Source organism: Salmo trutta, chromosome 38 (assembly GCF_901001165.1).
Source record: "Salmo trutta chromosome 38, fSalTru1.1, whole genome shotgun sequence".
Lineage (NCBI taxonomy): Eukaryota > Metazoa > Chordata > Actinopteri > Salmoniformes > Salmonidae > Salmo > Salmo trutta.
In genome coordinates this window covers 13,592,834-13,664,421 of record NC_042994.1, presented here as the reverse complement: position 1 = coordinate 13,664,421, position 71,588 = coordinate 13,592,834, and the positions used below count along the sequence as shown (strand labels likewise).

At 42.9% G+C, this 71,588-nt stretch overlaps 4 protein-coding genes and 1 long non-coding RNA gene across 6 annotated transcripts in view; 4 read left to right on the top strand and 1 right to left on the bottom strand.

Moving 5' to 3' along the window:
• Positions 1 to 757, top strand: part of LOC115178335 (SWI/SNF-related matrix-associated actin-dependent regulator of chromatin subfamily E member 1-like) — an 8,509-nt gene extending 7,752 nt beyond the window's left edge. Inside the window, exon 11 of the mRNA XM_029739472.1 lies at positions 1 to 757. This exon is cut by the window's left edge and continues 662 nt beyond it. The gene's annotated coding sequence lies outside the window, so the exon portion shown is untranslated.
• Positions 758 to 4,902: 4,145 nt separating this feature from the next.
• On the top strand, positions 4,903 to 8,455 carry LOC115178375 (C-C chemokine receptor type 7). Its single transcript, XM_029739539.1, has 4 exons — positions 4,903 to 5,100; positions 6,301 to 6,347; positions 6,776 to 7,200; positions 7,465 to 8,455. Exons 1-4 carry the CDS (start codon positions 5,085 to 5,087, stop codon positions 8,120 to 8,122), a joined length of 1,146 nt encoding a protein of 381 aa, XP_029595399.1. The 5' UTR covers positions 4,903 to 5,084; the 3' UTR covers positions 8,123 to 8,455.
• Positions 8,456 to 11,498: 3,043 nt separating this feature from the next.
• On the top strand, positions 11,499 to 25,401 carry LOC115177935 (tensin-4). Its single transcript, XM_029738929.1, has 13 exons — positions 11,499 to 11,647; positions 15,955 to 16,224; positions 18,200 to 18,563; positions 18,782 to 19,116; positions 19,250 to 19,345; positions 19,782 to 19,913; positions 20,433 to 20,525; positions 21,098 to 21,175; positions 21,346 to 21,408; positions 22,799 to 22,970; positions 23,097 to 23,165; positions 23,345 to 23,371; positions 23,501 to 25,401. Exons 2-13 carry the CDS (start codon positions 15,966 to 15,968, stop codon positions 23,631 to 23,633), a joined length of 1,821 nt encoding a protein of 606 aa, XP_029594789.1. The 5' UTR covers positions 11,499 to 11,647; positions 15,955 to 15,965; the 3' UTR covers positions 23,634 to 25,401.
• A 1,841-nt stretch (positions 25,402 to 27,242) lies between these two features.
• LOC115177936 (keratin, type I cytoskeletal 18-A) lies at positions 27,243 to 60,979 on the bottom strand. Of its 2 annotated transcripts, none has more exons than XM_029738930.1 (11): positions 60,796 to 60,979; positions 58,934 to 59,204; positions 58,451 to 58,655; positions 52,854 to 52,936; positions 50,927 to 51,080; positions 48,732 to 49,013; positions 43,810 to 43,944; positions 42,903 to 43,123; positions 32,974 to 33,209; positions 31,529 to 31,631; positions 27,243 to 27,766 (listed from the first exon to the last, which is right to left on the bottom strand). In XM_029738930.1, the coding sequence occupies exons 2-11, from the start codon at positions 58,939 to 58,941 to the stop codon at positions 27,535 to 27,537; spliced, it is 1,659 nt and encodes a 552-aa protein (XP_029594790.1). In that variant the 5' UTR covers positions 58,942 to 59,204; positions 60,796 to 60,979; the 3' UTR covers positions 27,243 to 27,534. The 2 variants fall into 2 exon arrangements, with proteins under 2 accessions (XP_029594790.1, XP_029594791.1); XM_029738931.1 differs by having other exon boundaries at positions 58,948 to 59,204.
• Positions 60,980 to 70,712: 9,733 nt separating this feature from the next.
• LOC115177938 (uncharacterized) lies at positions 70,713 to 71,289 on the top strand. Its single transcript, XR_003872526.1, has 2 exons — positions 70,713 to 70,981; positions 71,216 to 71,289. It is a non-coding gene; the product is annotated as an uncharacterized LOC115177938 (long non-coding RNA).
• Positions 71,290 to 71,588: the final 299 nt, after the last annotated feature.

Below are 71,588 nucleotides of genomic sequence, written 5' to 3'. Positions count from 1 at the left end.
TATATCTGGCAGACACTATGGTACTATATCTGGCAGACACTATGGTACTATATCTGGCAGACACTATGGTACTATATCTGGCAGACACCATTAATCTTACCGATTGAGGCTGGTTGTAAAAACTGTCGCAAAAAAATAAGTTGTTCAATGTTTAATTACTTGTTCTTTGGAGTGTAATGTTATTGTTGCTTTCAATGTTATTTTTGCATGGTGTCGCAACTCCTCAAATGGAAGAGTTTGCTTAGAAACGGAAGGGGTGGGGCGACTCTCCTCTGCCCCATATTTTTTAATGTTTACTCTAAGTATCAGTATTAAGGGACAGTATTGTCACAGGAGTTAATAGAAATAAGTAGTTGTTTTCATTTTTGATTATTATTCTTGTGTATTGTGAGTCCTGGGCCCAGTCCATCCGTCCACCAACCTGTTGTATGCTATGAGTTCATCCATGCTGTACAGTGCTCTACCAGTCAGTGTTCTAAAGTCTGCTAGCTCTCAATCAAATCAAAAGCTGTATGCTTAGAACAACCTTTCAGTGTTATGTTATTATGACCAGTAGTACAATGTTCAACCCAGAACAAACTCTTAAATGTTAATATGCAATGTAAGAAGCAGTGTTACAAGGTTTGCGTGAACGTGAGTGGTTTTTCATCTCATCCTAAAGCTACTTGAAGAGCAGAGTGAGTCATCAACATACTGTCTTAAAAATCCATTTTGTTTGCCATATTTATACCAATAAACTTTTCTACCCTGACATGAAGTTGTTGATGACAGGGTTTGTTTTCAAGGTCTCACGCATTGCGTATAGAATGGTAATCATTTAAGGTGGCGTGTTTGTTCATATTAACAGTTACTCAGGCTGAGGTGACCGAGGATAATTCCATGTTGGAATTCAAATCAAATCAAATGCATTTGTCACACACGTGTTTAGCAGATGTTATTGCGGGTGTAGCGAAATGCTTGTGTTTCTAGCTCCGACAGTGCAGTAATATCTAACAGTAATATCTAACAATGTCACAACAATACACACAAATCTAAAGTAAAGGAATGGAATTAAGAATATATAAATATTTGGAGGAGCAATGTCAGAGCAGCATAGACTAAGATACAGTAGAATAGAATAGAATATAGTATATACATATGAGATGAGTCATGCAAGATATGTAAACATTATTAAAGTGACAAGTGTTCAATTATTAAAGTCTATGTATGTAGGCCAGCAGCCTCTAATGTGCTAGTGATGGCTATTTAACAGTATTTAACAGTCTGATGGCTTTGAGACAGAAGCTGTTTTTCAGTCTCTCGGTCCCAGCTTTGATGCACCTGTACTGACCTCGCCTTCTGGATGATAGCGGGGTGAACAGGCAGTGGTTCGGGTGGTTGTTGTCCTTGATGATCTTTTTGGCCCTCCTGTGACATCGGGTGCTGTAGGTGTCCTGGAGGGCAGGTAGTTTGCCCCCGTGATGCGTTGGGAAGTCCGCACCACCCTCTTTAGAGGTTGCACCTTCTTCACCACACTGTCTGTGTGGTGGACCATTCAGTTTGTCAGTGATGTGTACGCAGAGGAACTTGAAGCTTTCCACCTTCTCCACTACTGTCCCATCGATGTGGATGGGTGACATTGGGTGAGAGGTTATTTTCCTGGCACCACACGGCCAGGGCCCTCACCTCCTGTGTTGTCATTGTTGGTAATTAGACCTACTACTGTTGTGTCATCTGCAAACTTGATGATTGTGGCCTCCCAAGTGGCTGGGTGGTCTAAGGCACTGCATCACAGTGCTAGCTGTGCCACTAGAGATTCTGGGTTCGAGTCCAGGCTCTGTCGCAGCCGGCTGCGACTGGGAGACCCATGGGGCGGTGCACAACTGGCCCAGCGTTGTCTGGGTTAGGGGAGGGTTTGGCAGGCAGGGATGTCCTTGTCCTATCACGCACTAGTGACTCCTGTGGCGGGCTGGGCGCAGTGCACGCTGACATGGTCGCCTGGTGTACGTCGTTTCCTCCGACACATTGGTGTGACTGGCTTCCGGATTAAGTGGGCATTGTGTCAAAAGCAGTGCGGCTTGGTCGGGTTGTGTTTCGGAGGACGCAACCTTTGCCTCTCCTGAGTCTGTATGGGAGTTGCAGCGATGAGACAAGACTGTAACTACCAATTGGATACCATGAAATTGGGGAGAAATAGGTGGTAAAAAAACTAATTAAAATATGTGATGATTGATTTGGAGGTGTGCATGGCCACGCAGTCATGGGTGAACAGGGAGTAGAGGAGGGGGCTGAGCAGGCATCCTTGTGGGGCCCCAGTGTTGAGTATCAGCAAGGTGGAGGTGTTTTTTCCTACCTTCACCACCTGGGGGCGACGTGTCAGGAAGTCCAGGACCCAGTTGCACAGGGCAGGGTTCAGACCCAGGGCCTCAAGCTTAATGATGAGCTTGAAGGGTACTATGCTGTTGAATGCTGAGCTATAGTCAATGAACAGCATTCTTACATAGGTATTCCTCTTGTCCAGATGGGATAGGGCAGTGTGCAGTGCGATGTCGATTGCATCGTCTGTGGATCTATTGGGGTGGTATGCAAATTGAAGTGGGTCTAGGGTGTCAGGTAAGGTAGAGGTGATATGATCCTTGACTAGTCTCTCAAAGCACTTCATGATGACAGAAGTGAGTGCTACGGGGCGATAGTCATTTAGTTCAATTACCTTTACTTTCTTGAGTACAGGAACAATGGTGGACATCTTGAAGCATGTGGGGACAGTAGACGTCGGTGGCACTGTGTTATCCTCGGTGGCACTGTGTTATCCTAGCCCTGTGCAATTGTGACCTATTTGAACTGGCCAGCTTTCATAAGACATGAACTCTAGGCAGAATGTGTTACACTTCCAACGACTTATCATACACAATCTATGGCACACAATACTGATGACAGATTTGAAACTATTTGTTAAAGATTTGGTCCACTGGTCTGTGTCCTCTGATCTGCAAGGTACAAGGAAGTGGGTTTCCTGTTTTCAATATAGCACCACTCTTTCCAGCTGTCTGAAGTAGTGTTGTCTTTTGTAGTTAACATTTTTAACCAACAGTATTTATATTGTATTGACCTGATGTGAGCAAAGGAGACAGGTAGAAGATAAACAGAGAAAAGAGACAGGTAGAAGATAAACTGATAAAAGGGACAGGTAGAAGATATACTGATAATGGTACAGCTACAGTCGTCTTCCTGTTAGCACACTTTGAAAAAAAGTCTGTCACTTTTGCAGCTAGATTCCATGTGCAGGAAGCATACCAGCAGCCCCATGTAATTTCAATTAGTAGAAAAGACATTCCTCTTCAAATCAACATCCGTGATTGGTGAACCGGTGACCTATTGAGTTTACCCATGAGGGTACCAGTCAAATGTTTGCAGCTTATAATTCCGTTCTAATAATTATATTTGTATGATCTGCTTTCTGCAATAGCGATGAGATTTGTCACAGCTTTAATGTAGGTGCAGAGGTGCACAGTTGTCCCTCTGCAGCAGTCACCTGTTGCACAGAATTGTGGTTAGTGTTTCTTTGCTGGTTTCTTTTCCTGAGCGCCTTTAAAACTCAAAGCCGCAACCGCACAGCCAGACAGGTGTACAGCTTGTGCAGAGTTGGCAGAGAGTAGGGGAGAATAAGACTGAACGTGCCCTTTACCGACAAAGATAAACTAAGACAGCAGTGGTACTGCCACAACTGCCCAAACAAAAGTGTTGTGGTGGTAAACACAATTACAAACGTACACCGTATGAGTATTGGTGAAAGGGACTTTTGGAGAAATGACTGAGACTTCTGTGTAAATCACTTAATTGTCGAAGTTGTCAAAGGGGACATGAAGAAACATTAGTATATGTCTAATATTTTGAGTCTGTCTCACCTTTGACGTTCTCTACATATCAGCCACTTGCTCTGGGAGGCCTGTTTTGTAGCTGTTGGTTTGGCAAACACACAGAATTGGTAAGACACTTAAAAATAGTCCCTTCAATGAATGCTGTTCACAGAATGAGCATCCATCTTGTTTGTTACTTACTTGTGCAGTAAATACTTTTCAGTATTTGTTTTTTAGTTATATTTGTACTTTTATTCTAGCTAAATGTATCTCAAAGTGGGTTATTTGCTATGCTGAAGATTTCATTTTATACAGACTTTGTAATACAGCCTTTTCAACCCAACCCTTTTCAACTCAAAATAGTTCTACCTGGAGCCAAAAAGGGTTCTACCTGGAACCAAAAAGGGTTCTCCTATGGGGTCGGTTGAAGAACCCTTTTGGAACCCTTTTTGGTAAGAGTACATACAGTACATGTATTGTAATGATAATCAGTATGCCCTGTTTGACCCAGAGAGCTGGGGCCAGTTGTACTGTTAGAGGGGCCACTTACATTAATAACGGATGTAAAAAAAAAGAACGATAGCAAAAATTAGTTATGTAAAAATTATTTCATACTCCACATTTAGGGGGGCCACAAGGGGGTCCAAAATTGTTGTCACAGGGGCACTGGCCCCCTCTGCCCCCCCCCCCCCCCCCAGAACCGCTAGTGGTGTAGACTACAAAGAAAAATAAGCATCAACAGCTCAAGCGTAATGGTGTTATCTTTCTAGTGACTGTGGGTTGAAAATAGAACAGACAATACATTTTCCCTCGACCACTGCGGTCAATGAGATCTTTGGTGTGTCTGAGTGTCTGTGCTGAACAACATGAACACCAATTTCCTCTCATAGTGTGCAATAGCTGTATGCAGCAGTTCAACAGCAATGTTCAATAGGTAATGAATCACCAACTACAAGTGGGATGCAGTTCTATCTCTCTATACTGTCATACAAATTTTGAAACCTCAAATTGTTCTGCACAATGCGTAAAACCAACACCATTTGCATTCACTCTCATTCCTAGTCATTGTTCTTCACAAGACACCCTCGGGGGAGTAAAGGTGTTAACTCTGAACCAGGGGCCCTTTTTTTAAGTATAGTTCAAAGGGGAATCTAGCACCTGACACAGCCTCATCTAGACTAGCCGGCTGTCTCTCTACTTTCACAACTTGTGTACAGAGAGAAAGTGCAGTTGTAACTCTCAATCAACATGACCGCTGTCAAAGGTGAGCACATCATTCAATGTTTCATAGATTTTTATGAATGTGGAAAAGTGATTTAAACATGAAATAGTTGATTATTCATAGGATATTAGCTCCCTGTAATTTTTAAACTAATAACAATTTTTATCAAAAGGAATATAAATACATTTTCTTCTAAGATTTATTTGTCCAATAAATAAATAGATAAATAAATATGTTTTGTATAAGTAGGGGTTATATTGAATTAAATTACTAAAAAGGCACTACTACGGGGCAGGATTAGCAAACAGTGTCTCCTGTCAATTGCTGCATGCATGTAGACAATGCTATACGAAAATAGTAAATGTGCTTCCGTTACGGGAACATAGTGTATGTGATGTAGGGTGCTAAGATGGAAAGGCTGATAACAAGCCATACAGCTGTATAGCTACAGTAGGCTATAATCATTCAATTGAGCTTTTACTTCTTATTAACACAATATCTGTGAATCGCTGACATCTGCTGCCCCTGTTTAATTAATGTTTTTTAACTGTTAATTAACTTTTTGAAGTGTTTCAAATCAATTGAGTATAGAAATACTGAAACTTGAACCAGGGTTGTAAGACTGAGATGATCACAGGTACAGCCCCAGTCTCACTTCTGTTTTGAAGGTTTGATAATTTCCAGTTTTCTGATCACCTGGTGAGTCAAAGGGGGATTTTTGAAGTAGTTTTTTGTTTCTTTTTGACTCTTAAAAAAAATACAGATTTAATGCTTTTCATATTTGGGTATGCTATGATATCTTTAAACAACCAATCAATTGGTGCATCCCCTTCTGCTACCACCATCCCCTTCTGCTACCAACAGGGGTCCTCAATTACATTCATCCGTGTGAATATTTTTCCTTGAGTGGATGGTCAGGGGGCCGGAACATAGTTATATATGAGTTGTACACTGCAAATTAACTGCAAAAATCCCAAACAGACATAGTATTTGACAAAAGTAGAACAATTTCAAACCTTGAATACATTGAGATACGATCACATATGCCTCTTTATTTATGCATATGAATATTTGGAAACAGATTTTTCTAAATTAAAATCACTGAGCTGATTTCCTGGTGAGGCAGAAAATGCTAATAACAAGGGACATCAACTCCTATGTAGCATCATAAAGTGACGTGTCTTGAACTCTTTCCAAAGGTTGGTACTCTAGAGCTTTAACCACACCTTATCTGATTTTCAGATATACAAATCTTAGTACCAGCTTTGCTGATCTGGACCTACTTTGAGGTAAGAACAATGGATGAACACAATCTTCAGTATACCATGTCATACAATATCATTTGTATGAAGTATTAATAGTCTTTTGATATCATTTTTTTTCGACAACCATTCAATTGATATGTTGATAACTCACTTAATAACTTGACACGTACTCTACCCACAGAAACGCACAAACACTATATGGGTACTAACCACAGGCTTTCATTCAATAGCATACTGTATAGCGCAACTTCCTCTCAGGAAGTGGTATACTCATCTGAAAGCATGCCAGTTTATCAAGGGGCCAGATGCAGGGCTTCATTTTGGACCCAGTTCCCTGAACCTGAACACTAATCTATTTGAATGACATTTTATTACAATTCAAGGCATTTGATTACACCAGTCAATCATCAATTATCCTGATTTATAGTATGTCCCATTGTCTTTTTTTCCAGACTTGCTTCTCTCAGAATGAAAACATGACTACAGAGTTCACCACTGATTACACTGATTACCCCACAGACAAGACTGACTTGGATTATGACGATTGGACCCAGCAATGCCAGAAGGAATCCAACCGCCACTTCCGCTCCTGGTTCATGCCCACCTTCTACTCCCTCATCTGCTTCCTCGGTCTGGTCGGTAACATCCTGGTGATCGGTACCTACGTCTACTTCAACCGGCTGAAGACCGGGACTGATGTGTTCCTGCTCAGCCTGTCCATCGCCGACCTGCTGTTCGCCGTGTCGCTGCCCCTCTGGGCGACCAACTCCATGACGGAGTGGGTGCTGGGGCTGTTCATCTGCAAGGTCATGCACACCATCTATAAGGTCAGCTTCTACAGCGGCATGTTCCTCCTCACCTCCATCAGCGTGGACAGGTATGTTATTGCAAATGCGAACGCATTCTCAAAGACTAACCTGGTTAAATAAAAGCCTGATCGAAACGTGTTGCAGTGTGCGTCCTGCTGTGACGTAATAGGCTGATCTGCTCCTATCTCTGCTGTGACCTAATAGGCTGATCTGCTCTTATCTCTGCTGTGACCTAATAGGCTGATCTGCTCCTATCTCTGTAAATATTTGTATATATGAGCAGATATATGAGCCTACTATATAAAGCCTACTTTTTGTCATTTTTCCGACAGGTACTTCGCCATCTCCAAGGCCGTCTCTGCCCACCGCCACCGCTCCAAGGCCGTGTTCATTAGCAAGGTGACCTCTGTGGTCATCTGGGTGATGGCGCTGGTTTTCTCTGTGCCTGAGATGTCCTACACTAACATCAGCAACAAGACCTGCACTCCCTACACCGCCGGCTCAGACCAGGTGCGCGTGGGCATCCAGGTGAGCCAGATGGTCCTGGGGTTTGTTCTGCCGCTCCTAATCATGGCCTTTTGTTACGGCGCCATTGTGAAGACCCTGTGCCAGGCCCGGAGCTTTGAGAAGAACAAGGCCATCAAGGTGATCTTCGCTGTGGTGGCAGTCTTCCTGCTCTGCCAGGTGCCCTATAATCTGGTACTGCTGCTGACCACTCTCGACACGGCTAAAGGGGGCAGCAAGGACTGCACCTACGACAACAGCCTCCTCTACGCCTCTGACATCACCCAGTGCCTGGCTTTCATGAGGTGCTGCCTCAACCCCTTTGTGTACGCGTTCATCGGGGTGAAGTTCCGCCGCGACCTCCTGAAGCTGCTGAAGGATCTGGGCTGTATGAGCCAGGAGAGATTCTTCCAGTACACCTGCGGAAAGAGGAGGAGTTCAGCGGTCGCCATGGAAACCGAGACCACAACCACTTTCTCCCCCTAAAGCTGCCAATGCTGCCTAATCTGATTGCCTTTTCAACATGGACAAGACCTTGTGCACAGCCTATGTTCATTTCTGATTATATTTCAAATGTTTGCTTATAAGTGTTCTGCAGGTCACTTAAAAGGTCTAAAGGACATATATGTTTAATGTATCAGGCACCTTACTTGTCGTCACCAGGAATTTATTTGGATCAAGTCTATACCATTCAATTTTTTCCTGTTATTTAGCTGCCAGTGGAGGACTAGCACTGTAAATACACAATATATTTGTATTATTTCTGTTGTTTTGAGTCTTTTTTCCGAAGTCTTGTAAATAAAAAATTAATAAAAAGGGTGTACTCTGGTCTCTAAACTATAATTTGACACCTTGTTCAAGTGACCACTTGTTCAACAACCCACATTAAAAAATACTAAAGTATTCTAGGGTATAAATACTGTAGTATTCACTGTAGTGTTTTAGCAGACTTACTGTAGTATTTACTGTAGTGTTTACTGTAGTATACTGTAGTATAAATGCTGTAGTAAAATAAAACTGTAGTATATACTATAGTAATTAATGTAGTGTTTTTACAGGTAAATACTGTAGTATTTACTGTAGTGCTTTTGTAGACTTTAGTATACTGTAGTATTTACTGTAGTGTTATTGCAGGTTGTAGTATACTGTAGCATTTACAGTAGGGTTTTTGCTGACTGTAATATACTATAGTATTTACTGTAGTGTTTTTGTAGACTGTAGTATACTGTAGTATTTACTGTAGTGGTTTTGCAGACTGTAGTATACTGTAGTATTTACAGTTTTTGCATACAAGGTGTTTTTGTTTTACTATCTTTTAAATAGAAGTGGAGGCTTTCCCCTTCAGGAAACCTACTGGAGAAATACTAAAACAGCACATTTTTCATAACCTGTATGTAGGTAGGACTAGGGTCTGAACAGCTAGTTCAGTGCTTCTGCTCTTTTCTATAACCTGTAGGGAAATGAATATGTGGTCTATACTTGCCGTGTATGTTTCTCAGTTATGGTGGCACAAATTGCGATACAGGGGAGGGGAATGGGCAGGGTATATGCAAATTAAATAATGTAGTGTTTACTATAGTAAAAAAAGTGTAGTGTTTTTGTGGACTGTAGTGCTTTTGACATTACTGCGGTTAATACTGTAGTATTTACCAGAGGTGGGACATAGTCATTGTTTTACAAGTCGCAAGTAAGTCTCAAGTCTTAACACGCAAGTCCCAAGTCAAGACAGGCAAGTCCGAGTCAAGTCTCAAGTCAAGACTGTCAAGTATCAAGTCAAGTCTCAAGTCCTAAACTTTGAGTTTCGAGTCCTGAACAAGTCATAATATGCTCTTCACCAAATGTAATACCATTTCATATTTTTAAAGTCAAAGTCGAGTTGCAAGCCATCATATTTGTGACTCGAGTCCACATCTCTGGTATTTACTATAGTATTCTACAGTATATTACGACATTCTAGAGCAGGGCTGCCCAACCCTCTTCCTGGAGATCGTCTGTCCTGTAGGTTTTCAGTCCAACCCTCTTCCTGGAGATCTACTGTCCTGTAGGTTTTCAGTCCAACCCTAATTTAGCGTATCTGATTCAGCTAGTTAAGGTCTTGTTGAGCAGCTAATAAGTAGAATCAGGTGTGTTAAATTAGGATTGTACTGAAAACCCACAGGACGGTAGATCTCTAGTAAGAGAGTTGGGCAGCCCTGTTCTATAGTAAGTACTACACATGATCGAGGGATTCTACAGTGTAGTATAGTATTCTACAGCAGGGGTAGGTAACCCTGGTCCTGGAGTGCCACAGGCACTTCATGTTTTTGGTTTAACTGACCTGGAAGACCAGGTGTGTTGAATTTAGGCACTGAACTGATTAACAGTATACTGCAGTTTACTATAGAATTCTATAGTAAGTACTGTAGTATTCTATAGTAAACTGTAGTATTTTTTCATGTGGGAACCCTACTTCTAGGCTATTTGACGTTAGATTTCCACCAATTTACAGTACCTTGCTTCAATATGGGTATTTGAAGCCTGTAAGTCTTTATTTGTATAGTCCATCTGTAGATGCTCTACAGACTATCAGGAACATTTCAGCTAACTATCTACTAACCCTAACCCTAGCCCTAAACCTAAGCTTAACCCTTACCCTAACCCAGGGTTTCCCAAACTCGGTCCTGGGGACCCCAAGGGGTGCACATTTTGGGTTTTGCCCTTGAACTACACAGCTGATTCAAATAATCAACTAATCATCAAGCATTGATCATTTGAATCAGCTGTGTAGTGTTAGGGCAAAAACCAAAACGTGCACCACTTGGGGTCCCGGGGACTGAGTTGGGGAATCGTTGCCCTAACCCTTATTTTAAACCTAACCCTAACCTTAACCATAACCTTAGTGTCACGTCCTGACCGGTAAAGGGGTCTTTTGTCATTGTAGTATGGTCAGGGCGTGGCAGGGGGTGTTTGTTTTGTGTGTTTTGGGGTTTTTGGTCTAGGGGATTTTGGTTCTAGTTTTCATTTTCTATGTTCCGTTTTCCAGGTTTGGCCGAGTGTGGTTTCCAATCAGAGGCAGGTGTCTTTCGTTGGCTCTGATTGGAAGCCATACTTAGGCAGCCTGTTTTCCTTTGGGTTTTGTGGGTGGTTATTTTCCATTATAGTCTGTGAACCTTACGGGACTGTTGGTTGTCGTTTTTGTTATTTTGTTAAAAGTGTTATCTCATTAAAATTAAAGAAGATGAGCACTATACCCGCTGCGCCTTGGTCTGTCCTTTACAACGCCCCTGACACTTAGCAAGCAGTTGCTTATCAACAGATAGTTTGTTGATAGTATGATCATCTGTAGAGCATCTACAGATGGATTATCCGGACTATTCAAATAAAGTGTCACCTTGAAGGCTTCCACAGGACAAATGAACATCACATGACATGGTTAATAAATGGTTTGCATTCAAACTATGGGGTTACAGAGGAGATTAGCAATAGTCAGACATTGCCAGACATCGTCTCATTCACCTACTCGTTTCAAAACTGACCTTGGAGAGGTCACTTCCCCAGAAAAGCAAATGACAATAGGCTATTGTTTGTTAGAAAGGGTTTATCCCTTTACATCCTTTCTGAAAGGAAAAGATAAGACACGGGTTAGACTCATGCCCTCTTCATGACTGTGTTCTCTAGAACACTACCCCTCCTTTAAATTTCACTCATTCTAGTTACAGATGTTTGTAAAATAAAATAAATTCTAAATCTCCATGAATTATATTATATATAATTCATATTTCCTGTTGCTGGCTCAAATAAATATCCTACAACTGTATGTGCTTACCACGTTGATGACATCATCCGACCTAACCCAGAATGTTAGAGCTGCAAGCAAGGGCTTGTGAAACAGTGGGCTGACTGGATGACAGTAGGAGGGGTCGGGAGCTACCAATAAAAGCATTCTACTCTTGGATTCATTTACTTTGAAACCTCAGGGATATAAACAACCCCTTTCTTTACACACTGAGAACAAGAGAACAACAAAAACAGGTAAGATACCTCAACTATATTTCAGTATACAGGATCTCATAAATGGGACGGAGGGAGATTAAGAACGCATTTAATTAGAATATGTATACTGTGTTTACTTATACTTCTGCTGTTACACTTTGGGAAAAAAAAGATTTATGCAAGCAAGTATCAAAAAACATTAGTACTGTATCCATCAAGGATAGATAATTGTGTCTTTACAAATGCTAATGTAGGGATTTTTCAGTAATAGACTTACACTATCGTTCAAAGGTTTGGGGTCACTTAGAAATGTACTTGTTTTTGAAAGAAAAGCAATTTTTTTGTCCATTAAAATGACATTAAAATAACATCAAATTGCTAAGAAATACAGTTAATGTTGTAAATGACTATTGTAGCAGGAAATGGCAGATTCTTTATGGAATATCTACGCAGGCGTACAGAGGCCCATTATCAGCAACCATCACTCCTGTGTTCCAATGGCACGTAATGTTAGCTAATCCAAGTTTATCATTTTAAAAGACTAATTGATCATTAGAAAACCCTTTTGCAATTATGTTAGCACAGCTGAAAACGGTTGTTCTGATTGAAGAAGCACTAAAACTGGCCTTCTTTAGACTAGTTGAGTATCTGGAGCATCAGCATTTGTGGGTTCGATTACAGGCTCAAAATGGCCAGAAACAAAGAACTTTCTTCTGAAACTCGTCAGTCTATTCTTGTTCTGAGAAATGAAGGCTATTCCATGCGAGAAATTGCCAAGAAACTGAAGATCTCGTTCAATGCTGTGTACTACTCCCTTCACAGAGCAGCGCAAACTGGCTCTAACCAGAATAGAAAGAGGAGTGGGAGGCTGCGGTGCACAACTGAGCAAGAGGACAAGTACATTAGAGTGTCTAGTTTGAAAAACAGATTCACCACAAGACCTCAACTGGTAGCTTTATTAAATAGTACCCGCAAAACACCAGTCTCAACGTCAACAGTGAAGAGGTGACTCCGGGATTCTGGCCTTCTAGGCAGAATTCCTCTGTCCAGTGTCTGTGTTTTTTTGTCCATCTTAATCTTTTATTTTTATTGGCCAGTCTGAGATATGGCTTTTTCTTTGCAACACTGGCCTAGAAGGCCAGCATCCCGAAGTCGCCTCTTCACTGTTGACGTTGAGACTGGTGTTTTGGGGGGACTATTTAATGAAGCTGCCAGTTGAGGACTTGTGAGGCTGATTATGGGGCTCTCTAATGGGGCTCTGTACACCCATGTAGATATTCCATAAAACATCTGCCGTTTCCAGCTACAATAGTCATTTACAACATTAACAATGTCTACACTGTATTTCTGATCAATTTGATGTTATTTTAAAGTACAATTTTATTTTTGTATTTTTTTTTAAACAAGGACATTTCTTTGTGACCCCAAACTTTTGAACGGTAGTGTATATCTATTATTCTTATAAGTATTAATTAAGTGTATCGTGGTGAAGGTGGGTTGGGACCTCATGCACACGCTACCTGCACATACACATAGAGATTGGACGTCCTTCGCAGGGTCGCAATCTAATGCAACAACCTCATGCTACTGCAACTACAATATGTGTTGCCCCTAAGGCTGATAGAATGTTTTTGAAGTGTGTCAGATAACGGAGAGCCTCAAGCATCAACGTTCCTCACTCTGTCTGGAATGTAGAAATGGTAGGCTACAGTACACTACAGCAACACTAAAGGGGGTCTTTATAAGGCCTCCCGAGTGGCGCAGGGGTCTAAGGCACTGCATCTCAGTGCTAGAGGCCTCACTACAGACCCTGGTTTGATCCCGGGCTGTATCCCAACCGGCCGTAATCAGGAGTCCCATAGGGCGGCGCACAATTGGCCCTGCGTCGTCCGGGTTAGGGGAGGGTTTCGCCGGGGTAGGCCGTCATTGTAAATAAGAATTTGTTCTTAACTGATTTGCCTAGTTAATGTAACATCTGCACATATTTTAATTGCTGTAAATACCACTGGTAAATCAGGATAGAAAACGTATGGTCTCTGATTGCTGTATCAGCAATGGAAATGTTGGGGGGACAACAAGGGTTGTGTTGTCATGGCGACTCCCTCTGGCTCTGTGACTCACTGGGTGCCTTGCCCTGTCTGAGACGAGGGGGAGGAGGGGGTAGAGTCTATGATCTCCCTCTTACACACTACGCACCCTTCCTCTGACTGCTTTATCTCCTCAACTATCACTGCAAGCAAACCTTTCACTTTCACAAGAGATTGCATCATACTTCTAAGGTCAAACATGTACGCTTCAGAATGACTATGGCCCTCACCTATACTCTTGCATATGTGATGCTAATTAACCACAGTATTGATAAACAACTGGTAGGCAGAAATCCTTATCTTCAGGATATGAGTATTTGTTAATTGTCAGTAGCTGTTAAGGCAACAGTAAACAGGTCTCATATAATTAAGTATTACTCATATTTAGATGCAGCTCCTTTCACTGGGTTCACAAAGAGTTGACCTTTGTTGACAATACTATCAACAATACAATGAAAGTTTGTGGAGGGTTCTTATAGTTCACGGGACAGCTGCAAGTCTATTGAGACTGGGAACCGCTGGGTGGAGTTCACACAATGTGGAAGAGTGATATTTTAACTTATTTGACTCAAGATAACATTGTGTCAAGATAACAATGTTTGTGAGTCCAATGAAAAAGCAATATGATGTGGATCATAAACCAAACGTGTAAATCATCTACTGTACCACATCTGAACTTTTAGTAATGAGCCTACTACTTGGGTTCTGTTGAATTGCAATATCCTTTAACTGACAGCTTTTTCTTAGTCGGCAACTCTGGTTGAAATTACGTTCCTTACAACAAGACAGTTTTATTAACTTTTCCCCTCTGGGTTACTTAACATTTTATCTGTAATGTAGATTTGTATACATACATGTACATTTTATCAAAGTGTAAATATAACTTGTACAGTAGCAGGGTCAAGTGTAGGTAGGCACAGCTGTCCTATTTAGGTCGGTTCGGACACAGTGCAATAACCACCATTCATCCCATTGACACACCAATGTTAGCAATCTCGCCCGTGCTAATCAAATCAAAGTTTAATAATGGGATGTGGGAACAAATCCAATCAACAACCCAAAAAGCACTGTAACAGTAATCCAAATTCCATCTATATGTACAGTACCAGTCAAAAGTTTGGACACACTTACTCATTTTTTTTGGACTATTTTCTACATTGTAAAACAATAGTGAAGACATCAAAACTATGAAATAACACATATGAAACCAAAAAAATGTTAAACAAATCAGAATATATTTTCTATTTGAGATTCTTCAAATAGCAACCCTTTGCCTTGATGACAGCTGTGCACACTCTTGGCATTCTGTCAACCAGCTTCATGAGGTAGTCACCTGGAATGCATTTCAATTAACAGGTGTGCCTTAATTTGAGCCAATGAGTTGTGTTGTGACAAGGTAGGGGTGGTATACAGAAGATAGCCATATTTGGCAAAATACCAAGTCCATATTATGGCAAGAACAGCTCAAATAAGCAAAGAGAAATGACAGTCTATCATTACTTTAAAGACATGAAGGTCAGTCAAGTGCAGTCGCAAAAACCATCAAGTGCTATGATGAAACTGGCTCTCATGAGTACCGCCATAGGAAAGGAAGACCCATATTTAGCTCTGCTGCAGAGGATAGGTTCATTAGAGTTAACTGCACCTCAGATTGCAGCCCAAATAAATGCTTTATAGTAACAGTTCAAGTAACAGACACATCTCAACATCAACTGTTCAGAGGAGACTGCGTGAATCAGACCTTCATGGTTGAATTGCTGCAAAGAAACCACTACTAAAGAACCCCAATAAGAAGAAGAGACTTGCTTGGGCCAAATGAGATGGTTTGGGATGAGTTGGACCACAGAGTGAAGGAAAAGCAGCCAAGAAGTGCTCAGTATATGTGGGAACTCCTTCAAGACTGTTGGAAAAGCATTCCAGGTGAAGCTGGTTGAGAGAATGCCAAGTGTGCAAAGCTGTCAAGACAAAGGGTGGCTACTTTGAAGTATCTCAAATGTAAATGATTTTTATTTGTTTAACACTTTTTTGGTTACTACATGATTCCATATGTGTTTTTTCATAGTTTTGATGTCTTCACTACTATTCTACAACGTAGATAATAGTAAAAATAAAGAAAAACCCTTGAATGAGTAGGTGTGTCCAAATTTCTGACTGGTACTGTATATGCACCGGATGAATTTACACAAGATATACTAAGAATGATATTTACAGCAATAGATATATTAGAGTGAGTAAATCCTGCTGGTGTGTCTGTTTCAGAGATTTACGTGATGCCTATAGCTGGAGCCATGTCCCACATAATACCCAATCACATTTTGAGGGTGGGTCAGAGTACCTGCCTGGACTCTGCTCATAAGGTGGCTCTGGGGTGCAGTCCGAGCACCATGATGGACCCCAACGGGAGTTGCAGTGAACAGGACGACCTGGACGTCTCCCTAGATAACCTGAACCAGCTCATTCTGGAACTGGACCCCACGTTTGAGCCCATCCACTTCAACAAGAGGTCCCAGTCCAGCAGCCTCCACACAGGTAGGACAATGAGTGAGGGCATATAAAGCCCAATATTTATTCATATGCTGTAATATAGGCCTATTTACTTTCTACAGTACAAACTCACATGCTTTATTTAAAATGTAGTTTATCTACATAGATTTTTTGAATTGATATTTCTACGTAGACCTGTCAGGAGGCCTACGCCTATGGAATTACTTTCGGTCATTCAATTCAACAGTTTTGAAAATTGAAAAATGTCCAAATTAGTCAACGAAAGGGTTCAGACCTAGGGTACTTTTCCATCGTTAAACATGGCTAGAAACATCTGCAGGTACGTTGGCTGGAGACCAAGCCTGAGAACCTTGAATAACAACTTCCATTGTGCCCCATTCATGTACCCATGGCCTGGGGCTATGTAAAAATCCACCCATAATTTCACATCAGTTTAATGTTACCAAATAGAGTACATTTGTCTGGGGTTACTGCCCAGACAAAAAAAACATACCACGCCCAGAACATCTGAGGCAGACACACAGTGGTGCTTTAAATACAGTCAAACTTTAACAGTCACTGTCTGACATGGTCTGAACAACTGAAAAACAGAAGTAAGCACAATTCCATATATAGAAGTATTCATTCTTAGAAAACCAAATAAGAAATAGCTTGGGTTGTACTGAATGAGGTCACAGTAATTGTGATGGATATAGTTACTGTTACTACCTACTCATCAACGGATCTCCCCCTTGGTACTAGTCACCGTTCCACATGAACTCTAGTCACTACATAACAGTGACCCGCCCGTCTCACTCACCCTCACCACAGGACACCTCACCTCAGTGGCATGGGGCAACAGACTCATCTATTTCAATATAGGTTCCCGTCGTTACTGACAAGCGGGTGGATCATACAGTCAACCAGAATTTTTGGGGGACAAGTTGAAACTTCTCTAGGAAATTCTCCATGGCAAAGTACTGCATTCTCATCCTCACAGCAGGAACACAGTGTTCGCTTGGTGTATTTGAATAGGCAGGGTTGGGACTCACTTGAACAAGTAAAAGCCTGCATGACGTGGAGGAATTTCAACCTTCTGTCTTTAGCCTCCCAGGAAAACTTGTGTGGTATACACTGAGTAAACAAAACATTAAGAACACCTGCTCTTTCCATGACATAGACTGACCAGGTGAATCCAGATGAAAGCTATGATCCCTTATTGATGGCACTGGTTAAGAATGGTCCACCACCCAAAGGACATCCAGCCAACTTGACACAACTGTGGGAAGCATTGGAGTCAACATGGGCCAGCATCCCTGTGGAAAGCTTTCGATGCCTTGTAGTTCATGCCCCAACGAATTGAGGCTGTTCTGAGGGCAAAAGGGGGGTGCAACTCAATACTAGGAAGATGTTTTTAATGTCTGGTATACTAAGTGTAGTATTGACATAATAAAGCCATGCCCATCTAATACAGACACAAAGCCATAGAAGGGAAAGGAATGGGATGTATGAGTGTGTACATGTATGAGATTAAACGAGTCTCCACAATCTGCTCTGACTGTAGAGTACGAGTATGCGGCTCTTGAAAAGGCAATACATTTTACCTGTAACGGCACGCAATGGATATGATTTTTGATCATAGGAAAACAACTATTTCAACACTTCTCATTTATATTATGAGGAAGGAAACGTTTAAGACCATCCAACTTTAAAATGTGTGTGATCACTTCTCGTGACTGTACGTTAGAAACACCAGGAGAAAATAATCAGACGAATTGTGTGACTTATTTCTCGCCGAATAGAGAAGTTCAATTCATTCACTGGTTAAGCCACTGAACATACCTTTCTCACGCTTCTCTCGGTTTGTTCTTCCTCTCTCCTCTGAGATAACACAACATTAACAATATTAACAATATAAGAAATTGCATAGACCTAGTAGGTTTTCCATTCCCTTTATCCATTTGATATTTAGCACCATTTGCTCCAACTTCCTCTGGCGTTCTCCCTCTCTCCTCTCCAGATGACTTCTCTCCAGATGAAGACGTCTCCAACTGTGTGCTGGTCCCCAGAGACTGTTCTCCAAGGAACATCTCCACCTCCTCCTTCTCCTCCGTCTCCCCCTCCTGCAGCATTCCCATCCCACTGTCCTCTGCTTCTGGCTCCAGGTGCAGCCCCCAAAGCTCCCTGGTGTTCTCTGATGCCTCCTCTCGCCCCCCACTGCCGTGTGGAAGTATTGTTCGCCGGCGGCTGCCCTCAATGCAGGGAGGCGAGGTGGGCATGTGTTCATCCCCGGTCACCCTGCGCATGTCACACTCTCACAGGAACAGTGCCGTCTCGATGATCTCCACGTCGCCCGGCTCAGAAACCAGTTACATGATGGGCAGGTCAGACTCCTTCACACTCTGTTAATACATGCTTTTGGAAATGACTTTAATATCTGAGTGTGATGCAAAGATAATGGCAAGTTAGACCAGTCATGACTCCATAGAGCAACACTAACTGGTGTTGTCACAGATTGACACTTGAAAGCTCAATCAAACCTCTGTCTGGACTCCACAGTGCCGTAAACATATTCTCTCTTCAACTCATCTCTCTTCCACAGCTATCAGTCCTTGCTCAGTGACAGTGAAGGCGACAGCCCCGAGTCTCTCCTCCTCTACCGCACATCCAGCTCCTACAGCGACGTGTCCAGGTCCTCGACCAGGCCGTTCACCAACAGGCCCTCGCCGACCGGCCCATCACCACTCGGCCACTTCCAGGGGATCCACAGCAGCCCTGCCTCCCTGGCCGGTTCACTGACAGACATCCCTGTTGTGTTGGTCAACGGAGCTCCAGAGCGGGAGCTCAGCCCCCAGTCACCTCCAGAGGCAATGGTCCCAGACATACAGATCAAGCAGAGGCCCAGCTCCAGGCCATCCTTGCCATCTCCCTCTCACTGTGAGTCCTGATGATGATGATCCTCGTCAATCTGTTTAAAATCTAAAATCTCAGTCCAGTGCCCTCTGCTGGGAAAAGGTTTGTGCGTATTTAATAATAAAAGCATGTGCATTTTATTTTCATGGTCCCTCAGCTTTACAAGGCCATTTCCAAGGCAACCAGCACTCCATGAAGTTTGTCATGGACACCTCTCAGTTCTGGTTCCGCCCACACATCAACAGAGTTCAGGGTAAGCATTTTGAGAAAAAATGGGGAGCCAATATATTTGGCAATAACTGTATGTACGCTGTTGCATTTTATGTTCTATATTAAGTTTTAAAGACGCAAATTTATGTTTAAACAGAAAACAAAAGCTTATCTTAGACTAAAATGAATGATTTTATTAATACTTGGTCTACAACAGAGTGACAAACAATGGTGATTCTATGGGGATACCCCTGCAGTCTGAGCTGTATTTGTGATACCTGGCCACCCCTCATAGCCTGGTTCCTCTCTAGGTTTCTTCCTCGGTTTTGGCCTTTCTAGGGAGTTTTACCTAGCCACCGTGCTTCTACACCTGCATTGCTTGCTGTTTGGGGTTTTAGGCTGGGTTTCTGTACAGCACTTTGAGATATCAGCTGATGTAAGAAGGGCTATATAAATAAATTTGATTTGTGTGATTGTAGCTGAGGCCATAGTGATAGATAAGGAGCCGGGGACCTTCGTGGTGAGAGACAGCACGTCCTTCAGAGGCTCCTTTGGGCTGGCTATGAAGGTGGACCAGGTGCCCGTCAATATATCCCCTACTGGCCAACCAGGTAAACAATCCTTAAGTCCTTCTGAGTACAACACTGCTGCTCAGAACCACCACATCACACAGTCCTATAAACAGAGTATACACAACTAAAGCACTCTAAATGCCAGGATCAACACCAGTGTGTCTTGAAAAGACCTGATAGGTCTTACCTAACTCTCCCTGCTGCTAACTTGAGTGGGAATGTCTGTCTGTGTTGATCCTGAAATATGTGGTGCAACCAGAGGCCACTCATTACTCATAATGTCTACCTCTTTGGTAGTGCAAACACTCAATAGCATTTGATTACTGGAATGTTATTATAGTGTTTAAATCCTGGCTTCTTATATCAGTAGTAACTATTATCAATATTACACTATTATCACAACACCACATCATCAACAATACCACAGTCACAGTAGAATCAAAGCCATCTGTCTGTATGTTATCTAACTGTCATATCTCACTTCAGATTTGTTTTCAGGAAATACTACACTGCCTATCTGCCTTGTCTCTTTCCTGACTCTTGACTTGTTTATTGTAGCGGAGGGCAGCTCAGATCTCGTGAGGCACTTTCTCATTGAATCGTCGGCCAAGGGCGTCCGTATCAAGGGCTCCTCACATGAACCATACTTTGGTAAGAAATAGGCTACATCAACTTTGTTCATTCATAGTGTGACAATCTATCAATCCCACACTTCTTTGACAGATTGCTCATTCATGGTAAACAATCTTGACTAAAGGCCCACACCCTGGTTTAGGAGAAGCATGAATCACAAGTCTTGAGTCAGCCATGTCTGGTCTGTGTCCTGAAAACTGGGAGGCAGAGGGATGGAGCCGTTTGCTTTTCAGGGCTTTGAGAGACGTGGGCTTCTATCCTATGTCCTGTAAGAATGAATGAAAGTAGAGGAGATTTTTATTGGCTGTACCGCAACTCAAACAATCACACTATATAAAAACCACAGTTGAGTCTGTTTGTGATAATCTATGTAGATCTCAAACACATTTGTGATGTTGAGGTTGCTTTGTTGTTGCCTTGGATCATCAAGGCTACTCCGGTGCATTGAAGTAATGCCATGACTCAGAAAGATCACCCATGCCCTCTTGTGGACATTCCTTGAAACAACATTAATACTTTATCATTTGATAAGTACATTCAACCAATTTTAGTTAAAACAACTGGACTGTGTTTTTTTTATCCCCTTGCAGGTAGTCTGTCTGCCCTAGTCTTCCAACACACCGTCACTGCATATGCCCTACCCTGCAAACTTTTGCTCCAGTCACATGGTATGCTATAACACTTTAACGAATAGCCTAAATCTATTAGGTAACAAGCCACAGATGATGTTTACATCAATTTTATGACGATGTGAATAATAGCATATTCCACATATAAAAGAGGACTTTTTAAAACATTTCTAAACCAGGCAATTAAATAGTATCTGTTTGGTCTACAGATCTGAACAAAGGACAGGAGGGAACAAATGACAGGTCAGCACCAGAAGACAAGACTAAGACAGGTGAGAATTGTGCACCCACCGTTCATCATTAGGTTATCGAGTTATGGTATCAATTCGCCAATCAGTTAGTTTTATATTATTCTGTCTCTAAGGAATAACATGCATCAACATCATATTTCATGAACAAGTTTGATAGGCCTTAATGGTGACTGGCTAAAGAAGTTCAAGCTAGCTAGCTATAGTAGCCAGCGTTTCATTGTAATATTAGCTAATTATCTGTTAATGACTTACCTGAGTAAACTTGCCCTTACAAAAAAATATTGCAGTTTTGATACAGCAGTAAAAGTACAGTAAATGCAATTGACTGTGGTATTTTACAAGAAAGAATTGCAGCATACTGCAGTTATACTGCACATTTTTACCGTAAAGGGTGAAAATTGCTGCATTGGTTATCTTGAACTTGTTACAGTTCAACTATAAGTTACTTTCCCCGTAATATATTTTTGGAACATATTTAAATATTTACAAAGTTAGTGAACGGCATCTTCAGGTAAGCCGTGCAGATTCCCTAAACACGCCACTTTGATTCAGCTCCTACTTTTGTGTAGTTGAGTAGTGCATGCCAAGGAAGCTCACAGATGAGGTGATCACCTGACCCCTCGTGACTCCCGCCAAGTATCTGGATCATCGCAGTATTCTTGATACAGCCAGAGATTTGGATATTGACGAAATAGCTATGTATTCGTCTCGACAATTGGATTCGTTGTACACAAGCTTCCACATAATTCCTCTATTTGGATTGGTGCATTCATTTAGTTATTTCAATATTATTTTGAATATTCGATGAGGAGTGTTGACGTCAACCGCCTGTGTTCAATGGAGAGTACGATTCTATGCTAGTCTCATCATAGACCGTCTCGAATTTCAACAGGGACAACTCTGATATAACGTTTTCTCAAAGTTGCCAGGATGTCACGTGAATAACACTTATATCAGTACACTCGTAACAATCTAAACACGATGAAACTTATATTAGATCAAATAAGCCTCACGTATCAAAACAGCAATTCATGTTTATCTTGACTGAATTAAACACTCACTCATTGCCGCCCATACAAAAACTCCTCACCTGCTTATTAATTAGGAATCTGCTTAATGTGGACAGATTTTATACAGCGCGGTATGAGTGCAACACAAGCTGCAACAATGTTGCAACTTCTTACATTAAATAATTTATGCTACATTATAAACAGTCGCAATAGGTTACATTGCACACAGCATTTGGACTCCTATAATATTTAGGAAATGACTGGTAAGTGTAGAAATCTGCAGTACAATGTAGTGGTTGTCCTCCTGTCCTGCATGCTGCAGTAGACAGCTGTGATAAAAAGCACCACACTGGTTTCTTGTCTCTCAAATTAATTCATGATCTTCCTTGTCTTCTCCTTAGCTTGCAATTTCCTCTACCTGAGTGCTATCCCCACTGAGATGTTGACAGGGCCGTGTGCTGTACAAAAGGCTGTGTCCTCCACCTTCAAGATGGACCTGAGCACCATCACACCCACCATAGTCAACCTGAAGGTGTCACCCAAAGGTGTTACTTTGACAGACATCCAGAGAAAGTAAGAAAAAAGGTTTTCTAAATTACATTTTCTTTTGAGCTTCAATGACTACAGCTGATGATGGTAATGACTTCTAAGACCTTTCTTGATTAAATGAAATCTGTTGAATGTGTGTGTTCCCATTAGACTTTTCTTCAGACGTCATTACCCTGCACACCTGCTCAGCTACAGTGGTGAAGATCCAGACAAGAGACTGTGAGTTGATTCTTTCAAAGCTTGTGTTTCAGGGCCCGGAGTTTTCCCTGGTAAGGTCATGTGGTCAGGAAAAACATGGGGCCTATAAATCAGAAATAAAGTCCATTCTGAATGGACTGTTTCCCTATCCATTTTTAAACAGTATTAATATCTAAATTCTACAACTTTTATCTTCACAGGTGGCACAAGAGTTCCAAACCAGCAAGGTAATGTTCTTCATTATTAGATGGCTTCAGCATGCATTTGCCCATATTATAATATGTATAATTTGTGAATGAAAGCTAACAACAATGTAGGCTAATATCCCAACTTTCATAATTTTTCCCCCCCTCCAGGATATTTGGTATAGTGGCAAAGGGCACTGAAGCAGGTATGGAGAATGTGTGCCACGTCTTCGCAGAATACGACCCTCTTCAGCCCTGTAATCAGACCATTGAGTTGACACAGGGCATCATTTTCAAACCATAACCTCACTCTGTCCAGAAGGTGAGATAAGACAATATCTCCAGACTGAATGTTGGAAGCTCTTTAAATCACTTCCGTCAACAAGGGCGCCCAGAGCCAGACCTGATACAGATACTCTGATGTGTCAATTCTCTGTCCGTGTATGCAGGTACGAGATCCGAGTTAAAAGTACGCAGAAATGAATAGGGCCTGATTTTTTGGGGATTTAAAAAAAAAACATTTTAATACTAAATAAATCCACTGAGTAAATCTAACATCCCGATTCTCGAGCTGCAACACGCAGACATGTACGGAGTTTGTGTCAACAGACATGGAGATGAATACATAATTATTCGATGTAGCTACCCCGTGTCTGCCCCTCCTGTTTGTTGTGATGCTGTGTTTGCTGACTGTCAGCTGTACGTAAACACATGGACAAATCCCTTTTCGACTCCGTGTGTTGTAGAAAAGTAAACACTAATTGTTTCAAGCTAACGTTAGCGAACATAAGAAGGACATTCAGTGGGCTCTAAAGTGCCAGCAGTTCACTCGCATTAGCTAGTGAAAGAAATTAAATGCAAATATGAAAAATAACTGGTCGCATTTGTGCGAGTGTGATATACATTTAATTCTGCGTCCCATTAGTTGTATTTTCCACGTAACATTACGAGGATCACGCAACCTGATAGTCTGTAACTGTAATTATGATGATTATTTTTTTTATCGTGGATAAGACGTTTGTACATTTTGTACCTAAACAAATAACTTGTTATTATTTGTTTAATAAAATATTTAAAAAATCCAAGAATAAAGGCCCTTTGTGTGTTCTTTCTAATTAGATATTGTTAGTGACTTTTACCATAGGTGTAAATGGAATGCTGTCAAGAAAGAAAGTATTCCAACCTTGTATAGACTTGATTTGGTACAATTCTATAATTGCGATCAGACTCACAAACAGCGCGCGCATGAACATGCGGGAAAGGAAAACCCCAATTCGGCGCGTGCTACGCGCGAGAGTTGAATCTCCAATTTGCCGCGCGCGTCTGGTACTCTAAAACGTTGGACAGGGTTGACAGGTCTGCAACAGTGATTCCTGTAGCATGTTGCAGGTCTGATGACCCACTGAGTCCAAAAAGCTTTCTTTACACCAAAGCTAAGACTGTGGTGTCCGTTCATGAAAATGTGGTACCCCCAATTAATTTCATACAAGGTAGGAAGATACTGTAGATTTCAAAATCGATATGTCATATAGATGTTACAAGCTATAACATGGTATAGTTTGGATGGGAAGGGTTACACAAAGTACACTTCTGATGTACTGTAGATCAGTACCTTATTTAATAGTCAACCCCTGATTATGTGGAGGGCACAGTAACTGGAGCTCTCTTCATTTCTACAGGAAACTGATAACTACTACAGATGTATCAAACGAGGTTGAAAAGCACTAGAGGTTCATTAGATAAGTAGAGATATCCTCTCAGGGACAAATTCTAACTTGAGATCCATGTGTCACTTGCATTTTGGCACAACTCTCCCATTTACACTAATGCATGAGAAAATGCGAGTTATGGGCATGCAAGTTAGAATTGGGCCCTAATATGGGTAATTTGATTATGTATAGCCTATTGCTATGCTTCATGACAATAATTATATTTTTTCCTGCACTAACTTTATCGTATCTATTTTGTCAGATGTTGTATATTATTGTGTATTGAATACAAAACGTATCTATTTCATATTTTGTCATATTTATTTTATATTTAGGATAATAATAAACTTAAAGTGACAAGAATGTTTGTGTCTTGTCCGTAATGAATCTTTAATATCCCTGCAGGGTGCACCCATACCCCAAACACATACCTGCCAAATACATGAAATAATCTGACTCTGTGGAAATACATTATCTCTGCAAAATTTGCAGCATTTGTACAAAAACCCATGACTAGAGAAATATACTATTCTATATTTATTTTTTAAAAACACAGAAGACAGAGTTTTTGGTGTTTTATTTAAATTAATACATTGTTAGATAAAAGCATAATTCTTCATCCTAAAGTTAAAGAGCTCCAAAAATGAAAAGAAGATTTCGTCCCAAGTACTCCACGAAGCAGAGCAAATCAAGCGCATGAAGAACTGCATAGAAGATAATTGTTTTAACATTTGTACACAGGAGGGACCCAACTGCAATGCACAATGGTATTATCTCCGCGTCATATATTTGGTGCCAACTCAAAAACATAGCAAAAAAAATAAATAAAGATATTGTCTTATAGAGTGTAATCAGTCATATAGATATTATGTATATGACACAATACCAAAATAAAGCATTCAGGATACTGTAGATCAACTATTTACAAATACCGGCCCCTGCTGGCTAAACCAGGGTATATCTCTGCGATACAAGAGGCGGTGTTAGATTACAGGACGGAAGCTCTCCAACCCTTGGAGAGCTTCCGTCCTGTAGGTTTTCACTCATATCCTAATCTAGCGCACCTGATTCTAATAATTAGCTGGTTGATAAACTGAACCAGGTTAGTTACAACTGGGATTGAAACGAAAACCTACAGGAGGGTTGCTCTCCAGGAAGAAGCCTCACTGCAATTTCGGGTCACAGTGAGCAGTGTGGGGGAAATAAATAGCTATTTTGTTTACTGTACCTTTCTAACTTCGTTGCTTTGTTTTGACTTTGTCCATATATAGATAATATATAGACTACAGTTGACTTACAGCATTATAAGGAAAAAGGCTGAAGTACAGGTTTCAGCCATAGGCAAACTGTCAGTGCTGGGTTGATCCATGACTGCATAGCAAAACCATTCGCATTGTACACACAGCGAATTGAGAAGAAAATAACCACCCTTAAATAGTCCACAGTAGAATGCCACATACAACTCTGTGATGGCTCAGCTTTTTTCCATGTTTATATTTTTCACCACCTGTATAAAGTGTTAGTTGTTACTGAGGGATGGTTGGATTATACATTTGTTAAATGTGGTGACCACAGTGAGCACAATATACTGGTATCATGTATTATTGACCACAGGGGAATTCTCTTGAACATGGCATTTTGTCACATTTGCCTTGGATGGCAAAATCGTAAGTAGGCAATATGACTTTCTACTTTTACACATGATTGAGAAATGCTGATATACCAAATGAATCACACATTAACCCCTCATGTACGTGGTCTTCTGTGGATGGTTTGGTCATGGGGGTTGCAAAATGGCTGCTGGTAATGCTGATGTCACAATGATGATTGTGGGTGATAGTGGAGTTGCAGGAACTTTGATGGCATGACAATACCACTCTGGTCAATGGCTAGGTTAAAAATATACAGGTTAGTACAAGAGGATTCTAATTTAACAATAAGGCCCGAGGAGGTGTGGTATATGGCCAATATACAGCGGCTAAGGGCTGTTCTTATGAGCAACACAGAGTGCCTGGACACAGCCCTTAGCTGTGGTATATTTGCATATACCACAAACCCTGAGGTGCCTTATTGCAATTATAAACTGGTTACCAATGTAATTAGAGCAGTAAAAACAAATGTTTTCATACCCGTGGTATATGGTCTGATATAACACAGCTGTCAGCCAATCAGCATTCAGGGCTCGAACCACCAGTTTATAATATTTCATAACTCTTTGCAATTCATGGGACCAGTGTTGCTAGTTAGCAATGGCGCTAATAGTTATTAATGGACTTGGTCGGTCCCATGAATGTGTTTATTTTCGAACGCTTCCGCATGGAATGACTTAATTGTCTTAACCTTCCCATCTTCAGCCTAGGTCAATGGGAAGCAATGCTGATATCATGGTGATATCACTGTCAAGGGTAGGGATGCTGTTGCCAGATCACAACATTTATGAGGGAGGCAATTCAATGATGATATCACCCATCAATGATGGGTATACTGTTGCCTCGACTATACTGTTGCCTCGACATTTGCCGCGATGGTGGGGATACTGCGGGACCTCTTCATCACCAGGCGGACCTCCACGTCGGGCAGGCTGTCCTGCTTGGTCTGGGCGCAGCCCTCGTCTGCCGCCGCCATGTGCAGGTCGAATCGTAGCGACACCGACTTCTTCCGCAGCTTGGGGTTCCCCTTGAAGAAGGAGCCTTCCCACTGCTTAATCACCTTGTCAATCCTGTCCGTCCTGGGGGGGGGGTGGGAGAACAATGGGTTCGATTTTAAAAGGTAATAGATGCTAGACGGCAACTAGAAACGTAGAGTACATGTGTAGAAACAATCAAACAAACATTCCTTTACAAAGCTGGTGTTGTTAAGTGTACCCTGGCAACAGTAAACCTGGGGTAAATCCTAATATGGTATCTCTAACTGAGGATTGGTCCTATATGATTGTATGGGTGGGACTTTTACAGTAAAAGGTATAAGTCAGAGAACCCTTCCCAAACACACAATGATTGTACATGCCTCATAAACAGTTAATTGTGATAAGTATCTAATTCAAAGTCAAGGAAAGTTTACGAGATGACACAGTTAGTAAAACAACTGGCTTAAGCACCACGGCGACGATGACTGAAAGCAAAAATATTTATGCGGCCGTTCCCATCCCGGTTGGTACAGTGTGTGGTTTTAACACCTGATGTGTGCACAAAGAATTTAGGAATGACAGACGCCGCTCCCTCTTGGGAAACGCCGATGTCTCCACATCTAATTGAGCTCATTAAGGAATGTCTCTCAATGAGAAAGATTCCCAACAACCCCCAGACCGAGATCTCATGCCAAATTTATGCCACATTTCGCAACTGAATAAACTGCTGTTAATCACTCCTGGCTTAGGCATGCAGAGGTACTTCCCTGTGGGTGTGTGTGTGTGCGCGTGTGTCTGCACATCTTGTCTCTCGGACTAGATGTCGCTAAGAAGGGAAAATGGGAGTGTCTATTGGTGTCATCATTAGTCTAACAAAGACAATACACACGGAAAGGTGGTTCATGTGAAAGATGCGTGAGCTGCTACCGAAAGTGGTAAATAATGTGTCCTGAATTATATTTAGAACACCTCATTTGACAGTTTGAAAAGATATCCCATAATAGTCTCTTGAATAACATCATAAGTAAAGCATCCCTGCTCCCTTCATTGTAGTTGACACTCTCTGACACTAAGGAACGATTACTTTTCACACTGACTGAAGCAGGCGGTGACATTGGGTCAACAATCATGATTAATAGGTCTGATTAGGGATGTGGCGATCATGAAATTTCGTCAGCCAGTGATTGTCAACAAAATAACTGCCGGTCTCACGGTAACTGACCATTAATTAACCTAAACACATTTAGCATCTGCTGGCTTCCACACATAGCCTACAAGCCACTGATGCAGACCTTTGGAACATCTCGATTTTAAAAAGTCTAATAAATCCATGTAATATAGCTTACATCTTAACAATAAATCCATTCGTTATTTTAGACAGGTATAAAGAAACATGATGAATATTTATTTTTTGCCTATTTCACAAGAACAGAATAGCATACTCTGAGTTGACCTTATGTTAGGCCCTGATCTGGCTGTGTTATATGACTGTGGGCTACACTAGTTCATTTAGCAGACAAGATTTTCTTAGAATTCCGTGGCATTATTTTATAGTATGAAGAATATAATAGAATAAAGCTGAATAAAATAGAAATTATATTTTCTCCAAATGATTTGAGGGAGTGCGCATATGCAGCTATTCTGTGTTGAGCAGTTAACAAAGAAATAGGTACTCCTATATGCTTAATTTAGAGTTATTAATGTAACTTTAGTTGTTCTTGAAACATTGGGCTATATGTTTTGATTTGTAATACATTGTATGGCTGCATGATGCCACTCTAATGATGATTTGAAAAAAAAAGTTGCTTGAAAGGCATGAGCTCTGCTTTGTTTTTTTGCACAGGCTGTACACACTTCATCAGTCTCTCATTCACAATTTGACAAGCACTTGATAATGCCTCGAATTTCCCGGCGACATCCCCTTTGTGTGACCGTAATGCACTCTTAAAAATCCATGCCTTTTGCGGCCAGTGACCGTTGTGCCCTTGGGCTATATATAATAATTATAATTCCCTTTTCTCTAAGTGCTACATGCTCCCAAGCACTTCTCACTCACATGGCTCTCCATCACGTGATCGGGTCTTTCTCACAGGCTACAAGTGAAGACAGACACATCAGGGACGCAACTGCACACGTTCTTATCCAATTCCGAGGTGCATATTGAAGATATTGGAAGAACTGTCCACATTTACTTTTCGTCAGCCAACAAGATGAGTAGGCCTAACGACAAGAAAAAGCACTAGCCTATGTCAATCTACCCTCCCCCATTGTACAAAAGTTGACCTATTCTATTCTGTGAAATAAATAAATATTCCAATCATAGTCTGGGACAGTTTTGGGATGTGATAGATTCCAAATTAATGCAACCACTACGCAATGAGGCTGATGCAACAGATCAGAACATTTAGCTTAACATGTTGGTAAACTATTAGGCTATTTCTTCACATTATAAGCGCAGCAATGCGCACACGGCAGTAGGCTATAAGCACGAATGTTCCATTAGCGGGAAAACACCATTATCAAAAGTGACCGCAAATGCGATTATGCATGTAATACTTTTATTATAAAGGTGCATTTTTATGGTGAAAAGGATCTTTCCCAAACTTGAAACACACTCGCTGCGTATGTTAGGCTCTACACCCCTTGTAAAGTGGCTTAATGTGCTTAATTTTAAGAAGTTATTTGGCCACTTTAAAATATAGGCCTATGGGCTAGGCTACATGAGTTGTGCGACTATGATTTGAAAAAGATGAAAAAAAGGCATTGTTTCTTGCCATACGCTAGGCATCATTAACAAGTGATAATATATAATTCACAAGTGATAGGCTAATATTGTCACCCATCAGACTATTCTTGATTTAATCTAGTCTTTCCATATACTAAATAATATATGTGTGAAATTTGTTTTGAATGGACCATTATTATGCACTTGTCTCGAAACTGGCAGGGGAAAAAATACATGTTATCTATGCACTTAAATAGCGAATGGAGGACGATTTTCCCGTGGTAAATTGTTTATTCTAGCCAGGTAGGCTATACTGTTGTAAAGAGAAGCAATGTGCTTAATATGAGAAAAGTTGAGAAATAAATATAGTAGGCCTAGCCTATACAAGCTGACGGGATCCTCTTTTTAATAGAGGCCATCACTCTGTTTTTTCACACAATGAAATAGCTTATGGAAATGTTGTGCAACATGAGCTCAGGGTCTCTCATGAAGTGTTTGATTAGATTTTCAAATACATTTTTATTTATGTCAGAGTGATTAGAGGGACATGCTAGACTACGACTAGAAACGTAGAGTACATGTATAGAAACAATCAAACAAACATTCCTTAACAAAGCTGGTGTTGTTAAGTGTACCCTGGCCACAGTAAACCTGGGGTAAATCCTAATATGGTATCTCTAACTGATGATTGGTCCTATATGATTGCATGGGTGCATGACTTTTACAGTAAAAGGTGTAAGTCAGAGAACCCTTCCCAAACACACAATGATTGTACATGCCTCATGAATAGTTAATTGTGATAATGATCTAATTCAAAGTCAAGGAAAGTTTACAAGATGACACAGTTAGTAAAACAACTGGCTTAAGCACCACGGCGACGATGACTCTGAAAGCAAAAATATTTATGCAGCTGTTCCTATCCCGGTTGGTACAGTGTACTCAGCACAATAGAGTGCTGAGTACCAGGCAGTTAGCACGTTTGGTAGGTTACTAATGACCATCAGCAGCATCAGAGCTTAGAGAAGCCTAATTACCATGACTAAACGGTCATGTGAAATTTGACTGCCTTCATGACTCGTAACCGCTAGTGTGGCGGTAATACGGTCACCGCAAAAGCCCTAGGTCTGATAAATACTTACTCCACGGTGCCAGTGCCCTCTGCACTCTCCCTCACCACATTGCCTTGGAGGATCTCCTGGGTCTTCACTGTGGAAATCCTCAGATCGTTGTCTCTCTCTGGCTCTGCACATAAAACACATACTCAAATCAAATATAAATTTGATTGGTCGCACACACATACACTACATGACCAAAAGTATGTGGACACGTGCTCGTCGAACATCTCATTCTAAAATCATGGACATTAATATGGAGTTGGTCCCCCCTTTGCTGCCATAACAGCATACACACTTCTGGGAAGGCTTTCCATTAGATGTTGTAACATTGCTGCGGGGACTTGCTTCCATTCAGCAATAAGAGCATTGGTGAGGTGGGGCACAGATGTTGGGCGATTAGGCCTGGCTCACAGTCAGTGTTCCAATTCATTCCAAAGGTGATTGATGGGGTTGAGGTCAGGGCTCTGTGCAGTCCAGTCAAGTTCTTCCACACTGATCTCGGCAAACCATTTCTGTATGACCCTCGCTTTGTGCACGGGGGCATTGTCATACTGGAACAGGAAAAGGCCTTCCCCAAACTGTTGCCACAAAGTTGTAAGCACAGAATCATCTAGAATGTCATTGAATGCTGTAGCGTTAAGATTTCCCTTCACTGGAACTAAGGGGCCTAGCCCAAATCATGAAAAACAGCCACCGACCATTACTCCTCCACCAAACTTTACAGTTTGCACTACACACTGGGGCAGGTAGCGTTCTCCTGGCATCCGCCAAACCCAGATTCGTCCTTAGGACTGCTAGATGGTGAAGCGTGATTCATCACTCCAGAGAACGCGTTTTCGATGAGTCCAATGGCGGCGGGCTTGTGTGCAGCTGCTCGGCCATGGAAACCCTTTTCATGAAGCTCCCGACGAACATATCTTGTGCTCACGTTGCATCCAGAGGCAGTTTGGAACTTGGTAGTGAGTGTTGCAACCGAGGACAGACGATTTTTACGCGCAACGCGCTTTAGCACTCGGCGGTCCCGTTCTGTGAGATTGTGTTGCCTACCACTTCGCAGCTGAGCCGTTGTTGCTCATAGACGTTTCCACTTCACAATAGCAGCACTTACAATTGACTGGGGCAGCCCTAGCAGGGAAGAAATTTGACAAACTGACTTGTTAGAAAGGTGGCATCCTATGATGGTGCCACGTTGAAAGTCACTGAGCTCTTCAGTAAGGCCATTCTACTGCCAATGTTTGTCTATGGAGATTGCATGCCTGTATGCTCGATTTTATACACCTGTCAGCAACGGGTGTGGCTGAAATATCCGAATCCACAAATGTTTTTATATATAGTGTATTTAGCATACTGAATGTGTGTGTGTGTGTATGGTGCTCCTGCCTGATTGTGTGTATACGTGTGTATATGACTATTAACATGAATATGTGTGTACCATTCTGAGTGTGTATGTGTCTGACCACGTCACCCACCTGTAAGGATGACCAGGCTCTGTTGCCTATGCAGCGTTAGTGCAGGGCTCTTCCTCAGGCCGTTCTCTGTCACAGACCACTGCTGAGGTCTCTCAGGCAGGGGCTCGGACAGTGGCTCCTCAGGGGTCACTGCGGGGTCACTGAGGCCGTTCTCCTCCCCTATGGGGCCTGGCTCTCTTATGGGGCCCCTCCAGCGCCGTAGCCCCATGACCTGTCCGTTACGCCCTCCTGGGTACCTGTTAATAGATGAGAAAACATGGTGAGTAGGACTCAATGGAATCTGTGTGTCTGGGGACACTCCTTCGGCAGCTGTCTCAGATGCTGTCTACATATTTGATGGATAACTTTAGCAATTTCCGTGCACTCAAGGAAATTGCCTGGCGGAAGGATATCTTATAGTGTGGTCAGCACATTTAAATTTTTTTTATTTTACCTTTATTTAACTAGGCAAGTCAGTTAAGAACAAATTCTTATTTTCAATGACGGCCTAGGAACAGTGGGTTTACTGCCTTGTTCAGGGGCATCCGAATCATGATATGGACAGAGCAGATTGATACAATACAGAGCCTGGCATCTTGAGTTGAGCAAGTGCATTGTGATCTTCTGAGAATATAGATATAAATCCAATAGACTGGGAGAAGATCTAGGATGCATCATCGAGCGTCACCTTACTCAACCTGCATGGTCATAAAACTAGATCATGTGGGGTACCTCCCAGATCAATAAAAGTTGGTACTAAAACATAATTATGAGGACTGCTGGGGTGAATGTGCTAAATTGAGGGACAGATCTGCGATGTACAAACATAATGGCCGTGAACTGTCTGTGCTTGAATGCATTCGTGTGACCAGCCTGTGAATGCCCCAGTGATGATAATTGAGTATAAACTTTAGGCCTGTAAATTGAATGGAATCTTCCGTAATAAATGTTAAGAGGAAACGACATTAAAGATCGTAGTGAACGAAAGCCATGAGGTGAAGAGGTGAATGTGGGAATGTCTGGTACAGAACAGCTGGTAGTTTAAAACTGTCTTATATCTGTGCACATAATGCAGAGAAATCGGTCTGTCTGTCTGCCTGTCTTCATATATGTCTTCTTGTCTTCCTGCATGTCTGTCTGTCTGCCTTCCTGCATGCCTGTCTGCCTGTCTGTCTACCTGCCTGTCTTCCTGTCTGTCTGCCTTCCTGCCTGTCTGTCTGTCTGCCTGTACTGTATGTAGGTAAATACACTGAGTGTACAAAACATTAAGGACCCCTCACCCCATGGACTCTACAAGGTGTCGAAAGCATTCCACATGGATGCTGGCCCATGTTGACTCCAATGCTTCTCACAGTTGTGTCAAGTTGGCTAGATGTCATTTGGATGGTGGACCATTCTTAAATCTTGAAAAACCCAGCAGCGTTGCAGTTCTTGACACAAACCTGGCACATACCATACCCCGCTCAAGGCTTAAAAATCCTTCTTTAACCTGTCTCCTCTCCTTCATCTACACTGATTGAAGTGGATTTAACAAGTGACATCAATAAGAGATCATAGCTTTCACCTGGATTCACCTAGTCAGACTATGTCATGGAAAGAGCAGGTGTTCTAAATGTTTTGTATACTAAGTGCACAAGTCTGGTGAATTTCCAGTAACCAACAGTTTCGCAATTACATTGACTCTGTCTCAACCTGCAATTATTTTTGATTCTTTATGCAGCTGCAACAGTAAAGAAAGTCATCTGTCACACTCCTCAACAAAAGAGAAAGACTCAACACGTAAATGTAGTTGTTTTGACAGAGAAACAAAGGGGATAAAATATGAGGAATCCTTTTTTAAGTTACCTTCATCCTATAAACTCATTTTCAAATCAAATCAAATGTTATTAGTCACATGCGCCGAATACAAGAGGTGTAGACCTCACAGTGAAATGCTTACTTACGAGCCCCTAACCAACAATGCAGTTTAAAAAACCCCGGATAAGAATAAGAGATGAAAGTATCAAGTAATTAAAGAGCAGCAGTAAAATAACAATAGCGAGACTACAGTATACACAGGGGGGTACCGATACAGAGTCAATGTGCAGGGCGCCGGTTAGTTGAGGTAGTATGTACATGTAGGTAGAGTTATTAAAGTGACTATGCATAGATGACAACAGAGAGTAGCAGTGTGGTGTAAAGGGGGGGGGGGGAGCAATGCAAATAGTCTGGGTAGCCATTTGACTAGATGTTCAGGAGTCTTATGGCTTGGGGGTAGAAGCTGTTTAGAAGCCTCTTGGACCTAGGTCAGAGGCCGAGCAGTTGCCATACCAGGCAGTGACTTGGCGCTCCGGTACAGCTTGCAGTGCGGTAGCAGAGAGAACAGTCTATGACTAGGGTGGCTGGAGTCTTAAACAATTTTTAATACCTTCCTCTGACACCGCCTGGTAGAGGTCCTGGATGGCAGGAAGCTTGGCCCCAGTGATGTACTGGACCGTTCGCACTACCCTCTGTAGTGCCTTGCGGTCAGAGGCCGAGCAGTTGCCATACCAGGCAGTGATGCAACCAGTCAGGATGCTCTCGATGGTGCAGTTGTAGAACCTATTAAGGATCTGAGGACCCATGCCAAATCTTTTCAGTCTCCTGAGGGGAATATATTTTGTCATGCCCTCTTCACGACTGTCTTGGTGTAATTGGACCATGTTAGTTTGTTGGTGATGTGGACACCAAGGAACTTGAAGCACTCAACCTGCTCCACTGCAGCCACGTCGATGAGAATGGGGGCGTGCTCGGTCCTCTTTTTCCTGTAGTCCACAATCATCTCCTTTGTCTTGATCACGTTGAGGGAGAGGTTGTTGTCCGGGCACCACACGGCCAGGTCTCTGACCTCCTCCCGATAGGCTGTCTCGTCGTTGTCGGTGATCAGGCCTACCACTGTTGTGTCATCGGCAAATGTAATGATGGTGTTGGAGTCGTGCCTGGCCGTGCAGTCATGAGTGAACAGAGAGTACAGGAGGGGACTGAGTACGCACCCCTGAGGGTCCCCTGTGTTGAGGATCAGCGTGGCGGATGTGTTGTTACCTACCTTTACCACCTGGGGGCGGCACATCAGGAGGTCCAGGATCCAGTTGCAGTTGGCAACTGCAGAGGTGTTTAGTCCCAGGGTCCTTAGCGTATTGATGAGCTTTGAGGGCACTATGGTGTTGAACGCTGAGCTGTAGTCAATGAATAGCATTGTCACATAGGTGTTCCTTTTGTCCAGGTGGGAAAGGGCAGTGTGGAGTGCAATAGAGATTGCATCATCTGTGGATCTGTGGGGGCGGCATGGAAATTGGAGTGGGTCTAGGGTTTCTGGGATGATGATGTTGATGTGAACCATGACCAGCCTTTCAAAGCACTTCATGGCTACAGACGTGAGTGCTACGGGTTGGTAGTCATTTAGGCAGGTTACCTTAGTGTTCTTGGGCACAGGCACTATGGTGGTCTGCTTGAAACATGTTGGTATTACAGACTCGGACAGGGAGAGGTTGAACATATCAGTGAAGACACTTGTCAGTTAGTCAGCGTATGCTCGCAGTACACGTCATGGTAATCCATCTGGCCCTGCGGCCTTTTGAATGTTGACCTGTTTAAAGATCTTACTCACATTGGCTGCAGAGAGCGTGATCACACAGTCTTCCCGGAACAGCTGGTGCTCTCATGCATGTTTCAGTGTTCTTTTCCTCAAAGTGAGCATAGAAGTAGTTTAGCTCGTCTAGTAGGCTCGTGTCACTGGGCAGCTCTCGGCTGTGCTTCCCTTTGTAGTCTGTAATGGTTTGCAAGCCCTGCCACATCCGATGAGAGTCAGAGCCGGTGTAGTACAATTCGATCTTAGTCCTGTATTGATGCTTTGCCTGTTTGATGGTTCGTTGGAGGCCATAGCGGGTTTTCTTATAAGCTTCCGAGTTAGAGTCCCACTCCTTGAAAGCGGCAGCTCTAGCCTTTAGCTCAGTGCGGATGCTGCCTCTAATCCATAGCTTCTGGTTGGGGTATGTACGTACGGTCACTGTGGGGACGACTTCATCGATGCACTTATTGATGAATCTAATGACTGATGTGGTGTACTCCACGATGCCATCAGAGGAATCACGGAATATATTCCTGTCTGTGCTAGCAAAACAGTCCTGTGGCTTAGCATCTGCTTCATCTGAACACTTTTTTATTGATCTAGTCACTGGTGCTTCCTGCTTTAATTTTTGCTTGTAAGCAGGAATCGGGAGGATAGAATTATGGTCAGATTTGCCAAATGGAGGGCGAGGGAGAGCTTTGTATGCGTCTCTGTGTGTGGAGTATAGGTGATCCAGAGTTATTTTTCCTCTGGTTGCACATTTAACATGCTGATAGAAATTTGGTAAAATGGATTTAAGTTTCCCTGCATTAAAGTCCCCGGCTACTAGGAGCGCCGCCTCTGGGTGTGTCACGTCCTGACCAGTAATAGGGGTTATTTGTTATTATAGTTTGGTCAGGACGTGGCAGGCGGTGTTTGTTTCATGTGGTTTGGGCTATGTATTTAGGTAGAGGGGTGTTTGGTTTATGTGGTTCGGGGTTTGTTAATCTATGTTCTATGTTAGTATATTTTCTATGTTCTATCTAGTCTTTTGTATTTCTATGTGTAGTTAATTGGGGTTGGACCTTCAATTGGAGGCAGCTGGTTATTATTGCCTCTGATTGAGGGTCCTATAATTAGGAGTTTGTTTTTCATGGGTGTTTGTGGGAGATTGTTCTTGTTTAGCTGTTTGCCTAACGAGACTGTCCAGTTCGTTTTATGTGTTTTCCTTCTTCACCAAATAAAAAGAAGATGAGTATATATTTTCCCGCTGCGTCTTGGTCTCTAACCTACGACACCCGTGACAGGGTGAGCGTTTTCTTGTTAGCTTATGCAGCTCATTAAATGCTGTCTCAGTGTCAGCCTCTGACTGTGGTGGTATGTAAACCGCTACGAAGAATACAGATGAAAACTCTCTCAGTAGTTAGTGTGGTCTACAGCTTATCGTGAGATATTCTACCTCAAGCGAGCAATAGCTCGAGACTTCCTTAGATATTGTGCACCAGCTGTTATTAGTCTGCCGCCCCTTGTCTTACCAGACGCCGCTGTTCTATCCTGCCGGTACATTGTATAACCAGCCAGCTGTATGTTGATATTGTCGTCGTTCAGCCACGACTCCATGAAGCATATGATGTTGCAGTTTTTAATGTCCCGTTGGTAGTTTAATCTTCCACGTAACTCGTCGATTTTATTTTCCAAGGATTGCACGTTTGCTAGCAGAATGGAGGGAAGTGGGGGTTTATTTGATCACCTACGAATTCTCAGAAGGCAGCCCGCTCTTCGGCCCCTCTTTCTCCACCTCCTCTTCACGCAGATCACCAGGATTAGTGCCTGTTCCCGAGGAAGCAGTATATCCTTCGCGTCAGGCTCGTCAGAGTTGTGAAAGGAAAAAAATGATTCCGCTAGTTCGTGGTGAGTAATCGCAGTCCTGATGTCTAGAAGTTATTTTCAGTCATAAGAGACTGTAGAGGCAAAAATAAGTTACAAACGTAACGTAAAATGTCTGCCTTCTTCTCCGGCGCCATCTTTTGGATGTTTAATTTAATTGAAAACGTTTGGGAACAAGGTGGTGCTTTCCTACAGTTGAAGTCGGAGGTTTATATACACCTTAGCCAAATACATTTAAACTCAGTTTTTCACAATTCCTGACATTTAATCCTCATAAAAATTCCCTGTCTTAGGTCAGTTAGGATCACCACTTTATTTTAAGAATGTGAAATGTCAGTATAATAGTTGAGAGAATGATTATTTCAGCTTTTATTTCTTTCATCACATTCTCAGTGGGTCAGAAGTTTACATACACTCAATTAGTATTTGGTAGCATTGCCTTTAAATTGTTTACCTTGGGTCAAACATTTCGGATAGTCTTCCACAAGCTTCCCACAATAAGTTGGGTGAATTTTGTCCCATTCCTCCTGACAGAGCTGGTGTAACTGAGTCAGGTTTGTAGGCCTCCTTGCTTGCAAATACGCTTTTTCAGTTCTGCCCACAAATTTTCTATAGGATTGAGGTCAGGGCTTTGTGATGGCCACTCCAATACCTTGACTTTGTTGTCCTTAAGCCATTTTGCCACAACTTTGGAAGTATGCTTGGGGTCATTGTCAATTTGGAATTTTCATTTGTGACCAAGCTTTAACTTCCTGACTGATGTCTTGAGATGTTGCTTCAATATATCCACATAATTTTCCTCACTCATGATGCCATCTATTTTGTGAAGTGCACCAGTCCCTCCTGCAGTAAAGCACCCCCCACAACATGTTGCTGCCACCCCCGTGCTTCACTGTTAGCATGGTGTTCTTCGGCTTGCAAGCGTCCCCCCTTTTTCCTCCAAACATAACAATGGTCATTATGGCCAAACAGTTCTATTTTTGTTTTATCAGACCAGAGGACATTTCTCCAAAATGTACGATCTTTGTCCCCATGTGCAGTTGCAAACCGTAGTCTGGCTTTATGGCGGTTTTGGAGCAGTGGCTTCTTCCTTGTTGAACGGCCTTTCAGGTTATGCCGATATAGGACTCGTTTTACTGTGGATATAGATACTTTTGTACCCGTTTCCTCCAGCATCTTCACAAGGTCCTTTGCTTTGGTTCTGGGATTGATTTGCACTTTTCACACCAAAATACGTTCATCTCAGGGAGACAGAACGCGTCTCCTTCCTGAGCGGTATGACGGCTGCGTGGTCCCATGGTGTGTATACTTGCGTACTATTGATTCTACAGATGAACGTGGTACTTTCAGGCATTTGGAAATTGCTTCCAAGGATGAACTAGACTTGTGGAGGTCTAGAATTTTTTTCTGAGGTCTTGGCTGATTTCTTTTGATTTTCCCATGATGTCAAGCAAAGAGGCAGTGAGTTTGAAGGTAGGCCTTGAAATACATCCACGGGTACACCTTCAATTGACTCAAATGTCAATTAGCCTATCAGAAGCTTCTAAAGCCATGACATCATTTTCTGGAATTTTCCAAGCTCTTTAAAGGCACAGTCAACTGAGTGTATGTAAACTTCTGACCTACTGGAAGTGTGATGCAGTGAATTATAAGTGAAATAATCTGTCTGTAAACAATTGTTGGAAAATGACTTGTGTCATGCACAAAGTAGATGTCCTAACCAACTTGCCAAAACTATAGTTTGTTAACAAGAAATTTGTGGAGTGGTTGAAAAATGAGTTTTAGTGACTCCAACCTAAGTGTATGTAAACTTCCGACATCAACTGTATGTATTTGATGTGTTTGATGATAAGGTTTTGACAGTCTGAATGTGCATGGGAAACAAAATATGTGTCATTATTGGCGTAGGACCCTCATTGGAGAGTTTTTATAGCATGTTTACATGTTATGTTAAAAGCAACTGGGGCATCTTCATTTTGGATAATTTGCAAACTGAAGGAGAGTTCATGCAACTTAAAATGGTCTCCACCCTTCCTCATGTCCTCACAGATCCTGAGATCATCTTTCGCATACTGACTAACGATTCACAACCTTCACTTTTGATCCCTTTTCTTTAAAATGTATAGTGCCCTCAAAAAGTTTCTCTAGCAAAATGCCTTCAAGTTCCTTCACCGTCTCGTTAAGAAATTCAATGTGATACAATTTCTGTTTGGACATTTTAAAGTTGTATGAAAGCTTATCCTGCCTGTTTATTTCATCCATCTTCATTCATAATGCAGAAGTTCATTTCGGGTCATGCCATTTTATACCTCTCAGCGCTTTAATGGTTCTTATTTATAGCTCAGGTTTACGGTTTAGGATGAAGACCGCCAGCTCATTGCTGTGAATGTGCCCTGTAGCATAAAACTGTTTTAAAATGTAATTCCACAATATAACTTTATATCAGCTATCTCACCCTTAGTAGGTGTGTATTCATCTGTGTGCATCTAAACTCAGCAAAAAAAGAAACTCACTCCTCTCACTGTCAACTGCGTTTATTTTCAGCAAACTTAACATGTGTAAATATTTCTATGAATATAACTGAGACATAAACTGAACAAGTTCCACAGACATGTGAATAACAGAAATTGAATAATGTGTCCCTAACAGTCAGTATCTGGTGTGGCCCCCAGCTGCATTAAGTACTGCAGTGCATCTCCTCCTCATGGACTGCACCAGATTTGCCAGTTCTTGCTGTGAGATGTTACCCCACTCTTCCACCAAGGCACATTTCTGGGGGGAATGGCCCTAGCCCTCACCCTCCGATCCAACAGGTCCCAGACGTCCTCAATGGGATTGAGATCCGGGCTCTTCGCTGGCCATGGCAGAACACTGACATTCCTGTCTTTCAGGAAATCACGCACAGAACGAACAGTATGCTGGTGGCATTGTCATGCTGGAGGGTCATGTCAGGATGAGTCTGCAGGAAGGGTACCACATGAGGGAGGAGGATGTCTTCCCTGTAACGCACAGCGTTAAGATTGCCTGCAATGACAACAAGCTCAGTCTGATGATGCTGTGACACACCGCCCCAGACCATGACGGACCCTTCACCTCTAAATCGATCCCGCTCCAGAGTACAGGCCTCGGTGTAACGCTCATTCCTTCAACGATAAACGCGAATCCAACCATCACCCTTGGTGAGACAAAACCTCGACTCGTCAGTGAAGAGCACTTTTTGCCAGTCCTGTCTGGTCCAGCGACGGTGGGTTTGTGCCCATAGGCGACATTGTTGCCGGTGATGTCTGGTGAGGACCTGCCTTACAACAGGCCTACAAGCCCTCAGTCCAGCCTCTCTCAGCCTATTGCGGACAGTCTGAGCACTGATGGAGGGATTGTGCATCCCTGGTGTAATTCGGGCAGTTGTTGTTGCCATCCTGTACCTGTCCCACAGGTGTGATGTTCGGATGTACCGATCCTGTGCAGGTGTTGTTACACGTGGTCTGCCACTGCAAGGACGATCAGCTGTCTGTCCTGTCTGCCTGTAGCGCTGTCTTAGGCGTCTCACGGTACGGCCACATCTGCAGTCCTCATGCCTCCTTGCAGCATGCCTAAGGCACATTCACGCAGATGAGCAGGGCCCCTGGGCATCTTTCTTTTGGTGTTTTTCAGAGTCAGTAGAAAGGCCTCTTTAGTGTCCTAAGTTTTCATAACTGTGACCTTAATTGCCTACTGTCTCTAAGCTGTTAGTGTCTTAAAGACCGTTCCACCGGTGCATGTTCATTAATTGTTTATGGTTCATTGAACAAGCATGGGTGTCACGCCCTGGCCATAGAGAGGGTTTTTGTTCTCTATTTTGGTTAGGCCAGGGTGTGACTAGGGTGGGCATTCTATGTCCTTTTTTCTATGTTTTGTATTTCTTTGTTTTGGCCGGGTATGGTTCTCAATCAGGGACAGCTGTATATCGTTGTTTCTGATTGGGAGCCATACTTAGGCAGCCTGTTTTCCTTTGGGTTTTGTGGGTGGTTAATTTCTGTTTAGTGTTGCTTACCTGACAGAACTGTTTGGCTGTCGTTTTGTTTCTTTGTTTATGTGTTCTCAGTACAATAAATACATGATGAGCACTCAACACGCTGCGCCTTGGTCTACTCCCTTCGACGGCCGTTACAATGGGAAACAGTGTATAACCCTTTACAATTAAGATCTGTGAAGTTATTTGTATTTTTACGAATTATCTTTGAAAGACAGGGTCCTGAAAAAGGGACTTTTCTTTTTTTGCTGAGTTTATGTCTGTGTAATTGACCAGAAATCAAATCAAGCTCAGCTGCACCATTCTAGAGTAAAGCCTGGGGGTTACAGTTACACATGTCAAATCTCAGGGAAGGTTACTCATCACCATGTAGTTCACCAAACCTCCTCTGCTACATCTGCCCCAGGATCTGTACCAAATGGCATCCTATTTCATTTTTAGTGCAACACTTTTGTTGAGGGCCCTGTCTGTGACCATTAGCCCCCTCACCTGCCCTCCTCGCGCTCCAGCAGGTGCCTGTAGGTGGCGATCTCTTTCTCTAGCCTCATCTTGGTATTGAGCAGCTGGCCATGGCGATCTCGCTGCGTGGCCAGGCCGCCCCTCACCTGCTCCAGCTCGCCCTCCAGGCCTTGGATGACCTGGGACAGGCCCTGCAGCTGGCTGGAGTACTGACGCTGGGTGTGGTGAAGGGAACTCTCCAGACCTTTCTCCTGGGGAAGGGAAGGACAGAGGAGAGAGGGTGGACAGGAGAAAATTATGTGGGACAGAGAGACGAGATGGGGAGCAGGTGAAAAGGGAGAGATCAGACAGAGGAGATGGAGGGGAGAGGGAAGAGGGGATGGAGGAGAGAGGAGAGAGAAGAAGTATTAGAGAGTGAAGAGGAGATGGAGATTAAGGGGAGAGGATATGGAGGAGAGAGGGGAGAGGAGAAAGAAGAGAGGTGAGAGGGGCAAAGAGAGGGGAGAGAGGAGATGGAGGAGAGAGGGGAAATAGCAGGATCAGAGAGATTAAATAATTGTAAAAATGGAGAGGGGGAGAGAGAGCAGAGAGGGGATGAGAAGGTGGAGCACCGATGGAGAGGGAGGACAGTATAGAGGGAAAGAGGGAATATGATAGAGGAGAGGGTGGATAGGGACAAAAGGTGATGATAGGAAGACACAGAAGGTGGAACAGAAGAGAGAGTGAGAGGGGATGGGATAGAGGGGGAAGAGGCAAGAGTATACAAGTGAAAGAATCACCAATAGTGCATTCAGAATGAATAAAGATGAATGCTCTCCAAACTCTACTGATCCATTATGGGTGTTTGGCAGGGACAGGAAGGTACTGTATATGTCTGCCGCAATGCTGAGCCTAAAGTGGTGTGTGTGTGTCTGTGCATGTGTGTGTGTGTGCTCACCAGAGCATGTAGGGACTCGATCTCCACCTGCAGGCAGTGCCACTGTTTCCTGGCCTCGGCCAGCTCTGCCCGGGCCTCCCTGAGGGCAGTCCCTCCGAGGTTCACCTGAGCCCATGCTGCCTCTTCTGCATTGAGCTGGGGGAGAGAGAAGGAGGTCATATAACACACACACACGCACACACATACACCTACACGTGCGCACGGAAGTACGCATGCACGCACCTACCCACACACACACACACACACACACACACACACCATTCACATGGACCTCCACGAAAATAAAGATCTGTTGGAGATAGATACTGACACACACACAAACAGGAACAGTTCACATGGAACTCAGGGACACACACACACACACACACACTCATACAAATTGGCACCTGCACACACACTCATAAAAACTGGTACCCACACACACCCATAGAAACTGGCACCCACACACATTGGTACAGAGCCAGAGGACTCTGTGCAGGTACACAAAGTAAAACAGCTCTAAACCATGACTTAAACTTGATGAAACATTGTAAATAGGCTTCACACCTTTATAAATCTACCTGTAATCATTTTCCCCACAGATTCCCACAGGGCACAAACACGTTGAATCAAGTTTGTTAGTTAAACATGAAACTGATGCTTGTGCCCAGTGGATTCCTCAAACCTGTGGACATCATAATATTACTCTGTAATTACTGTGTAAACAAGAACATATTAGGGGCAATTATTGTAAATGTTAACCTTAACCAGTCATTTTACAGTAAGAAGGATAACATAATACAGTGGGGGAAAAAAGTATTTGATCCCCTGCTGATTTTGTACGATTGCCCACTTACAAAGAAATGATCAGTCTATAATTTTAATGGTAGGTTTATTTGAACAGTGAGAGACAGAATAACAACAAAAAAATCCAGAAAAACGCATGTCAAAAATGTTATTAAATGATTTGCATTTTAATGAGGGAAATAAGTATTTGACCCCTCTGCAAAACATGACTTAGTACTTGGTGGCAAAACCCTTGTTGGCAATCACAGAGGTCAGACGTTTCTTGTAGTTGGCCACCAGGTTTGCACACATCTCAGGAGGGATTTTGTCCCACTCCTCTTTGCAGATCTTCTCCAAGTCATTAATGTTTTGAGGCTGACGTTTGGCAACTCGAACGTTCAGCTCCCTCCACAGATTTTCTATGGGATTAAGGTCAGGAGACTGGCTAGGCCACTCCAGGACCTTAATGTGCTTCTTCTTGAGCCACTCCTTTGTTGCCTTGGCCATGTGTTTTGGGTAATTGTCATGCTGGAATACCCATCCACAACCCATTTTCAATGCCCTGGCTGAGGGAAGGATGTTCTCACCCAAGATTTGACGGTACATGGCCCCGTCCATCGTCCCTTTGATGCGGTGAAGTTGTCCTGTCCCCTTAGCAGTAAAACACCCCCAAAGCATAATGTTTCCACCTCCATGTTTGACGGTGGAGATGGTGTTCTTGGGGTCATAGGCAGCATTCCTCCTCCTCCAAACACGGCGAGTTGAGTTGATGCCAAAGAGCTCCATTTTGGTCTCATCTGACCACAACACATTCACCCAGTTGTCCTCTGAATCATTCAGATGTTCATTGGCAAACTTCAGACGGGCATGTATATGTGCTTTCTTGAGCAGGGAGACCTTGCGGGCGCTGCAGGATTTCAGTCCTTCACGGCGTAGTGTGTTACCAATTGTTTTCTTGGTGACTATGGTCCCAGCTGCCTTGAGATCAATGACAAGATCCTCCCGTGTAGTTCTGGGCTGATTCCTCACCGTTCTGATGATCATTGCAACCCCACGAGGTAAGATCTTGCATGGAGCCCCAGGCCGAGGGAGATTGACAGTTCTTTTGTGTTTCTTCCATTTGCGAATAATCGCACCAACTGTTGTCACCTTCTCACCAAGCTGCTTGGCGATGGTCTTGTAGCCCATTCCAGCCTTGTGTAGGACTACAATCTTGTCCCTGACATCCTTGGAGAGCTCTTTGGTCTTGGCGATGGTGGAGAGTTTGGAATCTGATTGATTGATTGCTTCTGTGGACAGGTGTCTTTTTTACAGGTAACAAGCTGTGGTTAAGAGCACTCCCTTTAAGAGTGTGCTCCTAATCTCAGCTCATTACCTGTATAAAAGACACCTGGGAGCCAGAAATCTTTCTGATTGAGAGGGGGTCAAATACTTATTTCCCTCATTAAAATGCAAATCAATTTATAACATTTTTGACATGCGTTTTTCTGGATATTTCTGTTGTTATTCTGTCTCTCACTGTTCAAATAAACCTACCATTAAAATTATAGACTGATCCTTTCTTTATCAGTGGGCAAACCTACAAAATCAGCAGGGGATAAAATACTTTCCCCCCCCACTGTAGCTAGTTAGCCTCGTCCCATACAGTATGTACAATGCATTCAGGAAGTATTCAGACCCCAACTCAGGCCCTATTCTAAAATTGATTAAAAAAAATGTCCTCATCAATCTACACACGAAACCCCATGATGACAAAGCAAAAACTGTTTTTTTTATTTTAGATTTTGAAACTGAAATATGACATTTACCTAAGTATTCAGACCCTTTACTGAGTACTTTGTTCGGTTATTGCCTTGAGTATTCTTGGTATGACACTACAAGCTTGGCACACCTGTATTTGGGGAGTTTCTCACATTCTTCTCTGCAGATCCTCTCAAGCTCTGTCAGGTTGGATGGGGAGTGTCGCTTCACAGCTATTTTCAGGTCAGAAATGTTCAATCGGGTTCAAGTTCGGGCTCTGGCTGGGCCACTCAAGGACATTCGGAGACTTGTCTTGAAGCCACTCCTCTATTGTCTTGGCTGTGTGCCCAGGGTTGTTGTCTTGTTAGAAGGTGAACCTTCACCCCAGTTTGAGGTCCTGAGCACTCTGGAGTAGGTTTTCATCAAAGATATCTCTGTACTTTGCTCTGTTCATCTTTCCCTCGGTCCTGACTAGTTTCCCAGTCCCTGCCCCTGAAAAACATCCCCACAGCATGACGCTGCCACCACCATGCTTCACTGTAGTGCTGGTGTAAGGTTTCCTCCAGACGTGACGCTTGGCATTCAGGCCAAAGAGTTCAATCTTGGTTTCATCAGACTAGATAATCTTGTTTCTCATGGTCTGAGAGTGCTTTCATGTGCCTTTTACTGAGGACTGGCTTCCCCAGATCTGTGCCTCGACACAATCCTGTCTGGGAGCTCTATGGACAATTCTTTCAACCTCATGGCTTGGTTTTTGCTCTGACATGCATTGTCAACTGTGGGACCTTATATAGACAGATATGTGCCTTTTCAAATCATGTCCAATCAATTGAATTTACCACAGGTGGACTCCAATCAAGTTGTAGAAACATCTCAAGGATGATCAATGGAAACAGGATGCACCTGAGCTCAATTTCAAGTCTTATAGCAAAGGGTCTGAATACTTATTTAAATAAGGTATTTCTGTTTTTATTTTGAATACATTTGCAACATTTTCAAAAAACCTGTTTTACTTTGTCATTATGGGGTATTGTGTGTAGATTGATGAGGATTTAAAAAAAATGAAATCTAATTTAGAATAAGGCTGTAACGTAACAAAATGTGGAAAGAGTCAAGGGGTCTGAATACTTTCCGAAGGCACTGTATGTGCTTCAGCCAACTCTGCTTCGCCGACCGATCTGGAACCAGGCTGTAACAGGGCTGTATTCCACTCCAGACCCCAGTCCACTCTGACATAAGGGGGCTCTAACAAGGAGGGCAACAAACAAAGTCATTCTGCAGAGCAGACGCTGGTTAAGTACCAGTAGCTGCCTGCCTGCAGCCATGAGCCAAGGTGCTTAATCACGCCTGTTACATCAAAGTTAATGGCTACATCCCAAATGGAACCCTATTCCCTAAAAATTGCACTACTTTAGACCAGAGCCCTATGGGAGCCCTATGGACCCTGGTCAAAAGTAGTGCACTAATTAAGGAATAAGGTGCCAATTGGGATGCAGCCACTGTGCCACAGACGGTAAAACTGACCAGACGCAAACAAGACAGCCATGATGAGTGACTCATTCTATTCCCCCTATTCCATTGAAACTGAAATGCTCCTATTTCAAAACCTGAAATATGAGCTGAAATATCATCTCATGGGCAATAAGCGAAATTGACTAGACGGGCTGCGATATTGTTGAAAACAACATAGCTATGAGAGGAAGCTATAGGTCATTTGCTTAACATATCATATTCCCTGAAATCAAAACGCTCCTATTTCAAAGCCTGTAATACTGTCCCCATCAGATGTGATGTTGTCGAAAACAACAGCTATGGAAGGTGGCTATAGGCTACATGCCAATTGAAAGTTATCCTTTTCAACTGAAATCCAAATGCTCCTCTTTCAAAGACTGAAAAGATTACTGTCCTCAGCTGATGCCTTATAAGGACTTAGCAGTAAACAGATCAGAGAGGCCCGTTACAAGTGGTGTATTACAATGCTGCGGTTGTGGTTCACGACGTATCAATATCTAAAGAGGTTGTATGGAGCAGCATTTCAATATCGTAGTAAAAGTTGATCTCTTCTTCAGAGGTAATGGATTGTCTATGGGTACCTTTCTGTATGTGGAGGGGTGTGTGATGAGGATAAAGAGGGAAGGAGAGAGAGAAAGAGGGATAGAGGTGAACAACCCATCTCAGACCTCAGACCACCTCAGAGCTCCGACACTAATTCAGTACAACAAATCCAAATAAACCAACTCCTCTTATCTTACCACATGCCACTGCGTTGCCTGGAAACAGCTGAGGTGAGCTATGATCAGGGTGTGACTAGGGGGCAGGGAGCCAAGGGAGGATGAAAGGAAAGACAGAGAGAGGGATGGATGGAAGGAAGGAAATAAAGAGAGGGGGAGGGACGAAGGCAGTGGGACACTGCGTACCTGTGGGAGAGATCCTCCATGGGCTCGGGGTCTGAGTGTGGCTCCGAAACGGCTAGGCCCGGCAGCGGAGCATGGAGCTTGATTTGGGCCGGCGGCCAGGCTGGGGTGTCGGTCATCTGGGACTTGATTTAGGCCGGTGAGGCTGAGGCGGTCGCACTGCGTCCTGATTCGGTCGAGGAGCTGGGAGAGCTCCATCCCTGTGCCATCCTCCTCCCACGCTGTGGCCGTCACTAGCAGCGCATCACAAGAGTCGGCCTGCTGCTGCTGCAGAGCACGGGCTGCCTGAACAATGAGCCAACCAGTGAGAGGTAGAGAGAAGAGGGAGAGAGCGACAGGGAGATATATGAATGTAAGAGAGTATACAAGAGTGTGTGTGACAGCGAGAGGTGATGGATCTGAGAATGAAGGAGAAAAAGGAACAGAGAGAGAACGAGGGCAGAGGAAGAGAGCAAGAGAGAGAGAGAACAGTGTGAGAGCAGACACACGCAATGCAGGGGAGGGATAGAGTCTGTTATTGAGCCTGAGAGTCTGGGACAGTGTGTGTGTGTGCGTGCGTGCGTGTGGGAGAAAGAAGCTGGATCACGTAAAGACCTGAGTGGAGGATGGGAAGGGGAGTATTAGTCAGCAGGAATAAAAAGGGGTAAGTAAAAGAGAAAGAGAGAGAGAGAAGGGTGGGAGGATGACAGGAAAGCATTGAAAGGGAAAGGTTCGTGTGAAACCTAACAAGCCTTTCCACTGAGGTCAATAGGGGAGGTGTGCAAAAACAGGAGTCTGGTTAATGGGCTGATAAGGAGAAGGTGTTCTGAGACGCTGCTCTTTCTTTACAGTAGCTTGCCTCTCTCTCTCTCTCTCTCTTCTCTCGCTCTCTTTTTTGTCTCACCTTTCTCTCCCCTCCGCACATAAACATTCAAAAAAGAACGAGACAGTGGGAATTATCAAATGTGGAATATACTGTACAAACACACTGGATGCTGATCAGTAAAAAGTAAACAAATTTCCTCCTAATTGGAACAGGACGTAGAGTTGGATAACCCCTGCCAGAGTCACTTCCCACTGGGCACAAACTGGTTGAATCAACGTTGTTTCAATGTAATTTTATGACGTATTGTGATGTGGAATCTACGTGGGAAATATATTGGATTTGAAAAAAGTAATCAACGTAAACTGTTCTTTTGAGGGTGAAACTTTAACCACAGGATTATGTAATCATGGTAACCAAATTTCAACATAGACAAACCTTGTATAAAATATGTTCAATTTGTAACTTTAAAACAATGTCAGATCTTCAATGTTATATCCAGTATCAGATTTTTTAAATTATTATTTCAATTCAACCCAGAACTGGAAAAATAGACAATAAAATAGGCCAATGGCTTCAAGCTCTGGTTGATTTCAATTGTAATGATATTTAGTGATATTGGAATGTTTTTGGTTGTCAACGCAACCAAATATCAACATTTGAAGGAGATGTATCTTCTGCTTGGATAGTTCCATCTGTGCCACTGATTAGTCTGACTTTTAGTCCTTTTTGTCTACAAATTAATCATTGATATGTTGAATTCACGTCTGCATCTCAACCAAAAATCTAAGTTAAAGAATTGGACTTCATCAAAACAAACCAAACTTTAAATGCCCATTAATCAAAGTTTGTTTTGATTCAGTCCTATTTTTTTACTTAGATTTTTGGTTGAGATGCAGACGTTTCATCAACATATCAATTTGGAGATAAACTGAAATTAAAGCCAGACTAAGTCAGTGGCACAGCTGGAACTATCCAAGCAAGAGATAAATCTCCTTCAAATGTTGATATTTGGTTGCGTTAACAACCAAACACAATTCAATGTTATTTTTGAAATACAATAAATAGCCTATTAACTTGTTGACATGTTAACAAATGATGTGTTGGATTCATGTCTCCATCTCAACCACAAATACAAGTTGAAGAATGGGATTAAGCCAGTGGCTCAAATGGAACTATACAAGCAGTAGATACATCTCCGTTAAATGTTGATATTTTGATGCAACCAAACACAATTCAATATGATTTTTACAGTAAATAGCCTAAAGTTAAGGCTATCTTACAAACTAATGTTACAGTATTTATTCAACCTTTTTAAGGATGTCTTTACCGTACAGACCCTTGCAACCGTACAGACCCTTGCAACATGCACACAGACACTTGCACAAGACCGTACCACATAGTCCTGGTGCATGTCCTGCAGCTCTGTCATGGAGTGGTGTAGCTCCGCCTCCAGCTGCACGTTGGTTTGCTCCACCCTCATCTTGTTCTCCCTCAGCAGAGCCACCTGTTGCTCCAGACATTTGGTCTGCCTCTCTTCCACCTCACATCTATGACAGGACACACGACACATCTCATCATATCAACTGGGTTGTGTTCATTAGAGCACTCAATGGAAAACGTTTAAAATGTTTTTAAATCGAAGAACACATTTTGTTGTTGTTGTTTCTTACTGGACAGGTAGTCCCTGTTTCCATGTTTCAGTTGGTGATATTGACTTGTATTTAGCCTTGACCACAGGGGTCTATGCAAAGCAGCTATGGGCCTATACTTTACCAGGAGGTGGTGATGGTTACATAGGGAAATGTTTTTCAATGTAAGGCTACTGAATGTACCTGACTCTGGGTCAACTAGAGAAACAGCTACACATACTGTGCATGTAGGTAAACCCTGTGATACAATGGATGTTACAGCCGCACATCCATTGTATCTAAGCAGGTGCATAGTCCCTTTCCTGCAGTCAGTGACTAAAAGTGCCCACTTTGGCCTCACGGGTGGAATGTTATTCATATTTTTCATCATTTCATAATTAATAAAGATGTTTTTATTTATTTATGATGGAAATATGGTGTTTCTATGTCAAACGGTTTTGTTATAATTCAGTCTTCTGTGATGTACTGTATATAAAGTGTAATAGTGGGATGCAAACTCTATATCTGACATGGTACAGGTGTCTTCTTTCTTTTAAACCCATAACCATGTGTGTGAGGTGTATACTTTTGTTTCAAAGTAGATTTGTTTAAGACTACCAAGAATCCCTCTGTGTAACCCTGATTTAGCCCACTTTAGTCAAATGTTTTAAGATATACAAGTGTTTTCAGGTAAAGGTAAATAGACTGCACACTGCAATCTCTGCTCCCATGTGTTTAAGTGACCCTTTATCAGCTCTGACATAATCATGTAAAAGACCTTATCACACAGTAGGAAAAAAAATCTTGCAACAGTCATTCAGTAGTTGCAATAGTCCTCACTTCCCAACATGCTAGTCCTCACTTCACAATAGTCCTCACTTCACAGTCACGGACATCAAATCAAAGTGTATTGGTCACGTACACAGTTTAGCAGATGTTATAGCGGGTGCTGTGAAATGCTTATGGTACTAGCGCCTAACGATGCAGTAAAATGTCAACAAGTACACAAATAATATATATATTTTAAATACAATATAAACCTTGTGACACAGAGTTGCAGACAACATCGCGACAGTGGCCCAGGTAAGGCCAGCAGGACACAATATATAAATAGAGGTGTGTATTCATAGCTCATAGCTGTCTGCATGCTGTTGCCCTCCCTTGCCCTTCAGGGGTTAATGGATATCCGTCTGCATCCCAAATGACACCCTATTCCCCATTTAGTGCACTACTTTTGACCACACTCAATGGGTACCCTTATTGGCCCTGGTCAAAAGTAGTGCTCTAAATAAGAATTAGGGTGTCATTTGGCACGCAGCTCTCTGGCAGTAACAGAGGGGCTGGTGTGTCACTCTGCATCAATACAGATGGGGAAAGTGCCGACGAGGCACAACACAGCCGGGCTGCGATTTGTATGCAGGTTGTTGAGCAGGAGTGGAACTAGCCGAGTTACAACAAAGTGCGGACTGTACTGCTGCTACAGTAGAGAAGTGATTATAAAGTATCGCTGCAGGGGAAAATAAAATATCTGATTGTTATTCAAGAAGTGCATTTAAAGTGTTATAGACTGAAATTGGTAGAAGTAGGATTTGATGGATTTTTTCCAGAAGGCATTCACAACTGCTATGGTATAGCTTTGTTTTCTTTAGATAGATTCTAGGCCTGACCTAGAATGTCCCAAACACTACTGACCTGGCCTGGATGGTAGAAGCCCTGGACATCATGTGGTCAGACTGCAGCACCAGCTCTGCATTTTCCATCAGCAGCTTACCAACCTAAAGAACCACAACACAGTCAACACACACAAGACAAAATAACAAGGACGGGAATAAGATGCGACGAGAAGCGTGTAAAACATGATCCATTTCAGAATGTGTTCAATCTTGTTGATCCATGTAACGTCATTGGTCCAATAGGTAGGAAAACACATTGAAACATGACATCACATACGAATACACCTCAGTACACTGGAAGTTCACATTACCAGGTGCTGCATCAAATTGGGGTCTTTTTTTTATGTGAAAACACGCGGGTGAGGCTTATCGCAATAGAACAACTGTAATAAAGGTTTCGCTTCCTTGTATTACACTAGCCTCGTCTCATACTGTGTGGCATGACAATGACCAATGGAAGAGTTGGCTACAGCACATAGAGTACGGGACAAGGCTAACACACTAGCACAAGCATAAAGAGAGACGCCTTTGAAAGTTCATCATAGAAAGTAAGTTGGAACAGAGACGAGAAAGAATTATTCTGTACACAGAGACATAACAATGGTATCCACAATTTCATCTGATTTTGGGGAAGTAGATAAAGGGCTTCATTGCCAAAAACCCCAAAGTATCCCTTTAATCAATTTAGATAAGCCAGTTGGAATCACTCTTTATTCCGTAAGAATATGATCACTTGAGGTTGAGCCACTTCACATTCATTGAAAAGATGGCACAATAATATTCTGCCTGTTCATGCTTGTCAGACTGCCACCAGCTCAGTGAGTCAGATTTATTACATGATGACGTTCCACGATTTGGGTTCATTAAGACCTGAAGCAGTTGTGGCACAGATATTATTAAAGCCGAAGAGCCTCTCACAGTAATTCTAGTACTTGACCTCATAAACCATAAATGTTTGGCGTTAACTGCAATGTGAGCACATGAAACTTTAACTAATGTTATCCAAAATCCCTTGCATCTTTGATATTGAAATACACTGCTCAAAAAAATAAAGGGAACACTTAAACAACACATCCTAGATCTGAATGAAAGAAATAATCTTATTAAATACTTTTTTCTTTACATAGTTGAATGTGCTGACAACAAAATCACACAAAAATAATCAATGGAAATCCAATTTATCAACCCATGGAGGTCTGGATTTGGAGTCACACTCAAAATTAAAGTGGAAAACCACACTACAGGCTGATCCAACTTTGATGTAATGTCCTTAAAACATTTCAAAATGAGGCTCAGTAGTGTGTGTGGCCTCCACGTGCCTGTATGACCTCCCTACAACGCCTGGGCATGCTCTTGATGAGGTGGCGGATGGTCTCCTGAGGGATCTCAGGAGGAACCCAGGGCCAACCGCACCAGCATATGGTCTCACAAGGGGTCTGAGGATCTCATCTCGGTACCTAATGGTAGTCAGGCTACCTCTGGCGAGCACATGGAGGGCTGTGCGGCCCCCCAAAGAAATGCCACCCCACACCATGACTGACCCACCGCCAAACCGGTCATGCTGGAGGATGTTGCAGGCAGCAGAACGTTCTCCACGGCGTCTCCAGACTCTGTCACGTCTGTCACATGCTCAGTGTGAACCTGCTTTCATCTGTGAAGAGCACAGAGCGCCAGTGGCGAATTTGCCAATCTTGGTGTTCTCTGGCTAATGCCAAACGTCCTGCACGGTGTTGGGCTGTAAGCACAACCCCCACCTGTGGACGTCGGGCCCTCATACCACCCTCATGGAGTCTGTTTCTGACCGTTTGAGCAGACACATGCACATTTGTGGCCTGCTGGAGGTCATTTTGCAGGGCTCTGGCAGTGCTCCTCCTGCTCCTCCTTGCACAAAGGAGGAGGTAGCGGTCCTGCTGCTGGGTTGTTGCCCTCCTACGGCCTCCTCCACATCTCCTGATGTACTGGCCTGTCTCCTGGTAGCGCCTCCATGCTCTGGACATTACGCTGACAGACACAGCAAACCTTCTTGCCACAGCTCGCAAGTGTGCCATCCTGGATGAGTTGCACTACCTGAGCCACTTGTGTGGGTTGTAGACTCCGTCTCATGCTACCACTAGAGTGAAAACACCGCCAGCATTCAAAAGTGACCAAAACATCAGCCAGGAAGCATAGGAACTGAGAACTGGTCTGTGGTCACCACCTGCTGAACCACTCCTTTATTGGTTGTCTTGCTTATTGACTATAATTTCCACCTGTTGTCTATTCCATTTGCACAACAGCATGTGAAATTTATTGTCAATCAGTGTTGCTTCCTAAGTGGACAGTTTGATTTCACAGAAGTGTGATTGACTTGGAGTTACATTGTGTTGTTTAAGTGTTCCCTTTATTTTTTTGAGCAGTGTATTTACTGTACAACCTAGGGCCATTTTGAGCAAACAGAGTTTCAATGTTGACTCTTCCTTTGCCAATCACAATAGCACAATGTTTACTCAAGGCCAACACACCCATTCTGAAGGAGGAAAGTCAGGAATAACTTGGACTTATTGTGTTGTGTTTTTGCTCACACAACCGCCTCAAAGTTATGATCATATTTTCATTGCAATTACCCGTTCCATTATCTTAGCTCTGCCAGTTATTCATCTCTGACTGTGTTGATTCATAGCCCTGAGAGAGTACAAACCAGATATTAGCGGTTTGTTTTCTTCTGACAGGGCACTTCTCCAACTGAACATTAACGGATTGATTTCAAATGAAATCACATCAAATTGTATTTGTCGCATGTTTCGTAAACAACAGGTGTAGACTACCAGTGAAATGCTTACTTACAGGCCATTCCCAACAATGCAGAGAGAAAAATAGAAAAATAATAACACAGGGAATAAATACTCAATGAGTAATGATAACTTGGCTATATACACGGGGTACCGGTATTCCTTATTATGGCTCGTTATTCAATGCTTCTAAATAGAATGAGGGTGGTGTCAGGTCTTAAAACCTAAACCCACAACAATAACACTAGTCTAGGACTGAAACCGGACTTGAGGAAGATGCCCATAACAAAGTCAATTGTTACTATAAATCATGAATTAATGTCAAAGGAAGATTTGAAGAATTTTATCAGTTATGCGTATGTCAAGTCATACATTTTTCATTTCATTTGATTTATTTAGCCAGGATAGTCCACTCAGTAACAATTGCCACTGTTTTCCAGGGAGTCCTGGGTTCCATAGAAATCAACATTCCAGGTATTAGTCCAGGCGAAAGTGTGAGGAAATGTCATACATACACTACCGGTCAAGTTTTAGAACATCTACTCATTCAAGGGTTTTTCTTTATTTTTACTATTTTCTACATTGTAGAATAATAGGGAAGACATCAAAACAATGAAATAACACATACGGAATCATGTACTAACCAAAAAAGTGTTAAACAAATCAAAATATATTTTATATTAGAGATTATTCAAATATTATTCAAATAGCCACTCTTGATGACAGCTTTGCACACTCTTGCGATTCTCTCAACCAGTTTTTCTAACAGTCTTGAAGGAGTTCCCACATATGCTGAGCACTTGTTGGCTGCTTTTCCTTCACTCTGCAATCCGACTCATCCCAAACCATCTCAATTGGGTTGAGTTCGGGGGATAGTGGAGGCCAGGTCATCTGATGCAGCACTCCATCACTCTCCTTCCTGGTAAAATAGTTCTTACACAGCCTGGAGGTGTGTTGGGTCATTGTCCGGTGGAAAAACAAATGATAGTCCCACTAAACCCAAACCAGATGGGATGGCATATCGCTGCAGAATGCTGTGGTAGCCATGCTGGTTAAGTGTGCCTTGAATTCTAAATAAATCACAGACAGTGTCACCAGCAAAGCACCCACACACCATCACACCTCCTCCTCCATGCTTTACGGTGGAAAATACGCATGCGGAGCTAATCTGTTCACCCATACCGCGTCTCACAAAGACACGGCGGTTTGAACCAAAAATCTGTAATGTGGACTCATCAGACCAAAGGACAAATTTCCACCGGTCTAATGTCCATTGCTCATGTTTCTTGGCCCAAGCAAGTGGGTATTGGTGTCCTTTAGTAGTGGATTCTTTGCAGCAATTCAACCACAAATGCCTGATTCATACAGTCTCCTCTGAACAGTTGATGATGAGATGTGTCTGTTACTTGAACTCTGTGAAGCATTTATTTGAGCTGCAATTTCTGAGGCTGGTAACTCTACTGAACCTATCCTCTGCAGCAGAGGTAACTCTAGGTCTTCCGTTCCGTATTGACCGACCTTCATGTCTTAAAGTAATGATGGACTGCCGTTCCTCTTTGCTTATTTGAGCTGTTCTTGCCATAATATGGACTTGGTATTTTAACAAAAAGGGCTATCTTCTGTATACCACCCCTACCTTGTCAGAACACAACTGATTGGCTCAAACGCATTAAGAAGGAAAGAAATTCCACAAATTAACTTCTAACAAGGAACACCTGTTCATTGAAATGCATTCCAGGTGACTACCTCATGAAGCTGGTTGAGAGAAATGCAAAATAGTGTACAAAAGGGTGGCTATTTGAAGAATCTCAAATATAAAATGTATTTTGATTTGTTTAACACTTTTTTGGTTGCTACATGATTCCATATGTGTTACTTAATAGTTTTGATGTCTTCACTATTATTCTACAATGTAGAAAACAGTAAAAGTAAAGAAAAACCCTTGAATGAGTAGGTGTTGTAAAACTTTTGACCGGTAGTGTATGTACATTTGATCATGACATGTTCTCACATGGTAACGCCTACAGATATCATATCAGTGCAGCTATGCATGAAGGATCTTTATGATGATCAATGGACTGGCAATCGCTCATATTTTATGCATCACTCTCACTGAAAGTGAAATTGGGCATAAAAGTCAACCTTCCCATTGGCTTCAATACTAATAGGTCAGATTTTGGTGCTTTCTTCGCCTTTGTCTCCATTCACATTCAGAGACCATAAATCAAGGAGTGGTTGCAAAACCTCCAATCAGCTCATGCGAGCGAGCTGACAATTACAGCAGCCTGTGTTAATGGTCTACTAGGGCAACAGCCTTTAAAGCAATAAAAGGATCCACATTCTTGAGTGTGACAATGGAGGGATGGCTTGTTTCCAAATGTCCTGACATAGAGTATGACACTACTTCTCAATCTCTGTAACAGTTGACATTGTCTGGGTTGTCATATGCCAGTTTTAATTCAACTGCTATTAAGTGTAATCATCGCCAGGACTGAAAATCGTTAATAACCGGTTTGGTTAGTCAATGTTGTATCTGTCTCAAAGCCAAAACCCTGCACGCAAGAAAACACCTTTGAAGTAAAGATGCTTTGCAAGCTATTTTCAGAGACATTTTGTCGGCTTTGGTCTACTCTGGTAAAAAATGATACAGATAATATACAGCACAAGTTAGATTCTTAAAGTCAGTCCTACTAGCTACTGTATGGCCACAACACACCGGCTCCATCAAATCTAGGCATTACAGTACCTCAGCATAATCACTGGCAAACAAATGGACTGTTTAATGAGTCGGGGTCCCTCAGGGCTCAATGTTTGGACCAATTAAAAAGGCAATAGATGGCAGTCTCACCTGTGAACGAAGATCGTGCACAGTCCTTTCCTGCTGGGTCCATTCCTGGGGGTGCGGGGCGTTCCTCAGACCCCAGTCTGCAATCTGTCCCTCCAGACGCCAGTTTGCCTCTTGCAGCTTGTTTACCTGCTCCAGGAAGCCCTTCAGACGGCTGTTGAGGCCCTGCATGGTCCACCGAGAGTCCTGCAGCAAATCCATAATGCTCCTATGCAGTGTACACCCAAAAAACACACACAGACGCCTCTCAGGGGTATTATCAAACACTTACAGCCTCGCCAACTCAGGAGAGTGTCCGATACAAAGGGTCAACCCAAACGTACAGTAAACACTTATGCCATCCAAAACCTCTTGCACTACAATTTCAGCATACGTCCACACCACAGCCACTTCTACCCACTTGCAACCCTGGCAGGCGGCGCCCAGCCTGCCACCGATACTGGTGAGATTACGGACCCATGAGGTGTTTACTGGGTAAATATTTACCTAGCCATACTCACCTGTGAGGCAACGTGGCGTCCCTCACTCTCTCTCCTCCTCTCTCTCTCGCTCCCCTCTCTCTCTCTCTCTCTCTCCAGGCTAGGTAGCACCTTGTGTTGGCAGTAGTAAGATAAGCACCAGTCTCAGTAGCCCCTGGTCAGGGCAGCGAGCTGCTCCTGATTCTCCCCTCCTTGACGGAGCTGGACCACATTCTTCTCCACTGCTTCGAACAACTTTCACTTTCCCACTGGGTCCCAGGTCAGAGACGGTCCCCTGTCTGTGACAGATCAGATAGGAATGGTAGGGTTAGGGCTAGTCTCGCTATCGCTCTCGCACCAACTATGTGTCAGCTGTCATGGGGTCAGCCATGACAGGGCCAGGTTCTTTCCGCCCCAAACACAGCTTGCAGCAGTGCTCTAGGGGAGAGTGCTGGGGTAAAGCAAAGCGCTCACTCGCTGGACACACTGCTGCTTACATCACCAGCGCTCTGAGGCCCTTTGTGTTCTCTGATCCAGGATTACTGAGCCCTGTGTGGAGGGAAAGTTCAAGCACACACTGCGACAACACTCTCTGTTTGTGTGTCTGTGTTTGTGCGTGTTTGCGTATGTGTGTGTTTGTTTGCACGTGTGTATGTGTGTAAACAACATATCTAGTATCTACTAATACTATACTTTAATTAATAATGAGAAACTAATGTCTATCCACTTACTCATCAGATCAACAGCCTGTAATAAACACTGAACTTTGTGCTGTGTCACATGGGTTGCTCAATTCCTCCCTTGACTACCACTACCCTCTCATTGGCCTGTTTTGTGTGTGTGTGTGTGTGTGCATGTTGTGTGTGTGTGTGTTTGTCTGTCTGGGGGGGAAAGTGAGATCATTTTCCAGACATTCTCGCAGGACACGACTTTTTCATCCTCTTGAAGTTGACAACAATGTTCTACTTGTATAGGAGTTACCAAATGTGTGTTGATTCGTCATGGCAACCATCAAGCTTTCTTTCAGTCTTTCACTGACCTTTTTATGACTTTACCTCAAGTAATGTGAGGATGTTATTCCCATGATCAATTCATCTAACCAAGATCTTAGACATTCTGGCACCAGAACATACGTCATAACAATACAAGCTTTAAGTAAGGTGAGGTAATAAGATAAGACGTATGGTTAAGGTAGTTAAGGTGTGGGTGCGGCATCGAAAGAAGCCGGTGAACGTCTGACGGAAAAAGCACAATAAAACATCCAGTTTAAGCCGCTCTGACAGGGTGTTTGGAATGTGAGTCAAGGTAACACAACTCATAGTCATCTCTATTCGTCTCTCTCTCTCTCTCTCTCTCTCTCTCTCTCTCTCTCTCTTGGAGTAGGCATTTTCAAGTCCTTTCCACTCTCAATCTACCTCATTAGGTGATAAAGGCAGCAGATGACTGTGGGATTTACTTGTTGGATCAATAAAGGGTTTCTCTTCCTTTCTGTGTAAACAGCCACACCTACATTTGTACCATTCACAGACAGGATCTAGGGATCATTAATATGAGGTCACACTTAAACCTGCTACAAACACTGTGTCTGTCTAGAGTCGATAGTACAATATCCCCATGGAAACACTTCATGGGCAAAAAGAATGTTCTCTCATTGAAGTGTTTCCCTCAATAAGTCAGTGCTGTGGTTTTGGCTTTGGTCCATAACAAGCACATACTAGAGAGAGTCATAGGACAGTCTATTCGGACAGAGACGAGAGAGAGGTGAGAAATGCTAGACCCAAACACCCACCAGACCAAAATGTGAAACCAGGTGAGACCTAACAAGCATGTCAAAGGGAAAACTAGAGCAGGTGGAAGTAAGCGACCACGCGGGGCTGTTAGGGCTCTTACCATCACACATACACGCCCACGCAGCACTGGCCCGCAGCCTATCCCCCTGGTATAGAGGGCGTTGATGGCTTGATGTCTATGATGAGGGCGATTGATAGTGCCATCGTTAACAGGATGAAAACAATACGGTGCAGCAAGCTCTTCTGTGTGTGTGCCTGGGACAACATATCACAAAATGTGAGTGAATGCGCACGGGGAATGCGGTCCAGCCGGTTCCAGTCAGGACACTGTGGTGCGTGGCTCCTACAAGGAAGCAGTTTCGTCGCACAACATTTGCAGGGAAAGATGAGGCACGCAATTAACTGAGGGGATCAGGCGAGCAGGCAGTGAGCAAGGATAAGTAAACAAGTAAAAACCTGATAGAGGTCAATTGTTGATCTTGTTCTTGACAGTGCTACCGAAGACCTTTAGTTCATACTCCTTAACCCGTTTCCCCCAGTACATTCATTCCTCTACATGTTTTCTGCAGCAAAAGAGCACAAGCAATTATGACAACTGACAGTTTTTTTTTACCTATTCCATTAGACATTTCATCTTTATTAAACCAACAGTGGGACCTGCAGGTATCATTTGAAAGACACCGTAGCACACAGTACTGTGTTAACGCCAAGAGGGTTTTGTCTGAGCATGATCTCATTATGCAACCTCTGAGACTAGAGCCCTGATTTGTAGGTTATTGTGGTATTAATCCAAACCAGTTCAAAGGATTAACTGCAGTAAAACTCTTTAGCATGATCTCAGTAACTGGTCACGTTTTGGCTTCCACATACCTGACATTCCATTGTAAACCAGTAAACCATTATTATACTGTTGAAGACGGTCTGGGACATACACACACTTACAATACTTCATAATCACACTTTTTATGAGTAGGGGTAATAATGTCTCTGGGCCAAATTCCTAATCTGGTCTACCATACTACCATGGCCACCTAATTATCCCCAGCTTCCAAATGGCTCATTTAAAACCTATCTACGTCCTCCTGCAATGCTCCACAGGTCTCTGCTGTAAAATATGTTGTTGTTATAGCTTACTTTCGAAGCTACACCACATTGTGAAAGTGGATGTCTTTTCGAACTGGTAATGAATTTTCAGGACAACCATATGGAGCAGTGTTTCACGGCTGCTGACTGGGTCCTGGTTAGAAAACATCTGTTTTGTTCACTTGGTGGGCCACACATCTTTGAAAACTAACTTGTGTGAACTTTCAATCTTAATTCATCATGAACCATTGAGCTTCAGTCACTTCGTCAATAAGTCAGTAGAGAGTTCAAAAGGAGTAAGGCCTACTGTATGCATTGGGTCCATCTCTCCTGTCACTAAGGGAGTGTGCAGGGGTGTTACGTTTTAGACCACCTGCATGGAGCAACGCCCCTTAAATCCAACACCCATTCTAATCCAGTGTGAACACCCTTTTATCAGATTATTTCCCTGAACCTCAGTGGGTTTGCATATACTGTAGTGACAGTGGTTGACATTAAACCCCTTAAGGTGAACACACTCATCAGATGACTCTGCTGATTCACAGATAGTGCATGTTTTTATGTACTCTCCCTGCCACACCTTAGACATGAATAATAACCACAACAGGTATTCAAGAGAGGTGAGATCCAACCATTTCTGGTTGTCCTCTAAGTAGATAGACGTTTACATTTTAGTCATTTAGCAGACACTCTTATCCAGAGTGACTTACAGTAGTGAATGCATACATTTCATACATTTTTTTGTTTGTTTGTTTGTACTGGCCCCCCATGGGAATTGAACCCACAACCCTGGCATTGCACACACCATGCTCTTCAAACTGAGCCACAGGGAAGACTAGATAGCAGATATACTAGTCATTCCATACATTTGCAGCCGAGCCAGAAAAACTAAGTTGTGTGTGTGTGAGGTATTTCTTGTTGCGTGAGTGAGACTTTATATTAGAGACCAAGGCAAGGGAAAGAGATAATATTCCAGTTCACTATATAGACAGAAACGCCTAAAGCCACAGGTGATGTTGTTCATTGACATGGGAAAAGCATTAAAAGGTTGTTTAGTTGAAGGACGGAACACCATTAGAGCATAAATGTGCCATCTGCTGAACATGCTGCTTTAGACATATCTATCTATCTATCTATCTATCTATATATATATATATATATTTACAGTACCAGTAAAAAGTTTGGAAACACCTACTCATTCAAGGGTTTTTCTGTATTTTTACTATTTTCTACATTGTAGAATAATAGTGAAGACATCAAAACTATGAAATAACACATATGGAATCATGTAGTAAGCAAAAAGTGTTAAACAAATCTAAATATAATTTACATTTGAGATTCTTCAAAGTAGCCACGCTTTGCATTGATGACAGCTTTGCACACTCTTGGCATTCTCTCAACCAGCTTCACCTGGAATACTTTTCCAACTGTCTTGAAGGATTTCCCACATATGCTGAGCACTTGTTGGCTGCTTTTCCTTCACTCTGCGGTCCAACTCATTCCAAACCATCCCAATTTGGTTGAGGTCGGGTGATTGTGGAGGCCAGGGCATCTGATACAGCACTCCATCACTCTCCTTCTTGGTCAAATAGCCCTTACACAGCCTGAAGGTGTGTTGGGTCATTGTCCTCTTGTAAAACAAATGATAGTCCCACTAAGCGCAAACCAGATGGGATGGCGTATTGCTGTAGAATGCTGTAGAGGTGGAGATCATCCGTTCACCCACTCTGCGTCTCACAAAGACATGGCGGATGGAACCAAAAATCTCAAATTTGGACTCATCAGACCAAAGTCAAACACATTAGGAAGGAAAGTAATTCCACAAATTAACTTTTAACAAGGCACACGTGTTAATTGAAATGCATTCCAGGTGACTAGCTCATGAAGCTAGTTGAGAGAATGCCAAGAGTGAGCAAAGCTGTCATCAAGGCAAAGGGTGACGACTTTGAAGAATCTTAAATATAAAATATATTTTGATTTGTTTAACACTTTTTTCGGTTACTACATGATTCCATGTGTTATTTCATAGTTTTGATGTCTTCACTATTATTCTACAATGTAGAAAACAGTAAAAATAAAGAAAAACCCTTGAATGAGTAGGTGTGTCCAAACCTTTGACTGGTACTGTATGTGAATATATATTTCCACTAACTAGGCAAGTCAGTTAAGAACAAATTCCTATTTACAATGACAGCCTACCGGGGAACAGTGGGTTAACTGTCTTGTTCAGGGGCTGAAAGACAGATATTTACCTTGTCAATTCGGGGATTTGATCCAGCGACCTTTCGATTCCTGACTGAACGCTCTAACCTCTAGGCTACCTGACGCCCCTTTATGGATGTATGGATGTTGCAACTACAGATTGCCCCTTTAAGTCTATCAAAAGTGTGCGAATTTGAGCATGTGTCCATTAGGCCTATGGATTTTTTTTATCAGCATGAATTAGATTGAGCATTAAAAGCCACACTTTTATTCCATAGGCTGGGATCCACACTATACAGCTGTTGCAAGAGCACATTTTTCACTGGCTGTCCACTGGTTTCAAAAACAATGATTGATAGGCAGCTTAAATTTCTTGAATTCAACCATTATTGGGTTCAAATACACATTTAGATTTGTGCACAGCCATCCACAACAACCATAATCCGTGAAGCGCATACAGCTAAATGAGAGCGCAGCAGTGTGATTCACATCATTGCGCTATGTAGATATCAATAATACGTGATATCCGTATGGCCGTAGACTACACCACTGCTATCGTCTTTACCTCCAAGCGTTTATCCAGGTTGGATACTCGTTGAATGCCGACAGCAGTTGCACCAATGGAAGACATAGCTTGGACTGTAGCCTACAAAAGCCTATTCCTTCTCTTTTCCCGCGATCCATCAAACACATTTGGTGTGTCATCATAGTGGTCTCTGATTTATGATCAGACTCGCTCAGGTGGAACAAACCTAAACTTGTGCCATTTTTCAATGCTGATTTGAATGTCATTGAGAAAACACAGTGTCAAATATGTTTTTTCTCGCAAACATCATTTCTGAATTTCAAAGTTATCCTCGAAGTAATCGTCTAGTTTTTCAAAAGTATCTGTAATCTGATTACAATATTTTTGCTGGTCATTTAACGGAGTACAGTTACCGGTCTACACGTAAAAGATTACATGTAATCTGTTACTCCCCAACCTCTGCTATATATGTCATGTCTTTATTTCATGTCTTCTCATCTGTTACTTCCTTTTCTTGTAAATATATGATTCATGAATAAATGTACTCACTGTATCGCTACTTAATTAAAGATAGAATATGATGTATTTTTAAGTGATAAAGCATCAGTAAAAAAATGCTAAATCGTAACAACTTTTTAATATGCCTTATTCATGCAATAATGGCATTATAATGAACCAGTGCCGTGAAAAAGTATTTGCCACCTTTATTTTGGCAAAAAAATGTATACTGAATGTTATGAGATTTTCAACCAAATATTATAATTTAAAAAAAATCTTTATTTAACTAGGCAAGTCAAGTTAAGAACAAATTCTTATTCACAATGACGGCCTACCAAGGAACAGTGCCTTGTTCAAGGGCAGAACAACAGATTTTACCTTGTAAGCTCAGGGATTTGATCCAGCAACCTTTCGGTTAATGGTTCAATACTTTAACCACTAGGCAACCTGCTACCCCAAAGACATGATAAAGGGAACCTGAGTAAAAAAACAAAAAAAACATTGATAGTTATTTTATTTATTTAATTAACAAAGTTTTGCAAAGCCCAATTCCCCTGTGTTAAAAAGTATTTGCCCCCTTACACTCAATAATTGGTTGTGCCACCTTTAGCTACAATGACTGCAACCAAATGCTTCTGTAAGGACCGACGCCGGAGAAGAGAAGTAGGTACGGGAAGTAGAACATTTAAAATGGAACAGACATCAAACAGGACAGAGACAGCGTCAGAACCGGGTATGCAAAGACAAAAAACATTAATCCTGAAGCAGGGAACAGAGCTTGGGAACAGACAGATATAGGGGAGGTAATGGCACAGGCGAGTCCAGGTGAGTCCAATAATCACTGATGCGCATGACAGGGGAAGTCAGGTGTGCGTAATGATGGTGGCAGGAGTGCGTAATGCTGGGGAGCCTGGCACCTTCGAGCACCAAGGAGGGGGAGCGGGAGCAGGCGTGACAGTACCCCCCCAGGGGTGCCACTCGACGTCCCACCTGGGCGAACATGACGGGCCGGCCGAGGCACGGGCGCTGGACAAGCCGGCTGGGCGTAAAATCTCGACGAACCGGCAGAGGCGTGGGAGCCTGGCGAACTGGCTGAGGCATGGGAGCCTGACGACCCGGTTGAGGCGTGACAGCCTGCTGATCCCGCGGGAACATGGGAGCCTGCTGAGCCGGCTGAAGCGTAGACGCCTGGCGAGCCGGCTGAAGTGTAAAACCCTGGCGATCTGGCTGAGACCTGAGGTGGGAGGGCGCCTGCCGAGCCAACCGGGACAAGAAAACCTCTTGAGCCAGCTAGGGCGTGGAAGCCCGACGAGCTGGCTTAGGCACCCCCGGTTCCATCGGTGGCGGCCCCCGGACCCGACACCACCACCAACACTCCCCGATGCGTTGTTTGATGGCTTCAGGATTCTGTAAGGACCGATGCCGGAGAAGAGAAGCATGTACGGGGAGTAGAACATTTAAAATGGAACAGACATCAAACAGGACAGAGACAGTGTCAGAACTGGGTATGCAAAGACAAACAAATATTAATCCTGAAGCAGGGAACAGAGCTTGGGAACAGACAGATATAGGGGAGGTAATGACACAGGTGATTGAGTCCAGGTGAGTCTAATAATCGCTGATGCGCGTGACGGGGGAAGGCAGGTGTGTGTAATGATGGTGGCAGGAGTGCGTAATGCTGGGGAGGAGGAGCGGGAGCAGGTGTGACAGCTTCCTGTAGTTGTTGATCAGTCTCTCACATTGCTGTGGAGGAATTCTGGCCCACTCTGCTTTATTCTGGCCCGCCAACTGCTTTAACTCAGCGACATTTGTGGGTTTTCAAGTATGAACTGCTCATTTCACTTCCTGCCACAACATCTCAATTGGGATCAAATCAAATCAAATGTTATTGTGCTGAATGTGCCGAATACAACAGGTGTAGACCTTACCATGAAATGCTTTCTTACAAGCCCTTAACCAACAATGCAATTTTAAGAAAATAAGAATAAGAAAAAGAAAATATTTACTAAATAATTTAAAGTAAAAAAAATTACACAATAAAATAACTATAACGAGGCTATATACAGGGGGTACCGGTACCGAGTCAATGTGCGGGGGTACAGGTTAGTCACGGTAATATGTACATGTAAGTAGGTGTAAAGTGACTATGCATAGATAATACAACAGCGAGTAGCAGCAGTGTAAAAAAAAGGGGGGGGGGGGGGTCAATGCAAATAGTCCAGGTAGCCATTTGATTAATTTTTCAGCAGTCTAATGGCTTGGGAGTTGAAGCTGTTAAGGAGCCTTTTGAAACTAGACTTGGCGCACCGGTATAGAGATCCTGGTATGCAGTACCCTCTGTAGCGCCTTACAGTCTTGCTCATGTTGAGGGAGAGGTTGTTATTCTGGCATCACACTGCCAGGTCTCTGACCTCCTCCCTATAGGCTGTCTCATTGTTGTCGGTGATCAGGCCTACCACTGTTGTGTCGTCAGCAAACTTAATTATGGTTTTGGTGTCATGCTTGGCCACACAGTCGTGGGTGAACAGGGAGTACAGGAGGGGTCTAAGCCCCCGTGTTGAGGATCAGCTTGGCAGACGTATTATTGCCTTCCCTTACCACCTGGGGTCGGCCCATCAAGAAGTCCAGGATCCAGTTGCAGAGGGAGGTGTTTAGTCCCAGGGTTCTTAGCTTAGTGATTTGCTTTGTGGGCACTATGGTGTTGAACGCTAAGCTATAGTCAATGAAAAGCATTCTCACATAGGTGTTCCTTTTGTCCAGGTGGGAAAGAGCAGTGTGGAGTGCAATTGGGATTGCATCATCTGTGGATCTGCTGGGGCAAACTGTGAATTAGAGTGGGTCTAGGGTTTCTGGGATGATGATATTGATGTGAGCCATGACCAGCCTTTCAAAGCACTTCATGGCTACAGATGTGAGTGCTACGGGTCGGTAGTCATTTAGGCAGGTAACCTTGGCGTTCTTGGGCACAGGTGACTATGGTGGTCTGCTTGAAACATGTAGGTATTACAGACTCAGTCAGGGAGAGGTTAAAAATGTTGGTCCGCGCCTGCTCTGTGTACACGTCCTGGTAATTCATCTGGCCAAGCGGCTTTGTGAATATTGACCTGTTTAAAGGTCTTACTCACATCGACTATGGAAAGCATGATCACACAATCGTCTGGAACAGCTGGTGCTCTCATGCATGCTTCAGTGTTGTTTGCGTCGAAGTGAGCATAAAAGGCATTTAGCCCTTCTGGGAGACTCACGTCACTGGGCAGCTCGTAGCTGGGTTTCCCTTTGTAGTCCGTAATAGTTTGCAAGCCCTGCCACATCCGACGACGGTCAGAGCCGGTGTAGTAGGTTTCAATTTTAGTCCTGTATTGACGCTTTGCCTTTTTGATGGCTTGTCCGAGGGCATAGTGGGATTTCTTATTAGTGTCCCACTCCATGCTTGAAAGCGGCAGCTCTAGTCTTTAGCTCGGTGCAGATGTTGCCTGTAATCCATAGCTTCTGGTTGGGATATGTACCCACGGTCACTGTGGGGACAATGTCATCGATGCACTTATTGATGAAGAGGTTGACTGAGGTGGTATACTCCTCAATGCCATTGGATGAATCCTGGAACATATTCCAGTCTGTGCTAGCAAAGCAGTCCTGTAGCTTAGCATCTGCGTCATCTGACCACTTCCGTATTGAGCGAGTCACTGGTACGTCCTGCTTTAGTTTTTGCTAGTAAGCAGGAATAAGGAGGATAGAATTATGGTCAGATTTGCAGGGAGAGATTTGTGCGCATCTCTGTGTGTGGAGTAAAGGTGGTCTAGAGTTTTTTTCCCTCTGGTTGCACATGTGACATGCTGGTAGAAATGTGGTAAAACAGATTTAAGTTTTTCTGCATTAAAGTCCCCGGGCACTAGGAGCGCCGCTTCTGCTTTCTTGTTTGCTTATGGCCTTATACAGCTTGTTGAGTGCAGTCCTAGTGCCAGCATCAGTTTGTGGTGGTAAATAGACAGCTCCAAAAAATATAGATGAAAACTCTCTAGGTAGATAGTGTGGTCTACAGCTTATTATGAGGTACTCTACCTCAGGTGAGCAAAATCTTGAGACGTCCTTAATATTAGAGATTGCGCACCAGCTGTTATTGACAAATAGATACAGACCACCACCCCTTTTCTTACCGGAGGTAGCTGTTCTGTCTTGCCGATGCACGGAAAACCCAGCCAGGTCCTGAGGCAGCAAAGCATCCCCAAACCATTACATTACCACCACCATGCTTGACCGTTGGTATGAGGTTCTTACTGTGGAATATAGTGTTTGGTTTTTGTCAGACATAATGGGACCCATCTCGTCCAAAAAGTTGACTCAAGTAAACACTGCATTCCTCAGTAAGAACCTTATACCAACGAACAAGCATGGTGGTGGCAGTGTGCTGGTTTGGGGATACTTTGCTGCCTCATGACCTGGATGACTTGCCTTAATAGAAGGAATCATGAATTCTGCTCTGTCAAAATCAGAGAATTCTACAGGAGAATGTCAGGCCATCTGTCGGTGAGCTGAAGCTAAAGCGCAGCTGAGTCATGAAGCAAGACAATTATCCAAAACACACAATCAAGTCCACATGAAAATGGCTAAAAAGCAACACATTTGATGTTTTGGAATGGCCTATTACAGACCTAATCCCAATTGAGATGTTGTGGCAGGACTTGAAATGAGCAGTACATGCTTGAAATCCCACCAATGTCGCTGAGTTAAAGCAGTTCTGCATGGAAGAGTGGGCCAAAATGCCTCCAAAGCGATGTGATCAACAACTACATGAAGTGTTTGGTTGGAGTCATTACAGCCAAAGGTGGCACAACCAGTTATTGAGAGTAAGGGGGCAATTACTTTTTCACACCGGGGCATTGGGTGTTGCATACCTTTGTTTATTAAATAAATTAAATAAGTATGTAATGGTTGTGTTATTTGTTCACTCAGGTTCCCTGTATTAGATATTAGGTTTTGGTTGAAGATCTGATAACATTCAGTATCGAAAATACACAAAAGTAGAGAAAATTAGAAAGGGGGCAAACACTTTTTCACAGCACTGTAAGTGTCAATATGACAGCAGTCAAAAATAGTCCCTTATTGTCAGTTATTGGACACATTATTCATGGCCTCACTTGTGCTTTCAGTATGGTGTGCGTCTTCACGCAATGGCACCAGTTGGATCTCATTTAGCTGTTATCCCATGTCCTAACCGTTGAGACAAATCTTCGTCACATTCACTTGCTTGCAACACTTCCCACAAACACAGTGCTTGCAGGTGACACAGGGGTGTTCCGAGTGCCTCTGCCCACCACAATAAAATGGCCCGCCCTGTTCGTCGTTCGTAATTGGTGATTACATGATAATGCATCGTTTGCTTCCCCTCGCTCATCAACTCACCCATTCTCCCCCCATCATACTTCACTGATTTTATCTGTTGTTATATGTGTGAAATTTGTTCTGATATAGTTTAGGTTCAGTTTCGAGGCAATTATCAGAGTGATTATCAACTGGGCAGGGCACCTTCAACTGTCGGGTGTAGGAGGGGCAGCGGGGAAAACCATTCAAAAAATGTCATACCCTAAAACTGGTTATAACACCAGTTCTGTTTGTGATGTTAAGATTCTAACAACGACAGTATATAGACTTATTTAGGAAAACCCAAGGATGGGAGGGACATGTAAATGAGTTCTGCATCCACATGACGCTCTGTGCACTTCTAGTGTTAAAGCTGAGGAGAGAGGGACAACTAAAAAACGATTAGGCCACATCATAATCTGCTTCGACATGGTTTTGTGAAAGAGCCTCCGGGTTTAGGAGTCAATGTTGTTCTGAAAAACAATTACACCTAGGAGTGGCATACTTTCCTGACATCACCTTTCTCCTGAACAAGGATGGGGACATACTTTACACACGTCCAAACAAGTCAAGTCAAAGGCTCCATAGACAGCAGGAGGAGCTGCCAGAAATGCAAGAGGTAGGGAGTGGAGTCTATGTGCACTGGCATTATCTGGTTTAGCCTACCATCTGCCCATCACAACTGATTTAGGATTGACCGTTCCTTCCTAAATTATAATTGATAAATTCAACTTGGTCAGTTGGTTAAAGCTAGAATCCTTAGTTGCTACCTCCATTTTTTGTACTTAACAATGAATTATATGTACCCATTGATTCTTGAAGAATATGAATTATAAATGCTGTGCATTTATAGGTCGCAATTCAACGACTCAAACACGAGACATATGTGGCAGGGTCTACAGTCAATCACGGATTACAAAAAAAAAACCAGCCCCGTCGCGGACATCAACGTCCTGCTCCCAGACAAACTAAACAACTTCTTTGCTCGCTTTGAGGACAATACAGTGCAACTGACACGGCCCGTTACCAAAGCCTGTGGGCTCTCCTTCTCCGTGGTAAACGCGAGTAAAACATTTAAACGTGTTAACCCTTGCAAGGCTGCCAGCCCAAACGGCATCTCTAGCCAGGTCCACAGAGCATGCGCAGACCAGCTGGCTGGTATGTTTACGGACATATTCAATCAATCCATATCCCAGTCTGCTGTCCCCCCATGCTTCAAGATGGCC

What these genes read in the sequence shown, in the direction of transcription:
- LOC115178375 (XM_029739539.1), top strand. An exon ending in TGATCTGGACCTACTTTGAG is followed by an intron (nt 6,348 to 6,775) that starts GTAAGAACAATG and finishes CTTTTTTTCCAG; the next exon opens with ACTTGCTTCTCTCAGAATGA. An exon ending in ACCTCCATCAGCGTGGACAG is followed by an intron (nt 7,201 to 7,464) that starts GTATGTTATTGC and finishes TTTTTCCGACAG; the next exon opens with GTACTTCGCCATCTCCAAGG.
- LOC115177936 (XM_029738930.1), bottom strand. An exon ending in TGCACGATCTTCGTTCACAG is followed by an intron (nt 52,937 to 58,450) that starts GTGAGACTGCCA and finishes GTGGTTCTTTAG; the next exon opens with GTTGGTAAGCTGCTGATGGA. An exon ending in TCGAGTCCCTACATGCTCTG is followed by an intron (nt 43,124 to 43,809) that starts GTGAGCACACAC and finishes TCCCTTCCCCAG; the next exon opens with GAGAAAGGTCTGGAGAGTTC.
- LOC115177935 (XM_029738929.1), top strand. Translation starts at nt 15,966, where the DNA reads ATGCCTATAGCTGGAGCCATGTCCCACATAATACCCAATCACATTTTG. An exon ending in ATCCCCTACTGGCCAACCAG is followed by an intron (nt 19,914 to 20,432) that starts GTAAACAATCCT and finishes TGTTTATTGTAG; the next exon opens with CGGAGGGCAGCTCAGATCTC. An exon ending in GAAGATCCAGACAAGAGACT is followed by an intron (nt 23,166 to 23,344) that starts GTGAGTTGATTC and finishes TTATCTTCACAG; the next exon opens with GTGGCACAAGAGTTCCAAAC.